This window comes from Cyanistes caeruleus, chromosome 5, assembly GCF_971803275.1.
Source record: "Cyanistes caeruleus chromosome 5, bCyaCae1.hap1.1, whole genome shotgun sequence".
In the NCBI taxonomy this organism is placed as follows: Eukaryota; Metazoa; Chordata; class Aves; order Passeriformes; family Paridae; genus Cyanistes; species Cyanistes caeruleus.
The window spans coordinates 27,263,319-27,335,407 of NC_141705.1; the positions used below are offsets into that span (position 1 = coordinate 27,263,319).

Genomic DNA, 72,089 nt, shown 5'->3' on the forward strand with positions numbered 1-72,089 from the left:
GTCTCAAATAGGGTGGTGAAGTCCACTTTCATCCAATCTCAGAGCTGGCCATTCTTCAGCAGGAGGCTAGAAGAGAGACCTTCTGTAGTCCCTTCCAACTTCAGTTATGCCAAGATCTTGTGAGAAGACATAAAATGCAATCCATGCTTTTCTTTCAGAGAATATTAACATTTGAAAGGTAGCGTGCATCAGCATTCTTTGCACTTAATCACAGTGCCTGCTGCAGGCAATTTCCCTTTCTGTTGTGGGTACATCCATCACAGAAGACCATGCTGGATCAAATGGTTTTGTTACTTACAGTTCACATGCTGAAGCTGTGGTTTGGTTTTCTCTCTGTTTTTACTCATGCAATGAACTTCAGCACTTGGCTCTCACTTCATATATCCTAGCTGTCACTATGGTTTCAAATCAGTGCAAGGTTTTCCACCTAAAGAGTTAAAAAGAGAAGCAATATTCCAGCACTAATGAGTCAAATACTATAGCTGAAAACAGGCTATGTGTCCTGAAATAGATTGGAGAGGATCAGTGCTGTAACCAAGTTTCCGTGTGAACCTCTGACTTTTATAAATACCAGAGACTCTTTCCTTTCAGATCCCAAGTTTACCTTCCTCATCTGGGTTGTTGCTTCCTTTAGCTGCATTGGGAGGGGACTGCTGTTTTGTAGGGAGAAGCCTGGGTTATTGTTGTCTAATTGGCCTTCTTGTTTTTTTCCACAGATACTGTCCCATGGGCTTCAGAAACTGTGAGGCCAGTGAAAGGTGATTTTTCTAAGCACAGTTCTTGCAGAGACAGAAACACTTAAAGTATTGGCTGGAATAAAATCCATGGTGAAAAACTCTTGAGTTTCAATGAGGACAAAGTTTCGCACAAGATGATATTCCTCACAGGGAGGAGGTTTATATGAGGGCAAAAATCCTGTGAACTTCAGAGAAAACTGGTTCTCTGAACTCTCTAAAAAACGTATTTGATCATTGCGGTATAATATGTATGGCACTTAACTTTTTGCATAACATCACTCTGATAGCTCTTACAGACCCTGGGAAGGAAATCACTCTAATATGATCACAGTGTCTGCCTGTCCTCCCTTCCTGCCCCCTGCAGGTTTAGTTTTAGTAGTTAGTTTTAGTTGACTATTAGTTTTCCATTTTTTTATTTTATATATTGTCTAGTGCTGGGAAAAGACTTCACATAGAGTTTGTGACTTAACAGGCACTACGAAATCTGACTGCAAGAATGGAAGTTCACAGCTAGTTCAGCTTCACTCATTCTAGGCTTAGGGGGCAGACCTTTCTGCTTTTCCCTTTTATTTCAGTCTCAGGTAATATTAGTTTTATTTTAACATGCCCTTGTCTGCAGAGAGCTGAGTTGAGAGAAAACCAGATATAACCTGAGTTTTTCCTACTGCTTTCCCAACAGAACAGCAAATGTTTATTCCCAGATTTGTTCCTGCTTTGACAATGCAAATCACAGCCTTGCTTGCATCTCCATCTATTCCCAGTAATAATTAAGGAAAGTTATACCAGGTTTCTAGAGTCCTGCTCTAAAAATAGCTGGGAGGATAACTGAAATGTTAAGGTGTCAGAAAGTATGTGAAATAAGGGAATAAGTAAGAAAAAACCTATTTGAATAGTTAACACCTAGAGTCTAATCTTAAAAATTTAAGGTATTTTTAAGGGAGAGTAAAGTAAGTTGTGTCTGATATTTCCTGTGGCTCCACCCCATATTTACAGGGATATTTGCAGAAGGAGCTTGTTTACAAGCTCATATCATAACCTCTCACTTGGGAGAAGACTTAAAATGAGCCAGTGACTTGCTGGAAAAGGACACATAGTCGTGAGGCGTCAGCTGAAACAGCGATCTGGGTTTCCCAGAGGGCAGCTTTATCAGGCTGTCTGTTCTGTTTCCTCAGCCTTACAAGAAAGCCTTGGAAGAAGTCAGACAGGTTAACTGCTGTGTTACAGTCTTGTGAAGGCCTCTTACCTGTACTGCATCACGCATGGTTTGTACAACCCCTGGATCCAGATGTCTCACATACCTGCTCTGCGTGGGCTGACTGAGCCGTAGCAGCACTGCCAGGTATTTGGTGCCTGTCTGCACCAAATACCAAGCTGCAAATCTGACAGGGTCAAATCTCAGGGTCATATTCAGGGCAGTTATTCATTTGTTTGCAGAGAGGCTGTGGATGCACGAGCCCCGCCAGCTGTAGGACTGAGCTCAGCGTATCTAGATATGTTGTGTCGCTGGGGATTTTCCCAAGGCCAGAATATTGACTGTCTCTTAAAGGTTGATGCCACAGGGCAACCAAACCAACACCAAAGTAACAGCCTTTACATGTCATGTGCTTTCAGCAGTTGTTTAGAATTTCCATGCTTTAGCCTCGAGGAAATTTTTCCTTGTAAAATTACTAACTACACAGGCATCCCAATGGTGTCAATGAGCTTTCCCACTCTGCATTGCTGAGCATGGTCTCGTGTCGTGTTCAGTGAACTTTGAGCTAGAAGCATGGAGTGATAAGAAAAATGTGATTTAGTTTTTCCTTTATGAATTACCAATTTACATTCACCTTTTGGTTTTTTCCATCTTGAAAAAATGGTAAACAGGTTGACTTCTTCACCAAGATTGTGTGGAAGTACAGGATATATATATTTAGCACCAGTCAATCTGTTGAGAATGAGTAGGAAACCCATCAGTTCCTGAGGCTGTAATAGATTTCCTCTGAACAACATGTCAGCAGCCTGCTGGAGCTAAGGATATTCTGCCTGTGTACTTGAAATGTCAGGAATGCAGTGTTTACTTGGAGCAAAAAGGCTGAAAATCAGGACCTAAAGTCTCTCACCCAGAGGTTACATGACTCTTCAGCAAGCTGCTGAGAGAGATACAAGCTGGTATTTGGTGGCAATGAGGCATCACTGAAATCAAACTGCAGGCTGCAGCTACCCCTGTGAGGTGTCTGTGACAGCGTCTGGTCCACTGCCCTTCACCCTCTCTTTGGAGACACGCTCATTTCCCAAGGGTTTGGAACCACTTAGATCAATTTTAGCAGAATTTGTTTTACCAATGTATATGGTGCTCTTTGCAGGGCACTTTAAGCGTGTGCTGGAAAACACACATTTATCATCTTTTACATGCAGCCCAAAAACTGTAACTCTTGCAGAGAATTAGTGTCAAGACAATATTCTAGTTAACAATAAGAGCTTACCAGTTCACTTATAAAAGCTTCAGGGAGTCATATCGCAGTACACCAAAGCACCCTTCTAGGAGCTTTAGCAGTCCACAGTGGAAGCCAAATTGATAGTAAATCAGCAGGATAAGCACATAGAAAACTTCTCCCAAACACCCTGTCTCAGTTTCCCATGATTTGCAGCTCAGAGATTTCCTGAACTTGTGATGTGTTTTATATATTTAGTACCTCTGAATGCTTCTTCTTCCATTAATTTGCTGAACAGTTTGCTCAACTGATGTAAATTTTTACAACCTGTGGAAAAGAATTTCACAAGTGTACTGAGCACAGATGAAAGCTGTGTATTTGTAGCTTAATATATTAATGTATTAATGTATTTGTAGCTGATGCTCACTAGTTCTTATGCTGGATGAGACAGAAAAACAGTTTTTCCCTACAACTCTGTTTCTGCAAGACACAACCTATGTGAGGAGCAAGCAAAGTATTATCTATTCTCTGTATTATCTTTTTCTCTGTAACACAAGTAAAAGGAATGCAGAGAACTCTTTTGATGAAGACTTTTACACACCTGAATGAATATCTCAAGTTTACTTGAAGTTCCTTCAGCTGCTGAAGATAAAAGAAGAGCAAGACAGAGGAGAATGTCTTTCTTACCATTTCAGAAAATGCCCCAGATGGGAGCAGTGGGTAACTCTCCCCCATTTGCAGCTCACAGCCACACAGACACACTGTGCTATATCTCAAAAAGATTGGTGTAGTTTTAGTTCCACAAGCAGTTAGCTGGAGGAACGACTGAAGCTGTGCCTCTCCACTACTACCAGCATCCACTGCTTTCCCTCCTGAAACTGCCACATCCCTTTTTATAGCTGTGATGCTCAGTAAACCATATTCTGGGAGCTGAGTTCAAAAGAACCTGAGAAAACCAATCAACTAACCAAATAACCCCACCCCAATTTGTTTTTAGTCAGCTCTGTCCTTTGCTGGCACAAAAAAACCCCACAGAACACGGGGTAAGGATTAGCCTCAAGAGTCCTAAGCCAGAGTTAGGGAGTTTCTTCTGGTGGAGAAACTGCCCAGCTCTGACACTTAATGTCAGAGCAAGTGTCAGAGAAATCCTGGGCAAAGCTATACTGAAAGTATATACACTGTAAGTATGGGTTGTGAAACAAGAGCAGCCTCAGATGTACCTTGCATTTTTTTACCATGCTATTTAAGCTCTGATGAATTGTAATATGCTCAAACCTAGGAATATAGTCTTAAAAAAGAAAAAACATCATATAATGAAAAGCACTTCATCAATTCAGATGAGAAATCTGCCACAGACACTTCTGTGACAAAGAGTTCATCACCTTAGGCTAGTGAATTTTTGGAGAACTTACAAACATGTTTATGTCATGGTGTTTTGATTATACATACTTATAAGAATATACTGATATGCTTGAGAGCTATGTAGTGGTCAGGAATTTTAATGATGTTTTGGAGTCAGAAGGGGGGAAAAGTTTTAAACATACAGCAATGATTTTCTACAGTCTACTTGTAAAATTCAATGCAAAGAATTAAGACTGTGGACAGATTCTGCAACCTTGTCTTCAGTGTCTAAGACATCTATTTCATCATGCAAAGCCCAGCTTCAGCAGAATTATAAAGATTCTTCCTTATTTGATTTCAAAGCTGGCCCCATAACAGACTCAACAAACTATAGCTATTAAGGGACTCCACATGATACAATATTGATTTCTCTAATAGCTATATAATTATAATAATTATACTGAGAAGAAAATTGGTAATAAAACTCAATAATCCTCCTGAAAAATTAGCAACATTAGCCCGGGAGCAGGCTTGAAATGACTAAAGCCATTGTTCCGATAGCATTACCAAACATACATTAATAATTGTATTGCTTTAGCTGCACACTCCCTGCTGTTTTAGTACTTAACTATACTGAAATGCTAAATAGTTGTTGCCAATTTAAGAAGCTTATCAGACAATATAAAGATGTCTTTGTGATTGTAATACAAAACTACACATAAGTGCACCAAAAAAGTTCTGCTGGTGAAGTTATCTCCTAAGAGCTCCGTTTATGGGTATTACCCAGAGTTTAAAGAGAGCTTTTATGCCCCCGAGTTTTAACTCAGTAAGTAACTGATAAGATAGGGAACTGTCTTTCCCTCTGTTTGGCTGGTTCATGGTGGTAAATGGTGCTCCTGTTTGTGCTGCATTTCAGTCATCCAGCCCCTGCCTTCTGCCTCTTATCCCTCCCCGCAGCCATCCAGGAGCCAGCACAAACAGCCTGGGAACGGGGCGATGCTGCCCATGGGAGACAAGTCCAGCACAGCCCCTGGAAACCTTTCACCAGCCAAAAATAGCAGCCCTGAGAAGATGCCGGCAAAGTCGGGTCTTGACATTGACTGATGTTCGCCAACGCTGCGGTACATCCGTCACGCGAAGGGCTTGACAAAACACCGACCTCTGCTGACTGTCCCACACCCTCCTTCCTCCCGATGGAAACCGGGTATCTTGTGGAGACCTGCTTGGGAATCGTGCCAGACAGATGTCACCTGCTCACCAAGGGGCCCTATGTACAGGTTTGGGGAGATGCAAACTGGTTTTACACTGACTTGGAAGGGAAAGACTGGGGGATGGCTGTCCATAAAATCCTGAATAACACAATGAAAGTGAGTAGGGAAAACTTGATCGATGTACTAGAAAATAGCTTGGGCCATCCAGTGAAAATCTGCATGCAAACAGCTCTTGCTGAGGAATGTTGCAGATGTTAAAGGTTACACATGAGTTCAAAAAGTGGAAAAATCCATCAAAGGATATTAAATATAAGGGTCCATTGCTGGTTCAGATGCTTTGCCCAACTGATCAGCTCTTAAACCATAGCCTGAGCATGATGAACAGAGAAATAAATGGATCAAGTCTACACGTGAAACCCTACAAACTTCAAGAATTATCCTTCCCAGGAACAAAGGGGTCCTACTTCTGCATGAAATATGCACTACAAAGTGGCCTCTGCATAACTAGCAGCAAGCAGTGCAGGTCTTCTAATTAGCCAGTGCAATCTGAAGGTATCTAACAAGTAAAACCCCTTTGTTCTTCCTCGGTTCCTGGTGCTAAAGAACAACTCTCTGGGACCTTATGCACATTTGAAAAGGATATACCCAATTATTAAAACTTTCTTTCAGTCTTTGGCTCCTCTCCCCTCCTCCATTCAGTGCAGCACTGCCAAACCTAGGCAGAGTGTCAGTTCCAAAACCAAGGCCACTTCTGCCTGCTGGCCCCCATCAGCTGCAGTTTTAGCCAGGGTCTGGTAGACTGGGAAATAGTGGTGGAAAGCAACCTGCCATCTTCAGCCTCAGATGAGTCTGACAGAGGTGAAACATGACAGATAACCTTTGCTGCTGCAGAACATGAAGAGCATGCAATGGGGAGTGGAATACACCAAGAAGCACAAGAAACTCCAGCAACCAGACAAGACTTGCATTCCTCTGATTATTCTCAAATGGGGAATTGCTGATGTGACTTCAGCACATACAGGGGTTACCCTGTGGCTGATTTCCCAGCTGGCGAGCTTGGTGCCAGCAGCACAGACTTCGCAGTATGCTCCATTATCATGGGGCCATCTCTGTAATGTGCAGTGCTGGGCCAAGCAGAAGTCCAGGCTGCCAAACCCTCACTGGTACTGCTGCTTAGCTGGGCAGGATGAAAACTACCTTCTGTCTCTTTACAATGAGTGACAATCATGCTTCTGACTGTAGTGTGAAAACAGACTAAGAGAAATAAAACAAAACTGTCTTTGTGAAACCATTGCTAATCATGTCACTTAGCATGACTATACAGAAAGAAAGAGCATCATGGAGCCCAGGGAAGCAGCTTTGTAGGATGGTGAACATATTCAGCTCTCCTTGGAAAAGATAATTTGATTTCATTTCATATGTTCCATCTTTGGAGAATGTCCTGTTTTGTTTTTTTTATCAGGACTTAGGAAACCACATGGCACTGCCATTTCACCTGGCACAAGACGCCGTGTCTGACATTACAGATGGGCCTGGAAATTGAATTCATTTCCCCCCGACTCTGCCCCAAAACTTACAGAGCAGTCATCATTCACCATAACATGTCATCCTAACAAGCTGCAGGGCAGAGATACTTCACATTTGAACCAACTGGTGGCAGCCAGTGAACAATGTCTAGGTAACCAGAACACCCTTCATCATGAATCTGATATGTTTAACAGCTAATTAAACCTGTGTAGGGATTAGGCTTTACATTGTACAGTTTTATGGCAACAAAACCTGAGCTTCCTAAGATTACACTGAGGAGCTCCTTATCTCTGATGCCGAGATGTTTATCAGCACCATATGTTACAAGCTCCTGCTATGTTTCCCACTGACCTTCTGGGACTTAATCAGCCTGAATGTCAGGGGTTGAGGAGCTGGGGACATATATTACAACACAGAATGCAACACTCAGCCAGGCAGAATAAAAATGCAGGGCTGAAGTCCAAAGAAAAGGTCTTTGTTGGTTAACTTCTGTCCCTAATAAATTTGTCAATTAGAAAGAACAAAAGTTAACTTTGTTTTCCTTGCCCTTGCTGTTGCTTTGAGAGGTCCCATACTGCGAGGTAACACAGGGTGTGTACTCAAGTATCAGTGATGAGGGGAAACCTCAGATGATTCATGGTTTGGGAATGTTTTGCATAAAAATAGCAAATTCCAGCTTTATATCTGGAGGCTATCCACACTGCCCAGTTGTTTTCCAGACTTGGAACCATAAAAAGAGATGCCACGAAGAGGAGATTTTTGTCCACAATGTCAGCAGTTCTGCGACTGTAGTGATTTTAGTCACACACTGCTTTTAGAATTAATTAGCACTCTGTACCTAAAGTCTCTAGTCATGGTCTTTCTGGATGACCACATCAGAAAACATGGAGTATCATCCTAACAATTTTATTTTCACTTGAAATGCACTTGTTTGCAATCAGAGATTAATAAGAAAAGCTGAGGCAAAGACTGGATTTGCCAAGACATTTCTGTGCAAATGATTTTACAGTATCTTTTGCAGGTAGAAGGACCTACCTACCATGCTTGAACACCTCTGCATTCTTCAGGTGGGCTGTGTTTACATTGATAAGAGCTGACATGAGCCATCTCCAAGCCCTCAAAGTGCCTGTTTCTGGCATGGCTGTGCTTGATTCCCCACATCCTAACCCACCAGCAATTACAGCTCACTCTGGCAGTTCCTCTGAACGAGACAATCCCATCACTGCTTCTCCTCACTCCAACCCAGCTGCTCACAGTGATATGTTTGGATACATAATTTTATAAGTGTCCCTTCTATTTATTGTAGCTCACTGGGCTCAGATCCAGGCTGAATTTCATGGACAAGGATGCTGATCCGAATGTTGACACTTTGCTGCATGGCTGCAGGATAGAGATAAAGCTGGGACTGGTTTGCAAGGCATTTGCAAATCTGTGCATTATATGTCTGTTGTTTCATTGAAAATATCCTTTTTGGAATTTAAAGCATCTCAAAGACAGATGTGGCATGACTAGGGTTTAGCTGAATGCACTGTATTCAGAACACAACAAAAAGTCCAGGTGTTTTAAAGGATGTAATGGCCATGGTTTAAGAAAGTAATTGTGTTACTGGATGCCAAATACATAAACACATTTCTAGAACCTTTGCTTGCTTCTGATAGTGAATATATGGTTTGGGTTGACTTTTTTTTTTTTTTTTTTTTTTTTTAGAAACTAATTTCCTTTCCTAAAGCAGGTGTGTGTTAGTTGCCATATTTTCCACGCATATTTAAACTATTTGGAGCCAGAAGAGAGTTTAACTGGCTGACAAGGATTGTAAGTGTGAACTTAGTAACTGACATGTCTATATCTTGAAATTTCATTAGTCTGCACTGTGGTGGGAGGCTGTTTTAGAGGTTCTGTGAACACACAGGGAAGCATCTGACTGTGTGTATGTGGCACATATCATGTGTTACACCCAGCTGGAGAGGAAAAAAACTGAAAAATGAGATGTCTAAATTGAACATCCCAAACCTTGAGGAATGCAGGTCTAGGGCAGATGGATATCAGTGGCACATCTCCATCTTCACCTCAGTGCTCAGTGTCAGGACTCTCCAACATATGGCACATCAACTGACACTGTTGTGTCAGTGTCAGTATTTTATGTCCATTGTGTAATTTAACATAGAAGAGCCCTTTCATTAAAGATATTAAAAATATTGTAGAGGATGTAGCAATTGATGCTACATCCTTTAACATCCTTAAAGGATGTTAAAGGATGTAGCATTGTTTGTTGAGCATTCTCTGCTGGCTAGACTCTTGCCTGGGAAGCAAGGCCAATGTCAAATAGATACATGAAAATACAAGTCCTTCCTAGAAGCCCTTACACATGATCTAGGAAGTCTCTCTCTTTTTTCCTGTCTGACCTCCCCACTCCTGATTTCCTGGCTGTAAAATGCTTTAGATTTGGGGGAAGCAATGGGGAAACATTTACAACCTGACATCCCATAGCCTTGTATTTGGGTAATGCATGTAGTGTGTAGAAGGCAGTAGTCCCATGTTCAACCTGAGAAGAAGAATTTAGCAGTGACATCTCTCCCAGCCCAGACAAATGTTCTCACTATGCTACTATACTAGCCTGTCTCATTTCAAACTGCAATAAAGAGAAGCTGAATTAAAGTTTGCAGTTTGCAGCTTAACTTCCCTTGCACTGTATTTTAGCATAAGCTGTTATGCCCCCAGCAGTGGAGAGCCTTTCCCTGAGAATAAAGGCCTACACAGTGCAGAAGAGAAAGTCAAAAATTGGACAACAGAGTGAAAAGGTAGGAGCTTTAAGCACAGATTTAAAATAAAGGAAGACTTCACTGCACAAGAGCAGAGAAAACATTTAGTCTGTGGGAAGTGAGTTAGGAGGAACAAAAGTGGGAAAAGAGAATAAGGCTTTAAGCAAAAATGCCACTCCCCAGGCAAAAGCCACAATACAATTAGATCAACCATCCCCCAATTAACATAATAAACTCTTTCAGAGGAGATTCAGCTTGTACAAGCAGTCTCTTCCTCTGGCCGTTTCTCTAAAAGTATTTATTGCCAACTGCTAAAAATCACTGAAGTTTCTTCACTACACATGCTACAACACGTTTGTAGACTTGAAACAAGTAGTACTTTAAAATCTTCCCTGTCAATAGAAAAGTTATAACAAAAGAAAGCAAACCTACTTGTAGCCCCCAGCTCTAAATTCCCAGTCCCTTTTAATAAAGTGAAAAGTTCTAGCTATTAAAAAATTTTGTGACTTTTGAAATGTTGCAGAACACTGATACAAAATGTGAATAGTACAATATCTGTTATATAATATATATTTATATTTTAATATATTACATTTATTTCTACATAAAGAGGCTATAAATACTGTATATGCCTTATATTCATGGTTCCCAGCATTTGACATTATAGTAAGTACAAACAAAAAAAATACTTATAAAAATACAAAAAGAACTCAGTAGAAATAGCTTTACATTTTAAAATCTTATAGTCCTCATTGTGTCTATCACTAGAGTTCTGGGACTACAAGAGCACAGGTAAGAAGTTGTCCAACAATTAGGCACAATTTCATCACTCAGAGAAGATCAGAGCTGCCACGAAACCAGTCACAGATTCCCAAGGCTACATAAACTGAGATCTCTGCCACTGCAAACAGACCTTGAGTTTTCAAAGAGTCAGATTTAAATCTGAGGGAGGGGGAATGAGATGAGAAGGTAGGGTGCCCCAGCAGAACCACAGTGCTTCCTGTGGCCCTTGGGTAAATGACACTGCCTTTTCTACCTGTCGGAGGCTGCCCAAGTGGTGGCCTGGGGGGAAGGGAGTATTTTCCACAGCAGTTTCAGGCAGCTCAGAGGCAGGTAGGCATCTGGCATGAGTGAGGCATGACTGGGGATGAAAGGGGAGCAGACCATCCTCGGAGGTCAGGCATGGCCCTGCTATTTGAGTCCCATCACTTGGCTCAATGCTCTGCCTTCTCCCTACTAACCAACTTCACTGTGAAAATGCAGCTCACAGGACTTGTACAGCAGCCTTTTTCCTCTTCCAAGGACAGAGACCATCACCCTCACCTATATTTAGCCCAGCCTATGTTTAGTCTCAGGCCATTAGAGTGCCAGAGCCTTGAGCTGGAGGTTCCTTTTTTTGTTTGTGAAGGTACAAGCAAGGAATAACTCTGAGAAACAAGAAGCCAGTGCTGTGCTGTTTCCTTCCTGGAGTCCAGCAACAAGGGGAAAAACAAACAACAAAAAAAAACCAAACCACAAAAGCAGGGATGTGCCATTATTTCGTACAAGTAGAAACAGTTGAGTCGAATGCCATGATGCTGCCTGCATCAGGCAGATGCTCGACATCACCAGGCTCAGCCTCTGCCATGGGGTTGGCACAGCCCACACACCACGGCCAGGGCTTTGCACTCTCAGCCACCAGCGTCTCTTGAGGAAAGGAGCCCAGCCTGGCACGGTGCAGTTTTGCTGACAGATGCTTCCGCATCATCTTCAGGAAAAATAAATGTCTTTCCTCAGTCCCATGGACACTATCTTTCAATACATCAGACCTGAATACCACCAGCCCAGGCAATGAAGGCACATCCCAGGGGGAGCTGGAGCTGCCAGCTCCACTCTAGAGCGGCGCGGGGCTCTCGTAGGGGAGCCCATGAGCGCGGCAGAGCGGGGGCGAAGCCTCCTGGGCACACAAGAGTTCAGTTTCCTCGCTGGAGTAGATGGTGGTGTCCATGTCATCCGAGTGGTATCCTGACTGGTACCCACTCGTCTGGTTGGAGGCTTCGGACATGACGGATTCGTTACTCTTGCTGGGCACCAGTGTGCTGCAAAAAACATTCAGAAACAGGGCTGAGAGGGCTGTGGGGACTGTCTTCTGGAGGGCAGGTGGGCGACTCTTTCCATCACAGCAACAACCAAACCAAAAAGCTTACTTAAACCTGGCTTCAAGCCCTTTTAAACACACATTTGATTGTGAGAGACCTTTTCATATGCCCTAACTTCACTAATGTATGAAAAAGATGTTTCATTTTATAATGATACAAGGAGATAGATTGTGACCACAGATGACACGGAGAGAAAGCTTTTAGGGGCTTTACTTCAGCTGTGGTGCAATTGTAACTGCAGTATGCCTTCATCTGCACTGAAGCTGTCCTGGAAAAAAAATAATTCCTGAGAAGCTCTCAGAGAGCATATGTGAGGTTTCAGCTCCATGAATGCCACTGTGCTTCCTGTGAACTGCACAATGAAACCCCTGTACAATGCTCTGAAAATACACCCAGGTACATCCTGAAAACTTGAGTGTCAGCTATAAAAAAAAAAAAAAAAGAAAAAGCAAGTGAAAAACCAAGAACTGCTCATCGGTCCAGACAGGTCCTCATGTGCTCAATTGTGTGCACCAGCTCAGTACCTTCGAGAGGTGGTTGATGCTATTGCAGCTGATAAATACAAGTCCTTTCTGGGCACTGACTGAGGCTTCCAAAAGCTGCATTACCTCCTATCTTCTAACAGCAAATGCATATGACCAGGCACACCAGGTGTAATTTTGCTCTCTGTTTTTGAAAATGCTTTTAGAAAAGATTTTGTCTTCCAAACAATTTTACAAACCAATCAGTCTTCTGACATATTGCAATAAAAGGTCATATTCAATCCTATGTGCAGCCTGTGCCTTACCTAAAGGGTATTTTCACTTGTTTTTCACTTTCTTCCAATGCCTTCAGCTCTTCAGATGCAAGAACCATCCCACTATCTGTCTGGTTTTCCTGCAAAGGTGTTGGAAAAAGATTAAAAACACACAAAAAAAGTATCAACAGAAGGAAAATATGTATAAATAGACAAACTCACCTCCTGAACAACTTTTACAGTGGTAACCAAAGGGACATCTTCAAATGTTTTCACACTCGCAGGGCGGCTTTTTCTCTTGCTACCTTGTCGGTACTGACTGCAAAGAAAATAAAACAAAAAAATTTTGTGTCCACTATCCACAACTTGGCTGCAAACAGCACAATGATATCAGAATCCTTTTATCTCTCTTCAGAGAAGTTAAATCATTTTTGTCAAAACATATTATGCAAACTCCAAAATATCTATTTATTGAAAGGGATGAGCAGCCTAGAAAGTGGCATATTTCTGACCTTTTGCTCCTGACAATATTGATCTCAGAGCAAATTCTAAGAAATGGCTTTGAGAAAACAGCTTCTTTCCTCAGTTACACTGGAGGGCTTCACTTCCTGCAAGCTTTGCTTAGAACTATAATAAACAGAGAAGCCTGGAGCACAGACGTGTGTTTCTTCCTTTGGACTGCACTTCTGAGACCCCTGGCTGGACCTAAGACAACAACAGCAGACTCAGCACACTGCTGCCCTTAAGCCACGGGAATCAGGACAGGGAGTGCTAAATCTCTCTTGAAGGCTCTTCTCCAAAAGAAGCCTTCTGGTTCAGGATGACATCCATAAAAAATATTGGAGAAAAAAATAAAATTGACTTTCATGGAGATACTAAAACAGCAAACAAAGCGGCATCCTCAGCTTTCTGCCTAAGTGAATACGGAATGAAATGGACGGTGTCCCCGTTAAACAGGGCAAATTTATGCTCTTAACAGCTAATGAAGGAAAAGCCATGGAGTTAGTAGAGTAACCTGCATCCACTTGAAATGCAAAGCTGGAGACTATTAAGAGCATCACTCACCTCTTTTCCCAGCTTTGAGTCTAACTATGCTGAATCCTGCTTATATCTAATAGACATTTATTTAAACTGGTGGGGATTTTACAAGTTCCTTAAGAAGCCTGCTCAGGTGCTCAATCACACTTTAGAAAGTTTTTCAAATATTAAACCCAAGTATTTGCTCAAATAAAATTTGTCTTAATGCTGGGGACACAGACCCATTATTTAACACCCTCTTTGGAGCAAATTTTTGTATACTGAAAACTGTTACTATGTTCCCTCTCCATTTTCTCTTCCTAAACTTAACAAAACCAGTTCTTTCAAGCTTTATGCACTGGCCATGTCTTCTGCTCCTCTGCAGTGGTATCTAATTTATTTTTCATCCAACACTTCCAGGACCAAAACCATCAAGTGGACAATCTAGTCCATGCACCCTCCTGGACTACCTGATCTTGTACAACTCGAAGTTCATTCCACAACTTGCCTTCTAAGTTTGGGAGCTCCCTGTGTGCCTGCATTAAATGTCTACACAGGCATAGAACTGCATGGCCAGGACTACAGTTTTCCAGGGTGGTGAGGGCTGAGAAGCCCAGCTTCTTTACCTCAGTGACCTCCCAAGTATTGGAGACCCGTCTCTGCTCAGCCCAGACAAGAGCCAGCCTATAAGGGTTGTTGTAGATGCATTAAAATGCATCTCCTCTGCTATCATCCAGGTCAATTATTCTCCCTAAAAATTAAACTTAGATTATTTTGACTCAATTTGTTCTTGACAAATCCATGCTGGCCATTTGTAGTTAATTTGTCTTCCTGTAGGCATTTAACATTGTTTATCTGAATGTTTATTCCAGGACTGTTCCTAAAATGAAAATTAAACTGATTGTAGAATTACATTTTTTCTGTTCTTTCTAAGAGCAGGCTTTATCTTTACACTTTGCACTTTCATACCTCACCTGACTGTTTTTAATGACAATCTTTCAAAGTTCAGAAATTGTGTATCTATTTCCTAAGGCAAATATAGCACATGTTACGAGATCCTGCTGATTTTAATTTAATCAGCAATCTAACTAATCTTTATTATTCTCCATGTTTTCCCCGTGTTTGTTATCCTCCTCCAGCTTTGATTTAGTGATTATATTTTTTCATAGTCAGTACTTTTATTTTTTTCCAGGACAGCTTCAGTGCAGATGAAGGCATACTGCAGTTACAATTGCACCACAGCTGAAGTAAAGCCTCTAAAAGATTGAAAAAATTTCTAAACAGATTAATCTTTTCTATACTACCTGTATAGCAAGACCCATGCCTACAAAATAATTTTCTGCTACCAGAACTTAAGAATAAAGCCCCTAAGCATGACTTAACCTCCTCACTTTGCCTCTCCTAGCATCATTGCCACAAGTGCTTTCACAATCCTATCACAAGGTAAGATGGGAGAAAAGAGATTCAAAGTCTCCTTAAAATGTCAACAGAGGCCTTTTACCTCTGTTCATAACAGGAAATGGGAACCAAGAAAAGCCATCAAGGAAGTATTAAAAGTAGAAAATAAGTGTTAAATCATGCTATTTTGTCTTTTAAATGTGTATAGTTTGAACTACCCCGCTACTAAAACATGGGGTTGAGAGTTGAGCTACACAATCTTAAGTTCAACTGAAGTGTGAAATTCACTGTGCCTATGTAGTCCTTTCTAGGACCACATAAAAATCCTGCTCTACCCCAAATCTCCATCTGTTGTGGTTGTGATACAAGCTGTGGAACAAGCAGTGAGCAGTGAGGAAGAGGGCTCTGTTTCATGGAAGCCACATGAAACCTGCCAACAGAGTCCGTGTCCACCCTGATGGTCACATCCATCTCTTTCTACCCTCCTTTGTCTGAGACTGCATTGAACAATCCAGGGGTCCCAGCATCTCAGTGGCTGCACTGGATGCCTTACATGCCTTTCTCCCTTACATCCCATGCCAGAGGTCCCCAAAGGGTCCAACATAAGCCCCTGAAGTGCATTAGTACAGACTCCTTACTGGAAGGTCATCTCTGCCATGATACCCAACAGCATCTACCATTGTGGATGCCCTAGGAGTCCACCAGAAGCAAGCAGTGGACAAAAAATGGTGACAACACTATTTACTTCATCTTCCTCTTGGCTATCAATTCATGAGATATTTTCCAGTGTTTCACTTTAGGAGGAGAAATTCCAGAGAAGTTATTAAAAATAGATCTATCATGATTAATATTCTTGGCAGCTGCAACACAAGAACACAGCAAACACAACTGAATTAGACCAGTAAAACCTTCTATGCATTCTGGTCCTTAAAAACAAATAATGGTCATTTTCATGGGTTTTGCTTTTTTTGTTTGTTTTTGAATGAGAATACCAAGTCTTGAAAGGGTAGCAACATTAAAAATTAATTTAAAAGTCACTAGCTGGGAAGGTAAGAAACCAGCTTTTGCCTACAAAAGATTTATAAATTTCTTCTTATCCCTATGGAGAAGGTTAAATATGGACCAGGCAGCTGAAGTCTCTTCCTTTCATTTTCCCTTCCTCCAGCATGAACAAAACCTTCCCAGAGGCCCCAGTAGGATGTCCACCATATAAAATACCTAATTCCTGCTGTGTTGTCATAATGGAATTTAGGATCACAGACTTCCTCTTCCTCCCTACAGGAAGCAGGTGAAGTTGGGAGAGAGAGACCCGAATCCTCTTCCATATTCAGCGATACTGACAAAGGAAGGACAACGTAGTCTTTACCATCCTGTAGAATGCAGTGAAAAAAACACAGAAATTAAATAGGCTACAGAGACACACAGACATAAACAGATACATGCACATACATGGAGAATGCATCAGCCCAACCTTATTAAACTATGGAGAGTATACCACCTTTGCAGGAGCAGCTACATTAAAAGAAGGAAGATAAATAAAAACCACTTCCAAGTAGTTTCCAATTTTTTAAAAAATAGATTTTTATATGATATGCTGTAACATAATGTGTAAAAAGGACTTTTTATTGATGTCTTTGAAAAAATAGATTTTAGTAACATTTGAATCCCAATGCCACAAAGAAAATGAACCTGAGAGTTCAGAAGGGCTGTGTAATTCCCATCATCACTGAGAAGTTAGAAAGGGAGAGTCTGTCTAATAGGGAGCACACAGCCAAATCCATCCTCCTTCATTCAGTGGGCTCACATCTATGGCCCTGGCCTTGTCCACTTCCGTAGTAACAGAAGAGAAAGCCACAAGATGGAAAGCTTGGAAGGGAGGCCCATGTCCCTGCCTGGTCGCTCTCTTACTGCAATGCCTGCACACAGGTCGTGCCTTAATACATTAATTTGTGTGGAGCTGCTCACAGGCAATAAAGTTCTTGTATCCTTGTTTTCCAGGATAGCCACTAAAAGCATTGCAGCCCACACCCTCACATACACTAAGACAGCCATCTTTGTCACAGTAAGATCAACAGCAGCTACCTGCTGGAATGCATCTGCAGTGTGCAGAAAATCAGCAGGAGAGCAGGGAACTGAGCCCATGCCAACAGCTCCCCAGCAAAGACAGCAGGAGTGTCATGGGAAGCTTTGCTGGCAGGGCAGAGTGGCTTTTGGTTATCACAACACAACCTCTGGGATCTTTACACCACAAGTCACTCTCTGCTGGTCAGAGACCCAACTGCTGGTCAGTAATGGGAGCAAGTAGAAGAAGCCCAGGCTCCCTGGCAGCTCCAGCAGACAGTACCCAACTATGGAATGCTGTGATAGCTGGCAGGATGGGACAGGTTCAGCCAGTGATTTTAGCAACCAGAGAATACAGTTCATGTACCTGACGGACGTTGGCTTGCAGTAAATTCCCCAGGTGCTCCACCAGCTCTGAAAAAGTTGGTCTCTGCTTAGGATCTCCATGCCAGCAATCCAACATTGTTTGGTACCTGGAATGACAAAACCAATTAAAATACCAGCATAAAGAAAACAGAAAAAAATAGCTTGCTTCTGCACCTTCTAGTAGTGTGGGGTAAATGTGGGCAGATGGAAGAACAGTTTCTCACATTTCTGGTGTTGTATAGTCTGGTGCTCTCATTCTTGTTCCTTCTTTCAGCCTCCTGCAAAATTCCTCATCAATTTTCACTCCAGGGTACGGTGATGCGCCTAAAATGAAAGCAGCAGTAATTTTAATGCATTAGACTCTTAAATTTTGGGATTAATTTTCAAGTAAATAACTTGCTATGGTTTGTGTTAATAAGACAATTTGATATATTTGGATGTGTAAACAATTTGTATTTATGATGGAAACAGCAACTGACTGAGTAAATGAGGCACATCATCACTTACTGAAATTGCATGAAGAAGCATTTCAAGCCTATGTTCCTACATTTGCATTTTAAAGAAAATTTGAGTATTTTACTTCTATGGAGAAAATATACAGGAACTGTTCAAGAAATAAAAAGAAAATGCTACAGAGGATCCAAGAACACTATGGCTGTTTTCTTCAGACTCTTTTGTTTAGAGATGGCTCAGTAAAATTAAAGTGACTCACCTAATGAAAATATTTCCCACAGCAGAACTCCAAAGGACCATACATCACTCTGAATGGTATATACTCTATCAAAAATGGTTTCTGGTGCCATCCATTTGAGGGGTAGTCTGGCCTAAAAGCATTTTCATAAACAAAATGGTATCACAGTTTAGCAAAACATAGTTTCCAAAAATCTCTTTAGAAAAAAAGGAAAAATAAGTCCCTATTTCATATTAGTTCTCTATCAAACAGATAATCTGAAACTTACATCTCCTTTCCTGACGTAATCTGGGTCTTTGTAGATGTCTCGAGCCAAGCCAAAATCACAGATTTTGACCACATTATTGTCTGACAAGAGGATATTACGAGCAGCCAGGTCTCTGTGGATGCACTGCAAAGAGAAGTAAACAACTTCATACGCTGCCTGTCATCACAGCTCTGTCCACAGGGCTGATCTCTTTCACATATGTGCGCTCCTGCCCTCAAAGGCCAGATAATTCTTAAAACCTTTTAAGAAAAAGAAACCTCAGCATCAACAGTTGCTGATTTTGAGTGCTTTTTTGATGGTCACAACTGATTTGGCTCAGGGAGACTTGTGTTCCCAAGTCCAAACATACATCTGTTTATCCACTGTGCAGAGAGGGCCTTTGAAGTTAGCTAATTAATTATCCTAAGAAGCTGACACAAAACAGGTTCAGATCTGATTACCTTTAGATTTACTTCAGTTCACCCAAATCTGTGTACTCCACTACTTCTCTGAAAAACACCACACTAAAATGCTGACTTGATTCCAATACAAACTAATCTTTACTACAGAGAAAGAAGTCCATGTCTCTACCTATGCAGAGCAACAGCTTACTTAACAGCCCAAACACTTCAAAACCCAAGCCTCAATAGCCTGAAGTAAAAAAATCAGCCTCTGAAAGTGGCTAGAGATTTGCTTCTACTATGGACTGAAACTGCAGATTCTGTAAACAGGTATTTTTACATTTGCATGTCAATCGGGATGTATATGAAAGGCAGACAAAAGTAGGTTTGTAGAGAAAGACTCTGAAGTCTGCTCTTGAACACCTAGCCTGCACTCTAAAGCAGTGTTTTATTTCCTGCTTCTACTTTCTTTTCCCATTTCTAAGTATTTTTTGTTTCTATACAGCTGCAGGCAATTCCTCACTCTTGCTGGAATTGTCGTCTTTTGAAACATGTGCTCTACATATTTAGACTCAAACCACAGAAAAATATTTCTAGAAGGCCACAATGCAGGTGAGGTGCTGTTTGACTGCCAGGGTGTCCTCAGCAAGAGATTCTCCAAGGAGTCATCCATGAAATTTCATAGCTGAGCATTGTCTCTCCTCACACCGTCCTTCCAATCCCTATGCACAAAGGTACAAGTAACCTCCTCAGAGCAAAATCCTTTACTCCCGTTTAGGCTCCTGTTACCAGGGATTTGTCTCTAATGCCTTTAATAGTCCTCATAAGTCAGCTCCCTTCCTCCAACCACTTAACCATTCTTCTATGGACTGGTGGCCCATAAAGCTTACACAGATCACTGACATTTGTGTCAATAAATGCATGGGCTGTTTCACTCTGTAGTATTAATGATTTGGGTATGTCTTATAGCAAAGAGAAAATGCTGCGGATGACTGCCAGTCCAAAGACGAACATGCTGTTTCCTTCTACAGACCTACAGCATTACTTCCTGCAGTCAAATAAATAACATGCCACTCTTCCTGAGAAGTTCCTTACTTTGCGTGAAGCCAAGAACTCCATTCCCCTCGCCACCTGGAAGCTATAACAGATGAGGTCCTCCATGGTCAAAGGGTTCTTGCAAAGGTCTTCATGACCAGCTGCAAAGAATCAGATGACAGTCAAACATGCCCTTTGTCACTAATTTCACCAATAACTGCTTTTTAGGCAAAAGTCCATCCGAACCTTATGTTGTACTGGACTGGAAGGGCAAATCAAGCACTTTTTTTAGCCATATAATTATCACTAAGAACCCACACTACAGCAAACTAGTCTTTTGCAAAATAAACTTTGAGGAGATGGGTTATACCCTTGGCCTCCTTGCTTATTTCCAGAGGAAAGATTTGTGAAACAATCCCAAAAGACAAACAACTGAAACTCAGCTCACAAGTTCCTAGGAGAGTAAAGCTTTCTAAATCAGATTAATTTAGAAACCAAGGACAGGGAGTCCCCACCTAGCCTTTCTGAGGAAAGGATATGCATTAGGTAGAAAGATGATTTTTTTTTGCAAAAAGGCCTGCTAGTTTAATGTAGAAGAACCCTAATATCATTATCTAGTGACCTACATATATATATATATCCAAAGATACCTAGGCATTTCATTCCTGCTGAAATAAACAACTCTGTGACTTTGTTCAGCTTTTGATTTTAAGTAGACATCCACCAAGAACTACAACACTGGTGGCTAAAACCTTCACCCCTAAGGGCTGCTTGAGGTCTACGTAATTCTTGTAACATCCCAGTTCAGAGGGTCAATGTCTGCACCAGGGAGTACTGGAAATGGACAAAGTACATGTGTGACATTACCTATTAGATTGCATTGAAACTGCAAGATCATTCTCCCTGTTCACATACTGATGCTTTCTTTGCACTAAATTATTTTTAGTAGCAGTAGAGGTACAGGCAGTAGAGCTATGGCTTTCCTCCTAACTAGTCTGATCCCACCCCTAGGTGAAATCAGCAGCCTCTGAAATGGCAGCACTGAGCATTTTGTACTGCATCTGCCAAAGAAGAACATGGCAAATGCATCAGTGAAACCACTGCAGAGGATATGTGCATCCTGGGGAGGCTTTCAATGACTGGATAATTCAGGCTGCCTGCTCCTGACAGACCACCTGGGCAGAGGGAAGGCAAAGCAAGCTTTCTGCCAATAAGCAGTGAATCAAACAGCATTTCACAGTATTTAACTTCTGGGTAAACATTAAGGAAATTCAGCTAGCATGCTGGTGCATCCCTCTCTGCACTGCCTTCGGAGTTTGTACTCTGCAGTTTTCCCTGAAGATATTGGGGCATTAAATAGACATACCTCCAAAAAGCTTCACACTAAAATCAGACCCTTTTCATACAGGACATTATCTGGGATTGGGCTGAGGAGTTTGGAATGCTGATCTAAGTAATTCATAGCTCAGGAACTTTGATTATCCAGAGAATATCCTGCACACAAGTTTGAGGAAGCTTTGGAAATCACACAGTCCCCAGTGTACCTCATCAGCCCCACCAATGACACATGCCCCAACACCAGAAGAAGATGTATCCTACCATCCTCCTCCTCCACATCACTCAGGGACCGCTCCTCCACAAAGCCAGAGCTTGCTGAGCTCTGGCTGCTCGTGATGCTGTCCAACCGTCGCTTCAGGTCAGAAGAGACATCGCCAACATAGTTCTCTTTCCCCTGCCGAAATCTGGCACATTTGGTCTAGAAATATGAGGGGAAGGTGAGAAAAATCAGAAGCTGAAAGCATACCAGAAGTTTCTGCTGGAGAGGCAGTGATGCTCCCTATGGTCTATGCCAAAATCACCAGGGAAGGCAGGGAGAGCAATCCAGAAAAGGTTCTGGGTTGCAAAAAAGCAAACCCAGATCAGCTGCTCTGCTCCAAGCCAGCTCTGGTCGGGGCACCGGGCTGGTGCACGGACAGTACCAGCAAAACCCAACTCATGGTCATGCAGGTTCACCAGCTGGAGCACCCTCTGCCACTCTACAGCACAAGTTTCTCCTGCTTTCACAACCTCCCAGCCAAACGCCAGCAGCATCTCCACATGCTGGGGACTAACTGCGCACTGAGGAGCTGGTGTCTTCAGCCCCTGGTGTCCTCCACTTGTGAAACACACATGGGTGGATGCTGCCAAACCCTCTCATACACTCCAGCCTCTCTGTACTGCTATGGCTTTACCTCCTGCTGCTGAAAAGGCCCTTCTGCTAAACCTCTACCTTGGCCAAAACCCTAATAGCCATCAAAATCTGATTTACTTCCTTCTTCCCCTAAGCCACTCCATGCCTCTAGGAAGGAATCCAGCCCCAAAGGTGTCCTCCAAAACATTTCCATTTTCTCCTGCTTTGGTTTGGTGATTTTCTCCCTGGCAGGGCTGTTTTGTGACACTGCCAAATCCTATTCCCGCTGCTTGTGCAAGCAAGGGTCAGCACTCTCATGAAACCCTGTCTCCTTCTTCAAGGCCTCTCAGATATTTGTTTATCTTTTTACCTCACAAGAAGATGCAGAGAGTTGCCTTTGCCAATATAAAATAGTAAACAATATCTCCAAGGATAAAGAAAAATAACCCCCTGGAGAACCAACAAGCACTGGTGAGAAGCTTTGATGTAAACACAGCAGCTGCAGGAAGACAAGTCTACCAACATGGGAGAGTACAGCCCAGGGGCCTCCCTCTTGGCTGTGGGTGGAAAAGGCTAGGGTCCCCAGGGTAACCCTGAGAGCTGGGTACACACAGCCAAGTTCTCCATACAGCAATCTGACCCTCAGAAGGCAGGGATCCTCCAGATGGATGCTCTCCAGAAATAAGATTCCTGTCAGAGGTGCCCAGAAATGAATTTGAAAATGCCGGTCTCCATCCTCCCACTTCTGTCAAATCAGGGTGCAGAAGGGGTGCTGTGATGGAGCTCCTTCTTGTGAAGGACTTGGGAGGTGAAATGCTGAATGTAAACTCATGAGCTACATTAATTATATGAAACTATTAACAGCAGAAGAAATGTATAACCTTGTTCAGCAATGAGCCAAAGGTACAGTAGAATAGATAATCATGTGACAGCAGATACCTAGGGATATCTGATAGATATATAAACTAAGCAAGGAATGCAGTTATTTAAGGTGGTCTGGAGCTTAACTAAGAAAGGAAAAAATTCAGGCTGATAATCAGAAAAAACTTCCTGAAAGATACAGCCAAGTGTAGAATAGTCTGCCAAAGGAAATAGTGGAAGCCCAGTTCCTTTGCACATTTTAAGCTAACAATAACAAAACAGCTACATTGCAGGGGCCAGGGGAAAGACTAAATGACCTCTGATGTCTTTGCCATCTCTCATTCCCATGAGAAGCACCAAGAAGCACCAAGACATGTCCCCAAGGATTGCTGCTTTAGTCTGCACCAGAAAAAGAAACACTGTGTGTGGAAAAAACCCACCAAATCAAACATTTTACTGTTAACCTTGACTCCTTACCTTGTACGGGACAAATTCACTCCTCTTGCTCCGTAGGTAAGCAGACAGATTTCCGAACTTGCAATATTCCACAATCACCATGAGTGGGCCTGTACAACACATAAAGCAATTTGTTATGACCCACCTTATCTCACAGCATAAATTCTGGCTAGAAATACATACAGTTCTAAGAGCATTCCAATAGTTAAAGGTTTTTTAAAAAAATCAGTAATTAAAAAAAAAATCTAATCAAAGTACTGAAATTATTCATTTTTCTGCTGTTTAAAGGGAAAAAACAAAGCATATCAAAATCATGGGCTTAATTTCATATGTCAAAAAGCATAGTGGTATGCTTGTATTTGAAATGTTGCTAGCAGCCCAAGTTAATTGACATTGTGAGGATGCAACATAAATATTTGAATGAACTTCAGTGCAATTAACCTCTGCAATAAAATACATATGCGATTATCCATGCATTTTTCTACAGGTGGTTAAAGTACTGAAAATTTAAAACAGGAAACTTGGTTTCAGACATATATGCCTAAATGTACAATCTAAATATGGTATTTCATGTCCAAATTTACTTCATATAAGCATATGCTATGATGACAAATTTTCATCCTAGGTTCCACATACTGGCCATCTCTATTTTATTATGGAATAAACAAGGAAATAAATATTTATGGATTAAGTTTCCTTCAACTACTGACTTCTGTCATGGAACTTTACAAATTAAATTTTATTCCCACAGTAAGCCAACAAGTCAGCTTCCCTGAAAAATTATTGCTTAGTTACTTTACACTGAATTTCTTCCAAATTAGTTTGTAGTACTGGATTTGCTAAATGAAACATCTGTCCCTGATTATAAAGTGAAATAGGTTCATCCACTCAGAACTAGACTCCAAGATGCAATCTCCCCTCCTACACACACATACACACATAGGCACCAACAGCCCATCCAAAGACAGAGAAGTCCCAACTTGCTGTCACCCTGTAGCTGGTGACAAGAGTAACCTGTTAAATCTGGTATTAGACTCATCTCTGAAGTCTGTTACACATGGGCTGTCCACTATAAAGGTGGATCTCAAGCACAGAAAAGCAGTGATAGAACAACTACGGGATAGAGCTGCATGGCCCTTTTTCCACTCTTATTCTGCCTTTATTCCACCTCTGGATCTGCTCACTCTTATCAGATTTTCTGTTGTTGTTAGAAAGCACTACTCTTTCAAATCCTTATTTTTTAATTTCAATTGTCTATGCAGCAAAAATTGAAGAAATAAGGTTGTCATTTAGCACCTTCTCCCCCAGTAAGAAGTTACTCACCTCCTGGCTTTGTGCAGGCTCCAAGTAAATTGACAACATTGAGATGATGGCCAATATGAATGAGTATCTTCAGCTCTGACATGAGTGCTCTGTGCTCACTGTGGGTTGCCCCTTCTGCAGAGGTAAAGCAACACAGGTCAGGAGCATCACAGACAAAAAGGTTTTGCCCTCCTCCCCATTCTCTTCTGGTATTTATCCAGCCCATCAGGTGTGGAGCTGTGTAGGCTGGTAGGCTGTGTCAGCTATGCCTGTACAGCCTGCTGTGGAATACAGCTTCCAGCTGCTGGCAGCCCCATTTTGCTGTCCCATTATGTCTTCCTTAGGAACAATGTGTCTGGGAACCACACATTTCAACTTTCCTGTGGCAAATGTGAAGCAGTATAATATGATTTAAAGTGAGGAGAAAGCTATTCCAAACTACAACTCAGTTTGGAGCGTGCCTAAGCCATTGTCTTGAGACTTGCAGAAAGCTTCCAACGAGGATGCATAAGGCAAAAATGGACATGTGCAAATTGATTGCAGGAGCAACTTTACATTCTGAACATAAGCAGAATTATAAGCAGTGGCTAAGAAACCACAGTTGCATTGCTCCAGTTGTCAGTGAAGGAAAGGCATGTACTTTCTCTAATCATTGCTTCATGATAACAGCCGTTAAGCTAAACTTTCACAAGGATGGGTACAATGGTTATAGTGTTGACAAATATCCCTATACTGTATATTCAAGTTGAAGTTCTAGTCATTATTTTTACCTTTAAGCATTTTGACTGCCACTGTTTTGCAGGTAGCAGTTTTGTCAATCCCAAAAGCATCTGCTTCTATGACCTGGCCAAAAGCACCACGTCCAAGAGGTTTACCTTGAAGTGAAAACACAAACATACTCGTTTGGCGCAGCAGGCAAAAGTTGTAGAACAAAAACGATACTCCAAAATTAGTTCATAAAGCAGAAATTAAGAGAGGACTTAAAATGTAGATAGGATGCATCATATTCTATGGGAACACAGAGTGCACCCAGGGATCGAGCAGCAGAGCAGTACTGTGGTGAGCCAGGACCCAAAACACCCTCCAGCACAGTGCTGGCTGCACTATCACTAAATGGCTCATGCAATGGAAACTCACCTAGCTTTAGCCGGTCTCTGGGAAACTCCCACTTGCTGGCATCATATGGGAGCCGCTCACAGTGCTCGTCTATGGGGACTTCATCAGGATCCATGATGATTGACAAGTAGCCAGTCTTCATGTCCCCTCCGTTGGCCTGGAAAATGGTATTAGTTGCAGTTGCACAGTTTTTTGCTGGCAGTGTGCAGGCAAAATGCCATTTTCTCACTTTAGAGTATTTTATTAGTTCCCAGAAATGCCAGGCTACCATTTCACTAGACCATGTCATCATGAGTGTGACCATTGTTAATTAATCACACTTTTCTGTCTCTCTTTTTTTTTTTTTTTTTTAATAAACAGAACCAGATGAAACATTTTTCTCTTGCAAGGGTCTGTTCAATTAAAAACAAATTTCTGCGCCCTTGGTTCCAGGCAAGAATGTTATGGCATGGAGAGAAAAAATGTGTCTGTTGATTTAAGAACAATGGAAAGAAGCAACACAAAAGGCCTCAAGTCAGCTCTCATTTGTCATGCAAGACCAGTGCTGATAGGACAGTATGAGAATTTTTTCATTACCCGCTTAACGGTCCGGAGGATGATTACAAGAAGCAACCAGAAGAACATGGCAATCACTGCAGTGCCAACGAGGATAATGAGCTCCAGATTTGTTTTCTCTTCAGCGCCTGGGAAGAAATAAATGAATATTTGAGTGATAGTTGGAAGCATATTTGTTTTGTTCATTCATTAAAGTAAAGAATGGAGGTCCTTGTTCTGAAGGTTCGTTTTAAAAGTGCAACATGGAGCAAGGAAACGAAAGCAAAACAAAACAAAAAGCTTGGGGGTTTATGTTGGAATATTACAGTTCCATGCTGTTTTACACACCATCCCATTTCTCAGCATCAACTTTGTCCCAAAGACAGTGTCTGGACCTTTGGCAAATATGAAAAAGTAAAATTCACATTTTGGAAAGAAATAATTGTTTTAGAATACCAAAAACTAATTACTCCTTCTTTAGAAACCAAAAAAACATCCCCATCATATAGAAAATAAAGAGCTGTGAGAATGACCTAGAAAACAATCTCTCTCTTGTCTCTTGACATCATTCAGCCGGGGCATAAAAAATGTGGTTCTACAGGAACATGATAATAAGGTCTATTTACAGTGTTCCTTTTCCCATAAAATAGTGGCCAGAAGACACCATTTGAACACCTTTTAGTGCACAGATACAGCCCTCTTTTTCAGCCCCTGTGTGCCACATCATGTTCCTGTATTTCATGCCTTGCACCACAGAGATTTTCCTACACAGCAGCACACTCCATTGCATGACCCCCATGAGCTGCACTATAAATTTACTGGAGTGAAACAGTATGTCCCACACAGATTTCAAACTTCTACAGATGTGCCCCAGTCATATTTACCACAACAGCTGAAATCTACATCAATGCCATCTGCAGATAATTTCCACCCCAGGTAAACATTTTGCCCGACATCTTAGTATCCTAAAGAGACCTATAAGAATACCATGATATTTCTTTAATTACCTTGATGGTATGGATCAGACAACCACCTGACTTTAAAGACAGAGGTTTGTGAAGGGCTCAGTGACTAAAGTATGAAAATATCAAGAGCAAGAAGATTTTAGTTTGAGGCTTCTTGTTGCAGGTCTTAGTGGAAAGTCCATCATGGTCCCAGCTACCCACACTTCCGAATAACCTGTTGCTACCATTTATTGTTTGTCATTGCAACTCGTATTTTGGTGGGCCACAAATTGACTGGAACAAGTGAGAGATGGGTCTCACAAATGCTGCTTTCAGAGTGTGGTGTGTGGTGGACCAAGGCTGTAGTCCTCTAATTCAAAATCACCACATGTTTCATTGAAATGGGACAGCAATCACAACAGACTGCAAAAAAGCCTTCACTATGCTTTCCTTAGATGCTCTGAAAGCAATGACACAATTCAAAAAAAGGTACAACATACTATGCTAAAAAACATAGCATGACAATTATGCTACCTAGAAAACAGGGATGCCCCAGGATATCTACATTTTTACGTAGCTCTGTTGTATGGGTTTGCACATGATATAGATTGGCAGAGTTTTCTTTGCAATCACAAGACAGATCCAGGTTTTGTTGAGAAGCTCTAAGCAACATAGTGGAGAAGAAAGCATCAACCTCAACAGCTGGGGTATGACAGCTGTGACAGCACCCAATTTGAGCTTGACAGGAATGGTCAGGACTTTTCACAAATTTCACAGTATATTTTCAGATCTCCCATCAGGATAGCAAGTAGATTTTCCTTCTAGTTACTCTAAAGATTTTATGCACAATCTGGAAAGAAGCAAACACCAACCTTCCACTGAAAAAAAAGCCACTGCTTTACTGCATCCAAGGGCATTGCATGCAAGGCAGGTGTATAGCCCTCCATCTTCTTTCCTCACTCGACGGATGGTAAGTGTTTTGTTCCCATCTTTCAAAACAATACCTGGAAAAATATTATGATTCTTAATTTTGCTATTTTTATGTCTCTCTCTGTTAAGAATTCAAAATGAAAATTTTCATGGTGAAAATCAGCAGTCAGTCCCATGATACAAAGCTTTTTAATAATAAAGGAGCAATCTTCACCTGAATCTTCCACAAGGGTCTCATTATTTTTAAACCACATGATGCTTGGACGAGGAATGCCATTCACTGCACATGACACTTCTATAGTTTCACCAATGTTTGTTGTTTGATTTTCCAGGTTACCAATAAGTGTGGGTGCCATGGGCTCTGTTGGTTTGAATTACAGAAATACAGTAAAATTACTGATTATTAAGAAAAAGATCATTTTTTTTCAGTAGTAGCAGTGCATGTCCCAGTAACAAAGTCTCAAATCCTTTTATTACACCAAGAGCCAAAGTGTTCGTGTTAGTTAAGATCATAGTTCAACTTCCACATGACATGAAAAATTTATAATAGCCAAAGAAAATTTCAACAGCATTGATATAACTTGCTTTAGCTGATTTAATTTGTAACTGCTCAGGCTGCTGAGGGAAGAGGGAGTAGTTGAGAAATTGCTTCCCTCACATTTCTGTGTCCAGGGTCCTTATGAGAGGTTTGACATTAAACGTCCATTCAGGACAGGCTGTGAACGTGCGTAAGTATTTCCCTGAATCTGCCTAATCAACCTAGACATCTAGTTCCCAAAGAAAAGTCATCACTATTTGTGTGAAAAGCTGAGTGACTATCAGTTTGCATTGCTTGTTCCTGAATACTAGTATCGCTCATGGCAGTTTTAAATTACAGGCACTACTCCAAACTCAAGAGTCAGTCACACAAAGCAACAGCATGAATACACACGTGCATACACAGCTACAGAGAAAAACATGTTCTGAAAAGTAAAGTTGAGAAGTTACTGGGCTAAACACTTCAGCAGAAGCCAAACACATCTCCTTGCACAGTACAGTGGTTCAGACAGTGTTTCCTCACTGGTATAAATGAAACAGTCTCTGCTGCCTGAACAAGCCCCAGAAGTGTGTGTTACAACTGGTTTAAATCCATTTAACAAACTGAGGGCACCATTAACCAAACACATGCAAAGCCTAACATATCAAAAGCTGCCACTACTGTAATTGTTTTCATACACAACCACTCATTTTGCTTCAGAGTAAGAGATCCATACCTTGAACAGTAAGGTGCTTCACCAGGCAGTGCTGTGTTTTAGCCTTTTTGTCCTGAGCAATGCAAACATAGTCCCCTGCATCTTGGAGGGAGATGTTACGAAGAATGAGCTCTAAGGTGACATTTTCACCATTGGTATTTGAAACTGTCTCATTCAGTTTCTGGAGAGCATTGAGATTCTTGCAAACAGGCATGGGCAGCCCTCCAAAGGGAGTCTGCGAAACGTGAGCGCTGAGCTTGTACCATGACAGCTTCTCAAAGGTGAACTTGTCTGCTGTGCATCGCAAGGACATGTTATCCTTCTCTGTCACTTGATTCTGAGGCTGGACATTAATTTCAAGTCCCCCTGTAAGTTAAAAAAGTAAAATAAATTCCTATTTGATTGTGCACTTTGTGGCTAACATTAACTCAAAAAAGCTGTTTTGGAAATACAGATTTTGTCATCCTATCTGGTTGAAAATAAGAAAAAGAAACATTGAAAAAGATCAGTCAAATCAAACAGTCAATCAACTAATCAATTATCTAAGGAGCACAATCTCATTAAAAGCAATACATTTCAAATGGATCAAATGAAGGACTGTGTAAGAAATACAGTTACTCTTCCTGTAGAAACTTACCCCAACCTAAAGATGATTCTCAGCACTATCTTATAGATCATTTTTAGATATGGATTAAAATAAATTTTTTGGCATGTGAATATGGAGACTGATTGTTAAGGAGACAGAAGCTCTTTGATGGCGGTTTGGAAAATTTTAGCCTTAGTTCTCACAGTAAGTCTTTACTCATTTTGTGACACTACTATAATTTCTCTGTTGCTCTTTTAAGTGACTGCAAAAACTCAACAAGAGTCACTCTTGGGACAACAGCTCCCATCTTTCATCACTTTCACTGGCCCACCACTCTGATGCTAGTAGATTAGTAGAACTAATTGCTTGGCTGAAATTAGTGGAAACTTTAAAGGCTGCCAAAAGAAAATCTTAAGTAAACCTAAAATCCTAAAGAATTAAAGAATTTCACAAAGGACAGAAATCAGGTAACTGAAGTGCCTTTCATTAGCAAACAGACAAAATAACATTAATTTAACATGTCTGTCCTTGGCAGGGTGCACTTACTTGTCACATGGAAGGAGATCACTCTCTCACTTGACCCAGCCCTGTTCATAGCCGTACATCTGTACAAAGCAGACACATTTGCTGCTTGAATCATGAGGGTGCTCACAGTCTACAAAAAAACAATTTCATACCATATCAGTGCTAAAGTAATGCCCAACTCCCTCAATAGCTTAGCAAAGGGCTCTGCAGATACCTGTACAACCACAAATCCCTCCAAAGCACAAATCCATGGCACGGCAGAAGCACAGTCCCCTTCTGAAATTTACATTTTTGTCCTTAAGTGTGTAAATATCAGGTAAAAGAAAACAGGAAGAAGCAGAAGACGGACTTTGGTATAGGTGTTAAAAAATGCTGCACTCACAATTTTTTCTGCTTTTCAGTCTCTCCAACTTCTATTACAGTTAATTGGCAAGACTAACTCACCTAACTTTAGACCACTAAAAGTTATTTATTGAAATCTAAGTAAGTTATACTCCACAACAGAGATTCACTTCGGATGAGTGCTCAAAGGACCTGAAAGTGTGTATCTCTACCTCTTGTTTTCAGTAGGAGCTTACCCACCTAGCTGAGAGTAGATTCCCAAGTTTAACGATATATGAAAAGAGTCTCATCTCTAGTGATATATTTCCAGACATGTGGACTGCTGAACAGAGTTAATTATCCCCAGCCAAGAGAAAAGAAAATGTGCTCACCTTTGTCTTCCCAGCAATAGTAACGACCCGGTGCTTAATTTCAACCTGATTCCCACCCTTTCTCTCTGAGATCACTTTCCATTTCTTGCATGCATATGGATTGGCTCCTGAGCGAACTTTCCTGAAATGTAAGTAGAGACATATGCATTAGATAAGAGGAATATTTGCCCTTCAAGAGAGGTATTTTGGGTTCTCCTTATAATATGCAGATATTTATAAGTCAGATGCATCACTGGCCACAGCTTGCATCTGTGGGGGAAGCATATGCTTCTGGAAATATTTCCATTAAATTTCACCCTATAACCTCCTGAGACCTTCATGCTCTTTAAAGTAAAGGACCCCCAAGCCTAAAGGTGAATTTCCTAATTAATCTGCCTGTGTCAGCTCATTTGGGATGGTTGGAGGAAAGCAGCTATTCTGGGAACAAACCTCCATTCATAAATGGATGATTCAAGTTGATTTAGTTCAAAGGAAGACAGAGAGACATAAAAATCACTGAACTCCCTACAAGAATTTCTTGAGGACAGTAGCCATTGTGTAGGAAGCAACCAGGCACCAAAGGAAGAAACTAGTGGAATCATTTTAAAAACAACAACAGGAAAGAAGAATGTTGGTTTTTTTTTTTTTTACCCTGGTCTTTTTTTTTTTAAAGGAAATCTGGGCTTATGGCAGATCCAGATAAGGGAAGCTGCGTGAATCTCAGTCAGGCACTCTCTCTATCATTCCCCAACATCAATCAGTGCACTTCCTCTGAGATACACTTTCACACAGATAAAGAGCACCATCACATTCAGCACTTGAGCACAAGAAAAAAAACCTCCACAAGGACACATAATTAGCATAAGCAGCAAATTTCCTCTGTTTGGGATGGAGTTTTGGGCCTGCAGCCCACAGGGGGATCTGAGGGAAGGGCATGCGAACAGCTGCATTTGAGACCCCCTGCAAGTCAAGATGCCCTTCAAGAGAGCACGACAGCAACATGCCAGCGCTGCTGGATCCTCTCCACGGGTGGCCCTCGTCTCTGCCAACAACAATGACCTTGGCAGAGCCTGCCTGCAGCAATCTGTAAATTAAGTACGACAATCCTTTTCTTCATTGGCCATTGGGTTTGCACTCAGTAACGAGCCTGGATGAGGGAGGCACCAAACAAACCCCAACCCAACACAAATATCACTCGAGACCTACATAAGCTGCAGAAGATAACAAGTGTTTGGCACTCACTGGGGGCTGAACGTGCACTCCTCCTCCAGCTGCCAGTACCAGAGCACAGTGGTGGGTGGTGGGACGGCGTAGACGGTGCAGGTGAGCGCTTGTGTCGAGCCGTACTTGTAGGAGTCCACAGGGGCCATCAGCGCGTTCTCACCAATCTGGGGGGGCACTGCAGGGAGAGCAGCAGGTCACAGCTCCCGCTGAAGGCTCCCCAGTGCGCGTGCATTAGACCCACGGTGACCAATTCACACCATGCCCCAGTGCGAGCGCAACACAGAGCACCTCCAAGGACAGGTGGGGAAGCAATGAACCTGCCCAACACTTGGAGGATCAGGATACTTGGGATCTCCTACAAAACCCTCCTTCAATACTCCATGGTTTAAAATGCAGTTCCTGGACTCTCACCACCATTTCCAGCCATTAAATGCAAAATATTCCCCTGGCCTGATCCCTCTGCACGTAGCCTTGCTGCCCTTTCCAAGACCTGCTGTCTTCAAAGCATAGGCTGTTTCCTGGGGAGCAGAAAGGAGGAGGTAGGGGAGGAGGAGGAGGGTTGTAGAGGACAGGGCAGAAGAGGAGGGATAGCCTGTGTGGGGCAGGAAGGATGGGTGAGGCGGGACAGGGCCAGGATGGAGCGGGTGGAGGAGGACTCCAGCAGCACAGCCAGCAAGAAGGGCAGGAAAAGAGCAGGACACAGAGGCAAAGAATAATATACAGAAAAAAAACAAACCAAAACATAAAACCCCACCCCACACAAAGTATCATCACAACACTGACACCCAGAGTCTGCAGCCTCTTGACTGACACATCCTAGAGCCAGAAAAGACCGGTCGCCTCTGCCTTCCCAGGGCTGAGGTTCAAGGGCTGTTCTTCTTCAGTACTTAAATCTTCATAATTATGGGATGAATTAAGCCTAAGGATGGTAATATACCACATCCACATGTGAAAGAAAGGCACCTCTGTAATCCCACTTACCATTTACCAGCAGGGTAAATGTATGGTTTTTCTGCATCTTGTTAATGGGGTTTGTAAGGACAACTGTGTAATTCCCAGCATCCTTTTCAGTTGCTTCAGTGATCACTAATGCATAGCCAAGTTTAACTGTATGATTTGCGTTGATGGCTTTTCCATTTTTATACCTGAAAAAAAATACAGAGCGCTTTGAATATTTAAATGATTTGCTTTAATTAAGAATAGCTCATTTTTTCAAACACATTATATCCCAGTTCATACCATTTAGCCTCTGGTGGAGGATATCCTTTAAACTTGACAGGAATTTTGACTGTATCACCTAGCCTTGTCTCAACGACATTCTCCATTTTCTCCAGGTGAATAAAAGGACTTTCTGGGGGGAAAAAAAAAGGAAGTAAACTAAATGGTCTTTTCTCAAGGACCAAAGCTTTTCATTTGGGTTAGCACCTAACAAAGTGACAAATAGAAGATAGTGACAGGACTATGGGTCATTGGTAAAGCACAGCTGACTCCAAATTGGGCTCTGGAGAGATGCCACCATGAAAATCTAGTCCTTTCCTTCACACAGTGGAACAGACCAGCTCCCTCACTGAGGAGCTCTGGAAAGCAGAGACAAGACTTAGCTCTCAGAATAATGTGCCAACTGTCAGACCTGTATATACATATATATACACATATCATGAAACTCTCTCAATATACTCATTCCAGGAAATTAGACTATTCAAAACTACAGGGTGATAAAGTTAAATACCCTCAGACTATTCTCAAATATATATTTGAACCACTGCATTTACAGAGTACTTTGAAATTATTTACATTATTTGTTATAAGTTATAAACTTGCATTCAGACATAAGACAGTGATTAGCCTTTTGACTAAATTAGCCTTTTGACTAAGATTTAGGATAGTTTAGACTTAGTATCTGATATACTCAGTATAGCACATGATCTCATTTTGGCTCCTGAGGAGCAGAACAGAAAGAACCCAGGAGAAAATTCAGTATATCTTGAATCACTATGCCCACAATAAGTTTGAAAGTTTTGTCTTCCATTTTAAAAGTACCATTAATATTCTGGCCCCTGAAATCAAACCTCAGGAAAACCAGTCTCCTTTAAAATATAAACCTCTTTGTCTGACTCAGCGATTAAAAATGGGCCATTCTCATGCTGGTAATTTTTTTCTCTAAGTTAGTGGAGCTGGGGCTGTGCCCAAGAGGGGGTTGAGAAAAGGCTGTAGGATGTGGCCTTGTACTTATCTATTCACTTAGCCAAAGCTGTTTCCCTTGCATCATTTCCGTATGACCAAAACTCCATTTGATTCATCTATTCATAATGCAAAAGCTGAAGGTTTTATTTTCTTAGCTTCATTCATGCTGACCCAGACTCTTGTGTCACAGAGGCACCAAGACCTAGCCTAAGTTCACCAAGAGTGAGAACAGGCAGCCCTTGTACACAGCCACCTACACAAACTGAGTTTTACAGGACCTTAAGGAGGTCAATGCAGAAGAGGGTCAGAGCCTTACATTAGTTTATTTTACTGCCCACTTTCCAGTGGGATTCTACAGCTTTCAGTAAAATGCAGCATCCTTCAAAAACTTATTAACTAAGGATGTGGTATAAAATTAATCCCCTACTAGTTGCAAGATAAATACTGTAGCTACAGTTTGGTTCATTTCTGACATTTGATTCAGCATCAAGATGCCTTCTGATCCCAGTAATTAACCCCAAATCTGAAACAAGCAACAGAGCTGAAGTGGAAAAAGTCATACCGTGGATAACAAAGTAACTGCTGTTTTTCATGTTCATACGACCACTGGATGCTGCACAAGTATATCGACCTTTGTCACTTAAGGACACACTCTCAATGGTAAGGGTGCTCACAAACTTCTTTATTTCTCCTGCAGTGGTTTTTACATCCCTAATGGTGGCACGTTTTTCCTGTAATAGGCAAAAGACAGAAATGCTTGTAAGTGTCATTGTTATTCCTTCTGACACCTTTTGCACACTTGTGTATACCAGAAATTCCATTGTGTATTATCATCTTTCTCAATGTTTTAAATGGGGAAGTGACATTATACCTAAATAAATCAAACTGCTTTGTGATGAAGGCACCTGTTAGTTAGAATGACTTTACCTTGATGGAAGGGTAGTCCCATTTAAAATCGATTCCCACATTCAGCTCTGTCCTTACAGTGCAATTGAGAACAAGTTTTTCTCCCACTGCCAGCTCTACTTCATCATGTGGGTTCATTGTCAGGTCATAAATTCGGTACCCTAGAGAAAGACAAAGGCACACATGAAATATGGGGATAAGAAGAGTTCTTTACAGTACTCAGCACCAAATTTCCCAGATGAATACACCAAAACTCCAGCTACAAAAAAGCCCCTTGATACCCCAGTGCAGCACGATAATGGGTATACAAAGGAGCCTGAAGACAAGTGATGTGCTTGCCCTGAGCATTTCCCAGCTGAGACCTGTCAGACAGTGACACAGCAGGGTTTGTGCACTTGATCAGAGCCCCTCCAGAGGTGGGAACAAGCAAGACACAGAGATTCACACACTCCCTCTGCCTTAGACACCTTCATCTAAAATATTTCAAAACAGAATATTCTGAATGCAGAAATTCTACAGATATTCTGAAATTCCTCCAAATCAGAGTGAGGACTTGTGAATTTGGTGGAGAAGTAAAAGCCTTCTGCACAGAGTAAAGAGGGAGGAGCTGCTATGCCTTCCTGACAAGCCAGGAGAGACTGTCTTGGTGCCATTTGGATACTTGAAATGGGCACTGTGTCCTCAGCTAAAAGAGAAATAGCTGCCGAGTTTCAGCTCAGGCTTAAGCCTCCACAGAATTAACACATCATTTCTGGGGTTTGATGAACATCTGACAAAATATACCAGGAAAGCATAAAACCCTTTGAGAGCTGAGACATAGGTCTTTAGGGAGAAAATACAACCCAGCCCTAAGTGAGACCTTCAGATCCACCCTTCCCTTGGTACCCCCTCAGAGCAATTTCTTTTCATCTGCTGCTGATGGATGCTTGCCTCTCATTTCCTTCAAATGTGACTGACATTATGGATAAGTGATTTTAGGAAAAAGGTTTGCATTGTCAGGAACAAAAAAAAAAAAAAAAAAAAGAAATCAAAATCCCTGGCATCAATGTAAAACACTAAAAATAGAAGCACTTATCCCAGTGATCAACCAGAAAGAACACAATACATTGCATTTAAAAGAAAAGTGATATAAATCTCAACATCCATTTTGCATTAGCTGCATTGTCAGTATTGAATAACCTAGTGTCCAACCAAATGTAATTGGTTCAGTATGCTGTAGAAAGCAAAAGAACATTGGTTATAGAGAAATAAAAACCTTTGGCTTACCTACAACTGCAACTATGTATATCACAGACTGGTAGCTTTCATCATCTATTTTAGCTTCGCAGAAGACCATGCCTGCGTAGTTGATTAAATGACTGGGTATAGTGAAGCCTTTTTTATTATTCCATGAAATGGATTTACCATCAGGAACAAATATCTTTTCTGGATATTTCTGTTTGGAATATTGATAAAACACAAAGTCAGATTTCAAAAATCAAACAACCCTGAATTGAAGTCATCCCCAGCACTTTCCACAACTGCAGGGCCCCATTTCAGCATTCCAACCCAGGAATTAGTACATGCTCTGAGAGCTCAGTGCCATAGATGAGTACAGGTACATCTTGTAATCACAGGCTACAAAACTCACAACAACAGAAAGAAGTTTTTAAGAAATGTGTTTATACTTCAAACAACATATTTATGCCACAGTGATTACAACTAACTCTTGAAAAAATAACAGGCTTCTTCCTTACCGCATGTAGAGATACATTGAGATTTGATACGGTTCCAAGGCACGGCACTACCACAGTTTTGTTCTTAGTGATGTATACAATGCCAAGCTGATCACTAACTGAAGTCACAAATGGTGATCTGTAATCTAGAATAATATTCAATTGATAAGTGGGTATTATTCATCACGTGATTTTCCAGTTTTGTTCTTTCCCTGTCTATTTTTTCACAAGTCAGTTTTATTATTTTCCATATCATAAAGCAATGAAATAATGAGACTAAATAGGGGAGGTGCATGTTTTATAGACACCTCAGGTTTAGAATATCATTATTCTCAAAACAGTTAGCAGCAGCATTGTGCACTTTGGAGAATGGCTTCCTGCTGAAACAGTCCTTTTGCTGACAAAAAACTGATTTAACCTGTGTGTGACTTTCCTTGCATAAGTGTTACAGGAAATATCAGTTAAAAGTTGTGACATGTTACACTGACTCCCCTGATGGGCAGCATCCTTTTCAAAGTCAGATCAAAATAGGTCCATGATTTTATAAAACAAGCTAAGTCATGTACTCAATTACATCTCATTTCTCAAAATGGTAACTATAAGTTAACAATAAAGAGGAAACAGGATGCATATGGAAATGAGGGTGAAGCCATCAGTGCAAAAAGGCAGATGCCTCAATGAATGCACTTACTGAAGCTGAGTGTATAACTGGAGGCTTTGCAGTGTTTGAGACACTCAGCTGCGCTGCTGACAGCCCAAGTTTGAAAACTGAGTTCTTACAGCCTGCATAGATTTCACCACCAGAGTCAGCAAATGTATGGAAGTTCATGTTTTGGGGTTTGGGTGTTTTTTAGGTTTTTTTAATGATATCAGTACAAATCGTACAGTTTATCAGTTATGTAGTTTTTAACAAATATAAAATCTCTGTAATCTTCTCTCATATGAAGCTCCTCCTGGGGTCAGTAATAGCTCTGCAGTCATGAGGACAAGCTCAGAGTTCATCAGAGATATGTATCAGTATGCTCAATTCTGGGTGGAGAACAGCAGACCACATACTGCATATGGCAGGTCAGTTCAGAATTATAGGTACGAAGGCTTTTGTGTTGATGACAACTCGCATACCTGAATTTAATTACTCAACATGAAAACAAGAAAAAAGTTTCATAGGATCAAAAATTCTAGAGTTAGTAAATTTTAGTATCAAAACTGTTTTGAGACACTTGATATTCCTTCCTTCTCCTGACGCTAGGGAAAGAGACACCTGTGTAAGCACTTACCTTGGACATAAACATAAATGGTTGTAGCTGCCTGGTTGTCCCTGTAAAGGCACTTGTAGTCCCCTGTGTCATTGCCAATGACTTTGCTTAGAGTAAGTGTCTTGCAGTAGGGGCCATCACTGCAGTCTGTCACAGAGATACGCCTCTCAGCATTGCTCTGCTTGCTTGGCCACGACCACTCCAGTGGTCTCTGACCGCTGGAAAAGCAAATGTTAGAGGAGCAGATGCTTCTGATAGGAACCCCAGCCCCAGCAGTCTCTGTGGCTAAGGACAGGGATGGGCTTCACCCCCTCACACAGAGAGAGCGTCAAACCATGTAGGACAAATTCACACACAAACTACTTTTAACAGCTACAAGAAAGCTACTTGAGATTTACATTCTGTTGAATCTAAGTGGCAAAGCACCCAAAAGAGCGCGCTGAGAGGATCCACAAGGCCACAGCCAATGCTTCCTCCTCCCAGCCACCCTACATTCCCCAGCCCTCTCCTGCTGCAACCCCTCCCACATAATTTCTAAAACTTGTCAGGGAAAAGTAAGGCAGAAGGCACAGAGGGAGCGGGGAGTAAACAGGAGTCATGACAGGAGAGAGATCACATCACCTGTGATTCTGTACAAAAACTCACTACATAAATTACCAATCATCAAAATCATACTGAACAGACGTGTCCTTACCTGCAAGTAATATTTAGTGTGTTGTTTGCCATTATTGTGAGGACATCTTTTTGGATGCTAAGGGTTGGCTGATCCAGAGAAATAAATAAACCTGCAAAAACATATATGAAATCCCTCAAATAAACCAAATAAACAAAGAAAATGCTACTCTGTCAGAAAAGTATTATATACAGGGATATGCAGCAGGTTTTAAGTGGACACTTTCACATCACCTATTTAGCAGCGAAGGGTAAATCATGATTTTTCACACATCCCAAAAAGTTAAAAAATCCTGTCATAACAGGAAGCAAAGGCAGATGGTCAGGAGCTAGCTGCAGAGAACTACAATTCAGCCAGCCAGGGTGGAGTTCCTGTTTTCTTGCATTGCCAACTTCAAGGTCTAACAAGAGGATGTGGGACATTGAAACGAAGTGAACCTTCATCTGATGATCTCACTCCCTTGGGGATTACCAACTTTTCTTATAATAAATTGAATATACTTCTTTGAGACTACTGATCAATGAATTACGCAAAGAAACTATTTTATACTTTGTCACCAATTTGAGATCCCATGAACTTATTTTGCGCCATGATTTTCTAAGTTTATCTCTTTCCTCCTAAGCAGTTAGGCAAAACTGTATTGCTACCGGACCATCGGCACAGCGGCTCGCATCGCACCCACCCGCAGCCACCGGCGCTTGTCAGGGCTGTGATCTGGGTGCCGGTGCTTGCTCTGAGGCACCAGCCCGGCTTGTGCAACATTTGGGAATATCACAGGGAGAGATTTTCAGTCCGCCCTAGCTGCTGCCATCATCTCCAGGAATCCCGCCTCACCGGGCTGAGCCGCAGCCCCAGCCGTGACAGCTCGGCCGGCTTCAGCGGGCAACAAGAGAGCGTGGCCAGACCGGGACATTCCCTATTTCGCTAGCATTTCCCCGTGCTTTAATCACTTGCATTCCGAGCAGGTTCTTCGCTGATGACAGGTTTCCCGCGCTTGGCTCCAGGGACATTCTGCTCTCGGAAACGACAGCTGATGCTGGAGCCAAGCGAGCGGGACACCATGCCAGGACAGGCAGCCCGCTCCGACGGGCCAGCCCCCGCCGGCCGGACAGGAGAGGCCAAGCGGACAGGACAGGAGGGGTCAGCAAGCCCGCAGCCACGGGCGTCCCGTCCCACACGGAGACTCGCACTCAAGCAGCCCCGACAAACCCACAGGAAAGCCGCACCCGCGGCACCCGGGCATCCCCGCGCCCCCTCTCCTCGGGGTCCCGGACCCCGGCGGCTCCCCGAGGGCTTACCGGGAGCTAGGCACAGCAGGACCGCCAGCAGTCGCGCCGCGCCGAGCTCCATCCCGGGGCCGCCGGGGCTGCGGGGCGCCGAGAGAACCCTCTGTCCGACGTGTCGTCCAGCCGAGCCGAGCCGAGCCGAGCCGAGCCGAGCCGAGCCGAGCCGAGCCGAGCCGAGCCGAGCCGAGCCGAGCCGAGCCGCACGCCCCTCACGGCCCGGCGGGGATGCGGGACCCCGGCGAGCGGCACCGCCCCTCATGTGCCCGGGGCGGGGCCCGCGGCCGAGCCCCCGCCCTCCCCAGCCCGATCCCGCCCCCGGCCCAGCCCCGGGCCTCCTGCGCATCCCGCCGGGGTGCTCCCCGTCGGGGGGACAGCGAGAGTTCTGCCTCTTCCCTGCTCGGCGGCAGGAGGGATTCAGCAGTAAAATTCAGCCTGTGGCGCTACATCGTGAATTTCTGGGGTTTCTTAAAACCCTCCCAACAGAAAAGGTCCCGAAGGCCAGTCGTATGAGGTACTGTCCGTGAGACACACGTTCCTGCCGGCAGCGACTGTACTGTCTGAAGTGTCTGGCAGCACCAGGGCTGGGCTCACAAGGTGGAGTTCCCCCCTAAGCATGTAGCGTGTACCCCACCACCCTCACTGGCCGCAGCCCAGCTATCGGGATCCAACAAGTGCTGCCACAGCTGCCCTTCCCACCCGCCACCGTCCACATCTGCTCCATGTGGGATGCCCCCCATGGCAGCAGCCATTGCCTCTCACACCGAGTCTTGGGGTTTTTTAGCAAAAATGAACCCCCCAAACGGAATTATACCTTTTAATCAGAATTAATAACTAGTGACTAGTCAAAGAGAAGTTTGTGAGGTAGTCCTTTGGGAAAAATAAACGGACTGTGGTCATTAATGAGTTATCCATACACACAATATGAAGCCTCTGGGGGAGATAGATCAATAAAGAGAGATATGTAGATAAACAGGGAGATAATCAGGTAGATAGAAACACACAGCTGTGTACGTAACTATGCGTGCATATACATATGTGTACCTCAACATGCTACCTTTTCCTCTTTCCCTGCAAATCTGCATGGGAAATATCCACAAATGACTAAGTTAATGAAGCAGTGATTTTATTTTGCATGCAATGCAATTCCAGCTGTTTTACTGTACTGGGGAAAGAGTTTAATTTTCTTTGAAATTACACCCACAGAGAGATACAGGGAATAGGAGAAGCCAAAGCTTTCCTGGAGATCAAATAAAATCCATGAAAAGTCAAATAAGACCCACATGATTCAAGGGGCAGCAAGTCAGCTCCATGCAAATAAAACCTGCACTTGCTATTCTTATTAGCTCTTAAACCAGAATATTTGCAACCCTCATTAATACCCCCACCTCCATCATACTGTGGGTCAGGTCACTGGTATTGCTGAGTGATTTGGGGAACTCTGGCAGTGAGTTCAGCTACTGACCTTGCTGAAACTAGATTGCATGTAAGGTTTCTGTGCTAGTGACAGATATTTAGTGAAAGCCAAAGGTACCTACTGCTAAAAAAGCCAGTTATGGTAACTTTATTTGTGGTGAGGCAGGTTTTGTTTGGTTTGACCACAAAGAAAAAAATTTTCTAAGGGTTGGATGGCCTAGAAGAAGTGTTCACCTCAAAAGCAGTTTGGGTAGTCAAAAAAAAATTAATTTATAGGGGTTAAAAACTATTTACATTAAATTGCTACAGGATCCATAGAAAACACTAAAATCACTGGCAGCTCACTTTAATGCTTTCTGCTCTCCTATGTGAGATTCCAAAATGCAGCTGTAGAAAATATGCCCCTATATTGATTTTAACAAGTAACTTTTCTAAAATTTAGTCAGATGATATGCAGCTACAGCTTACTGCAATGCCACCTGGGCTCTGTTTTGATTCACAGTCATTGCCATTAAGTGAGCGGTTTGGAAGGGGGGGCTGCTTTCATTGCTGAAAATTTGTACCTGAGCTTTATGGAAACAAATACCTACTGCTTGCCCTAAGCACATGTAAGCCAAGATAGATGAATGCTAGCCTTCTGCAGGCCCTTTGGCATTTGCTATGTCCCCTGCCTCCTTCTCCCCTGCAGCATCCTGAGGAAGGGAAGCAAAGAGAGGGGCTGATCCTTCAAACACACCAATCTGGTGAGTACACATCAAACTGAGCAGCTGGCAGCAAGGAGCTTGCATGTTGTGACTGTAGTTCATCCACAGGGAACTCTGCATTTCAAAAGCACAAATTGTTTTTATCTTCCTGTGTGAACCCAGTGAGATCTCAGTTTCTACACTGTGCTTCCTAAATGGGACAGAATTCTTCAGCACTTTGCCTGACTGTCAGTATAATCTTGGTTACTAGTGTCATCCCTGTAGTACCAGGGACATTTGTGGTACCAATGAGAACAAGAAGGCGATTTCTTTGAATGAGGCCCTAACCCTGTAAACATTTAAGCACAGAAGTAGCTTTATTCTGAGGAGTCATTCAACAGATGCAGAACTTTTCATCTGATTCAAATTGCTTATATGGTATTGGTGAGACTAATCTCCTAGGAAGATCAAATGAAAACTAGAGCCAAGTATCATTGAAAATGGTTGATGTTTGGGGAAGGTGAGAATTGGAAAAGATGTGAGATGACTTTACCAATACATGATGTATGATATCATATGTACTTTGCTAAACTGATTTTTCTGTTTTGAGCTCCAGTGGGGCTTTTGCAAGTGGATCTTGACTGGAAGATGCCATGGGGAACCTCTGAGAGAAAAATCAACCAGACCACAGAATAAAGACAGTCACCTAAAATCCAAGTGAAAGATTCATATAAATAATGTGTAAATAAAGCTGCTGTGATGGCTATGGGACATAGATATCTGGTTACAAAATCAAAACTCCAGTGGTTTAAGGGATGGCAGCTTTCTCATCCAGCCTTTAGGCTGTGATCTCTACCCAGCCTTTGTGTCATCCTTCAGACTTGTAGAGTATCTAGCATAATTCAGGTTGCACCAGAGACTAGCTGTGCTGAACGACAGGGATCTAGTGAGAGAAGCCAAGTATGTTAATGTATTTCAGTGAATACAGGGTGGGATCTTCTCTGTCTCCAGAGACAGTGTGAATGTTGGAAACTTCCTGAGATCTAAATCCAGTTTGCAACGGCTTCTAAAGATACTCTACTCTCTGTCTCAGCATTGTCACCCACCTCGAATAACAGGAGAACCATTAAGACTTTTTAAATCTGCCTTTCTTCAAAAATGTGCCTCTGCCTTGGCCAGACAACAGCAAAGAAACGTGGGGTTAGAAGGAGCTGGATGAAAGTTCAGCTGTCCTGCCACACTGAGCAGATCTCAATGCAGCATGAGACCAGACCTGGGGAGTTGAGGAAGAACTGGTGGCTGACAGACAGAATGCATCACTCCGTGCTTCATCAGATTGACTCCCAGCTCACACAACATCTCCCACAGCCCCTGGGAGAGCAGCTTCCCTTCTGAAATCAGTGTGTTCCCAGTCCCATGCTCATCTTCCTCCTTCCCTGCAGCCTCTTTCTGCCGCAGCCGCACGCAGGGGAAGCTGCGTGTCCATGAGCGGCCCCTGGGCACGGTCTGAGCAATGGGAGGGGGCAGCGAGCCTTGCCCAGGCCAAACAGGGCCGGCGAGCCTTTGTTTGTGCCTCTGCTCCTCTGATCGCCAACAGCTCATTAAAAACAAGGCACAAAGAAGCAGCAGAGGAACCGGACAAGCCCCCTCCGGTCTCCTCCCCGACCTGTCACGACTCCCCCTGGCTGTGTCAGGGCTTCCCGGGCAGCCCTGCCGAGGAGTCCGACTGCAGGCCGGGGCAGCAGCAGCCCAGCGGCCCTTGGCTTAATTCCTCAAATAACAACCTGGAGAGAGATAAGGGCTGGCCCTGGCAACACCGATTATGTGCTTTCCTGCTCCTGTGGCTCACCAAGTTTGCAAGGGGTCAGCATCCCAGGCAGAATCCATCTGGAATGCGGCAGCCAGCAGCCTCCCGGTCACACCTCTGTGCCGCAGCCACGGCTGCAAGCACCTCAGCATCTAATGCAGGAGTGGATGCTCTGTCTTCATGGCAGACTGCACCACTGCAGCAGCCTGCAGCCCTGGCCCCAGTGTGGATGCTCTGTCTTCATGGCAGACTGCACCACTGCAGCAGCCTGCAGCCCTGGCCCCAGTGTGGATGCTCTGTCTTCATGGCAGACTGCACCACTGCAGCAGCCTGCAGCCCTGGCCCCAGTGTGGCTCTCATCAGGCATGCATCCCAGCACACTGATAAACTTTGAGGAGGCAGACGTGGAAGTGTATGCAAGATGCCGCTACAAGAAAATGAGATGGCGTTCATGTAAATGGCATGCAAGATCAGAAATACATTTACCACAATATATACTTTGTGTGTAGACCCCACAAAACGTGTTGGTTTGCAAGGGGCATTGCAAAGGACAAAATTTAACCTTCCAGCAAGAACTGAAATAATAATTGTCTCAGGTGAAAACAGATGTGGAAGTAGGAATGAGATGGCCTAAACCCACTAATTTTCAGAGTTGCTTAAACGTAGAGGTTTGAGTGTCTCTATTTTCAGAGTATGCCAAAAACATGGATACCTTAGCTGGAGTCTAGGGATATGTGCTTTGTATTTGGCTTTGTCCATCTATAAACAGGAGGTGTGAATTTGGTGTGCATGGAGATCCCCAAAGCAGCTTTATTCTAGCTTGGCTGGATGCTGATGGTAACAAAACTGGAGGAGCAAGTCCATTGCTGTCAAACCCCAGGCTAGTCTAAAGTGCCTTGGATATGTCTCTCCACTCCTAGGCATGTAATTATGGTTCGAGGCACGTAGAGTTTTAGGGACACACCTTTGAAAAACTCATTTTATTTCCTTGTTTATTTACTTGCCCCTGTTGTGTCTTAAAACACTGCATAATTACTCCTGCCAGGACAACAGGGTCCTACACACCCTTCATTCAAGGAGTTATTCCTTTTTTTTACCCTATCTAGTTGTTTTTTCCCACCAAACTCTTTTCAAGGCAAAGGCTTTCTGGAGAAGGGAAAAATGCCTTTGTTGTTTATGTGGCTGAAGTCTATGGATTCTCTGTTGCTTGCAGCAGGAAGCAGCTCTGAAGCATCGCTTTCTGAGCAGGAAGCAAAGGGTGTCTGGGGCCCCTGATCAGTTTGGCTAATGGATGGGCAACTGGTGACAGGGACAAGCTACAGATTCTTACACAGAAGTGGCATGCAATACTTTTTTCCTTGTTGTTTGTTTGTTTGTTTGTTTGTTTGTTTTACATTCTTTTTTTTCCCCTTGACTTTTCTTTTTCCTTTTTCAGGCTCAATGTTGAAAGTCTCTGAAAAAAGTCTCAAAGCCTAGGTTGAAAAAAACTGCTGGAGAAGAACAAAATCCTTTTTTCTGTTAGTTGCCTGGTGCAGCATGTTTTCACTGCATCCCCTCCTGTGAAGAGATTTGTATTCACAAAAATATCCTCACCTCCATGCTGCAGGAGTGGAAAGCAGCATCCTTAGGCACTTTGTAAAAATGGCTGTGTTTTTTTATGTGAATTCCCTTAATATTCACTGAAGGAAAACAAGGGATCAAAATAAGTATCACACTACTTACAGAGAAGGTCCTGGAGCAAAGACCTGGATTCTGGACCATGTGCCTGCAAATATGGAAGGAGCTTGTTTGCTGTTTGATGAACAGCATCATCAAGAAACCTGAAATGGCCACCTGTTATGGAATGGTGTCTGAGGCTTTCTAGTGACCCAAAGCCAGGCTTCCTACAGCTGAATTTCCGTGGTAGTAGAAGTTTAACTTTGGGAAAGAGTCTGCCACAGATAAATGTCTTTGTTTTTCATGAAATAAAGAAAAATTATGAATGTATCTGACAGGGAGCCAGACAATCCAGCCAACATATTCTTACAAGTCACCATTGCATTAGGGGTAGAAGAAATGCACCCCAGCTCCTGGGGTGTTTATGTGTCCCATACAAAAGGAAAAATCTGAAGGGCTTTGTGTTGTTTGTAGCACTTTTCTGCTATGGAAGTGCCTCAGTGTCTGCTAGGAGTTTTGTCATGTTGCAGCCTTTCATTGGTGTCACTCTAATCAGATGTCTCTCCTACACCTTACCACTCCTTAAATGAAATAAATATGTACCTAATATCTTAGAGACATTTAACCACTGTCATGTTTGCTTGACACTTGGCAGAAGAGTTAAAAAAATTATGAATTGAGTAGATAGAAAAAGTAAACAGACAGACAAAAAATGCGATTAGTAAGTCCTATTTCCCCAAAGAGCCAGCCTAAAATTGACTGGTCACAACAACTGGAAAAAACTGCCAGGACTTCATAGGACAGCATTAAGAGTTTAAACTGGAGGAAACTCAAAGGAGAGCAAAAAGCTGTCAGGAATTGCAGAAACTCAGCCACAAGGAAAGGCTGACAGATCTTTCAATCTTGAGACTGTTCAATCTTGAAGAAGAGGAGACCAGACAGAAAGGCATGATAACAACCTTCCAGTGGGGACAGGCTGGAGGTCCCTGATCAATTATCCTCATAGTCACCAAAGGTAAAAGAGGAAATAATCAGTCTAATTTTCTGGACAGGAGATTTATCTCAGGCAATGGGGTACATTTTCTGATTTTCAGGGCAGTTAAGTGCTGAATAAGGTTGTCTGGAGAGTCTGGGACTGACGTCAATTGAGGTATTTCAGATCAGATCTCTCAGATCTTTGTAAGGGATGAAATTTAATTCTAATTTACAATAGAAGTTGGTATTATAGAGTCTTCTCAGTTTTATTCAAGTCACATGTATTCATAATTAATAGGTATGCAATTTGTGATTTCCCATTCTTTAATAAAACAGCCCAAATTATGTACTTCTTTATTGGGTCAGGTGTAATATTTAATCCTGCCTACAACAACATTTCAGCATTCCTTTTCAGATGGAAGAGCTAATCTGATCAGTTTGAGTTGATACCTCTTCTATACCTTTTTCTTGGAAGGTATCTTGAAGTGACTGGATTTCCTGTAATTTTTTGTGTGTTCACACACAAAAACACAACTGAAAAAAATCCAAAACTACCCAACCTCCAAACCATTAATCACATTGCCCTTCTTCCAGGTCAGAGCTCCTGGGAGGTGCCTGAGGGCAAAAATTGGTGAGGACTTCTGAAATGTGTCAACAGTTGCCAAAGTTCAAGCAGAGTTTTATAGTGATGGCTCAAAATTACATCAAACGACTTTCCCAAATCAGAGCCAATGGCACAGAGCATCTCTTGTGCCGTTGGCTTGGATGATGTGACATCCCTTTCCCAACTAATGCTTGCTAGTAGACTTAAACCGCATTTAGGAAAGCCTCCAAATTGGTTCCCTCCAGGTAATTATCTTTTTTCCCAAATATTTTCACAGCCAGGATAAGTAAATAGTAACTGTATTATGGGACATAATGTAAGGACTTTGGAACACAAAGAACTTTGAGATCCACAAAAGTCACAGCAAGGGCTCCTACAGATATACGAGGCATCTCCATCACTCTGCCATTCTTCTGAAGACTTTTTCTAGCACACCTGGCTCTAACAGTCCCTCTGAAGAACAATTTTTATCTCAACAGTGAGGAACCCTAGTTTTTGCAGTCAAAATTTACTTGCACAGCAGATATCTTAAATGTGATTAAACCTGTTAAAGTTGTAATACAGGAGTAGATTTTTAACACCTGTGTCTCAAAAGCCATTTCTTACAAAGTATAGAAGTTCATCACAGCTAATTGTGTCTTTTCATGTTAGTATTTTTCTTTGTTTTACTTCATTCCCATTTTCATGGGATAATGGCCATCATTTGTTCCAAAGAAAAGAACTGTTCCACTAAGGGCAAGTTCACCTTCAGGTTTCCCTTCCAGGACACGAATCAGTCAGGTTTGAAAAGGTACAGGGAAAATAGCAGTTTCTTTGCTGATCAGAGTACTCTCTTTACAGGGGTACAAATTATGTTTCAACAGTCTGGGGAAGCAGACTACCTCAATTCTCACAATCACATTCTTTACCCCAAAGCCAGAAACCCTAACCCAAAGCTCTTTTTTCTATGTATTTTACCTTTGTGAACATGTTGATTGATTACACTATTTTTAATCATCTGACTATCTTCTCACATCTCTCATCCAAGAAGAAAAATCATAGCAAATATTGTACCACTTCCTCATTGTTTTCTGCTGTGGCCATAGCAAAATGAATCCTCTGAACATTTAGTAGCTGATGTGTGGCAATGTGGGACCAGAAGAAAAGCATCAACAGGAAAGGAAAGGAAGTGACCGGGCACTGACTGTATTCTTCACTGGGTTTCTGTCACCAAAGGTTGTCACCAACCAAAGGTTGAAAAATACATTCCACATTGTTTTCTGGAGGGGGACGCCCAAACAAGCCATGCACAAAATTCATAGAATAATCATTAAGGACAAAAGGAAGTATTAGGACATGTAGTGTGACCTTTGAAAACCACAGGCTGCAAAAGGAGCCCACTGGGACGCAATGCTTCATTTTTGAAGTACAAATTCTACTAGAAGAGGAGAGGAATATTTACTAGAAGCTTGAGCCTGGCTGAAGTTAGAGCCAGACAATTAATAGCAGATGAATGGCTCAGAGCCTGCACATTATTCAGGAGGATTTTAGGATCACATATAATAGCAACTTTAGCACTGTGTTGAGATTATTCTAAAAAGAAAAACTGTATAATCATATATTTGAGGGCTATAACATACACATTTATATTTATACACATATATATCTGTACTCTTTGAGAGGTCAGGAATATTTCTGGAATTCTACTAGTATAACATTTATTAACTACACAGTATACATAGCTGATAAGCATTTTGAAATTATTTAATTTCACTGAACTGCTGATTCAGTGCTTGTAATACATTACCATTCCGACCCTTTCAGTTGTGGGAGTCACCAAGGTGACCCTTCCTTGTAATACTCATAGTAAGCAATGTGGACACTTTTTTCCTCCTGCTCAGACTCAGAAGTAGCTGATTAAGACTAACAATGCCAAGGAAACAATAAGGAAAGCACAGAACCTTGGGAGGGGCTGGAGGGTTCCCTCGAGAACCATCCTGCAGCTGAGGGAGCAGTCAGGGAAAGAGCCCAGCTGTGTTCCTTTCCACAGCCAGCATCACATTTTCCAGGCAAGCCCTGGATACAGAACACCACAGACTGGGAAAACTGATCTACTGAGACTGCATGGTGGAGACTTCCAGGCCGTCCTCTGGGACGGCATTGCTTTCTCTGCAGACGTTATAATTCAGTGGTAGCATTTTCAGCTGAGACCAGCAGTGAAGTGCTGGGCAATGAAGAGGTGAGATGGGAATTGTGAGTCCAAGAACGACATGGTGCAAACTACACAGGTGCAGATGTAGATAGGGATGCCAAATCTCCAGGCTTAAATTGGTAGGAAGGACTTTCTATTAGCATTAGAAATGAGTGGTGAAAGCAACCGTTTAGGTGAAAAGGGTGAGAACCTTATGAAAGTGACATGGACCTCAGATTATCTGATTTTGGACCTTTGTCCATAAAATGCCACAGGATGCGAGTCAGCAGGAATTCCCCATAAGCCTGAAACTAGACCTAAATTGCAGGATATGCTATGCCAACACTGAGGTGTTGGCACCACACACAACACACCTCCTTATTCTTTGACATCTGCAAACTGTCATGTGCCAAGAAAAAGGCAACCGAGCAGTTCAAGGAAGGAAGACATTGAGATCAGGGTCACTGAGACTGCCAAGAAGACTGCTTTTATTTCAGAATTAGAAATACAGGAATATTTAATTTATAAAAGGTGAGACTCTAAATATAAAATCATCATTTCTAAAGTTTTAAAAATGATAGATTTTTTAACCCCAAAAATATAGCAACAGGTGTCAGCGAAGAACAAATCTAATGTCCAGAGATGCATGAACAGTCACTATATAGAATAAGCCTCTGTCTCTTCATTCCTTTCCCTCTGCCTGATTTATAATGTTATTTACTCTATTCACACAGCTTAACCGTGAATTTTCTATCCTCTTGTTATCATTTCAGTTACTAGATTTTTTGTGCGAAACCTGTGAAAATATTTTGATTGAACTGGTGCAAAAATATTTCAGGCAAATCCAAGGTATGGATGTCAAAACATGCCAGGAAAATAACACAACTACTGGTATCTAATAACATTATCCAGTTATTAAAGGAACCAAGTGGGAAAACATAGGTATATGTTTTCTAGCTAGTTGGAAAAAAGAAAAATAAAAAGATCCTGATTAAAAGTTATTAAATGACTTTGAATACTGCCTCCCTTCCTTAATCCATGTGGCCTACAAAGCATGGCCCCAGCTGGGCAGGAGAGCACACATAAGTAGGCAGCTTTACCGCGCTCAACTGGTGCAGCCAGCGAAAGTCACTTTCCGCAGCCTCCAGCCTTCCTCTTGGATATGCGTGTCATCAGGAAAACTAAGTCCAGGCTCCCTACTTTCTCTTCCGCCCCTTTAGCTCCACATGTTTCCTGACCCTTGGCTTCTCTGCTACGAGGGCTTGCCACCTGCATGCCGGCTCTGCTAGCACAACCACATCCTGTACCTTCCCCTGGCCAGGGGTCATTACTTTCATCGGCCCATAGGATAGCTGTGTGCTGGGAATGTATTTGGGTTTAAACTACCCTTGTGAATGAAAACAAGCCAGTGTTTCCATTGCAGGGTGCAGCAGGGAGAGCTGAGAGGTAAAAAAGGAACCAAAGACTGTGTAGCATCAGGCTGGTTGCTTCTTTGGGTATGATGATGAATGCCACATGGGGATGGGGACCTGGGCCTTTGCTAATTGGCTTACAGAGGTTACAGAGTGTGTGAAAAAGGTGAGTGCTGTTTCTCCAAATATGTCTATCCTCCTCTCCCAAGGAAGACACTGCGATGAGTGACAGGGCAAAAAAGTAATTTGCACTTTCTCCTATATTTCCCATCCCATTTCTGTTGCCATAATGTGTCCCGCCCATTTTTTTCCTCTGGTGATTTTCCCAGAATAAGAATCTCTTCACATGAGATGCTGTTTCTGAGGAAACAAGAGAATAGCCACATCTGGAGGGTGAGCAGGAGACATCATCAAGGACATAATTTAATAGAGATAAAAAACAATCCTAAAATGTCAGTGGCAGGAGGAGAAACATGTCTGTCTCCATATGTTCAGGCATGGAAGAAAAAAAGTCTCATTCCAGTTAGAGTTCAGCATGGAGTTTTTCTTACCTCTATTGATCCAGCTCCCCAGATGGCTGCTATTCTGGTGCTACAGGCAATGAAATTACTGCCCACTTGCAGTTATCGGGTTGTATCATTGAAGGACAGTGACTAAGCAGTGGAAACAGGTCCTCCCACAGGAGTCCCCAGTGTGATGTTGTCCAAGAGGACAAGGCAGGCTGAGGAGTAGCACAACACTCTCTGGCTGTGGGGTGGCTTTGGAAAGCCATGGAACCCCTGAACATGCTAATGAGGGCTGCAACAAAATCCAGAGTGTTAATGTGTTACTATGTCCAAATGTACTTCAGGTGCCAAATGCCAAAGTGCCTTGGATTTATTCATTGCAAATTGTAGAAAAATGAAAGGCCAGTGCCTTTCTAAAAGAAACCACAGTGTTTCCAAAGGAAGTCCAGTTCTGACCTCCTGTGCACTGATGCAGACTGGAAAACTCTGCATGAACATCCTTCACTGGTCAATGTAAGATATCTGAAATGCCACTTAAAACTAATTCGCCCTGAGAGTGCCAAAAGACTGAGAAAAAAATTTGGCAACATTTCTGATAGGATTATTCAACTTAATAATCCTTTTGACAGAAACCCAAATTCAGTAACCCTTAATTTCTCTGAAGTTGGTAATGACTTCTGCTCAGTGTGATGAAAGAAGAAACGCCAAGTCGTTCTTCATCTGAAATATGACCTTCTGATTGCAGTGTAAAGAGTCCTCACACAGGTCCATAACTACCATCAATGAGTAAAAAATAATTTTACCCATGAGCTGATATCAGATCTATGTTCTTAAAAACAATGGTTAGTGTTCCATGTGAGAAAGAACCTACACTAAGAATAACACCAACTTTCATTCATCAGGAAGTGTTTGCACAGCCTATAGAAATCAGTTGGTTTTATAAAAAACACACAACTGCAAAAGTTATATGCTCTTTGGAATTCAGTTGGTTTGAATAAATAGTAAGGCTATTGCCATCAGTAAAGTTAATCTAGATTTCTTCAGTATGAACAGGTTAGACTTAATTCTTAATGGTTGGATATTACCAATTATCTACCTGAAGTCATTACTTTTAAAACTGTAATAGAGAGAAAGATATAATCCTCTACTGTGAGTGTGGTGGGGCTTTTTATGGAGTGGGAACAGAGACATCATTTTCTTCAAACTGAACATCAACACATAGTGATAGACAATGAAGTTCCAATACAGGTAAAAACTTGTGTCAAATTTTTGAGGTGATATCTGGGGGCAGCCTTAACCTGGAAGAGATTTACTTTGGGAGATGACACAACAGCAAAGCAGGCTCTCCACACTTTATCCATCACACTGAAGGGTCTGTACATTGTCCTATTCCAGAGGTGAAAGAAACTGCCTCTTATCTTTGGATCAACTTTAGTAATAGCTGTATAGCACTTTGGAATTGCAGCCCTTATACCCTGGAGGACTTGTAATGGTCTGGATAAGGAGGAACTTCCATTTGATGTCAAACACCAGGAAAGGCTCTGCAAAATGAATTCTTATGAAGGGTGGAAGTGTCTGGGTTTGGTATGTTTAGTGGTAGAAAATGCTCTAGTTGTGAGAGAGGACGTTATAGGGGGAAAAAAACACAGTATCTGAAGAGACAATCTGCTGAACATGTAAGTGAAAAAAGTGTCTCAAGAGCTCTTACCTAATTGATAAAGGTCTTATAGGCACAGAAATGTTTCCTTCTATGAAATACTTCTCAAAATGACCATTATCAATCCAGAGACCACAGTAAATATTTAGATTTTTCTTAGGTTTTGTTTGAGCCTGACAGTATTAATCCAGTGTTAGCAACTACAGTTTTGAGTTACCATTAACAAGAAAGGGCGTAAAACCCAAGCCACCCTTTCTTGGCTGTGCAAGTTGACTACTGTGCTGTATAACAAATGGGCTACCATGGTGGGCTTTCCTAAAATAAAGGCCCTATAGTCATATTATAGCCCAGAGAAGCCAGCACAGGAACAGAGGCCACTTTGCCCAGTTTCTGAATAGCAGTGGAGGAGAGGCAGCTGCTGCAGCCAGCATTGCTCTGGCTACAGAGGCAGCGCAGCAAACAGATACAAGTACTGGGCCCAGCAGGGACATCCAGACCAGCTCAGATGCTAGACTGGAATGGCCGATCAGTGAAAGTACTTAAAAATCTTTGGATGGAGGGTCCATGTAAATCCTGTTTGAGGTGAGTAAGTCCTTTTTGTGCTCCTGGTCCTTTGATGAGCAAAGGATTTGAAGACCAGCAGTGTATTTATTTTACAACGCATTCAGCGTGTATACTTGTGAATGATAAGATGGTTTATCTGTTGTTTGCTTAATCTTTTCCTGTCATTCATGGAGATTAAGCACCATTTTCATTGTAAACATTCTCTCTGCTCCCCTTATAATTCCCTAAGGATGCACTACTTCAGATATCCCTTCAAATAATGAACAGGCAAGGACTAATAAATATTTCACACATAAAAGGAATCTTGTAGCAAAAGGCTCTAATAGCCCCCTTCATCATGGGGGATATTTCCATCTGATTTTTACTCCTTGAAACTTTTCTTATAACTCAGAGAAAAATATGGACTTCCAGTGAAAGTGGCAAGCACACCCAGACCTAGATAAAATAAAACTATGGAAAATTAACTGTCAGGAAGCAGAGCACTTATTTTGTGTGCCCATCCCACTTCCTATAATGCATTTTAAAGCAGGGGCTGTTCTATATCACAGCTCAGTGAAGTTTACTATACATTTTTCCATCGTCATCTAAAGCACACTGTGCTTTTAAGACTAAAGATTAAGTAAGGGGAAATTGAAAACATAATACATGCTGAAATTTCTGTACTTGTAAAATCCAAGTTAAAAAAATGTCAAAAAAGGAAAAGTACCAGAAAGCTCATATAGGTTTCCCTCAGCTGGTTTTTAAGTAAAACTTGCCTGTCGATCCCAATTCTAGTCATCAGAGAATAATTAATTAGTAAGGCATAAGGCATTTCATTTCAATGGCTCTGATAAATTCCCAATGCCCAGTATGGTCAGAAATCATGCCACCTTTGGTGTTTTTTCACATATCTTGAAGGTACTGCTTCCTTCATTTTGTTTACTGCCCAAGTACTCACTGTCTGAGAAAAAACCCCCAACCTACAAAACAGTGGATGAAGCTGTGTGCATCTAAACATCTAATTCCTTTTAACAAGAATCCTGGGGAAATTAAGTCCACAGATCCCAAATTTTATGCATAGTTACTCATTTTAAAAGAAATGTTAAGGAAACAGAAACTGTGGGTTTTCTTTGAAAAAGGTCTGATTTATGAGCTGGAAAAACTCGTGGTGATTTCTGTCACCCATTTCTCAGAAGCTGTTACTTTTGCTGTAGGATGCCTCATTGGCCTCTGCAAATCCGTGGGGTTTACAATTCAGCAAAATCTTAGAATAAGTGCCTATTTTGTGAAAAGATAATAAGTGGTTCAGTAAGTGCAATATACTTTAGGAAAGACGACTGAAGAGATAGGGACCTGGACACCTAAATCCATCACATCTGCTTAGGCATGTATCCTGCTTCTGAGGTCTTCCACAACATGGATATAGCTGATCATGTAATACTTAGCCAGTCCCATGATACTTGCATCCAGACACCTCTAAATAAAGTAGATGATGGAGCATCACTGGACACAGAAGTGGCTTTGGAGCTTCCCCTTCCACTTTCTTAACAAGTCATGCCTACCATTTGCTGACAAAAAATAGTCAGCAATTCATCACTGCCAGCATGGGTACCAGAGCTCTGCGTTCATTCAGAGCTGTGCTGTTGATGCCATGGCTTGATCCCTCATCTTCCTTTCATGTGGTGAGTCCCACTGTGGTCCCTGCCACAGTAAATGAAACTGCATGAGTAGGAAGTTAGCTATTCTGGCAGCTAAAGATATTTTTGACCACAGAGTTATAGGAATAACCAAAGCTGCTGGATGGTCAGCTTTCAAAATCTTGAGCTTGGATCATTCACCATGACACACATGTACTGATAGTAGTGAAAAACTTTGGTTCAGGACTTGTGTTTTACTTATGGTACTAATCTCAACCAGAGATGGAAAATTTAACTTGCATTACCCATAAACACAGTAGGTTCAGGTCCTGATGTCATGCTTCACATGTGGGCTGAGCTGAGCCTTCTGAGAAAGATGTTCCCAGCCTCTCCCCGAGACATCCCTGTGGCTTTCTCAGGGCCAGCACAAGTGCTACAGTCCTAGAGGAAACAGAGATCCTTCCCACCCTAAACAGAGTATTGGTTTTAGGGCTAATCTGAATATTGCTGGCCAGCTGATGCCTCAGACATGGCATCTGAAAATGAAGCTGAATATTTCAACTTTTCCAGCCTGATCCAGGGGCACTGGAAGGGATCCCATGCTATGCCTCCAGGCATAAGCTGTCACTTCTCTTTATTGATTTACAGTGAGTTGGTCAATTGAGTTCATCTGGCAGAAGACAGACTGAATTCCAAGAAACATCCGTCCATCAGTTCAGGTCAACAGAGCAACACAACCCATAATCATGCAATTATTAGAGAGTAGAGAATTTATGATAAAAGCTGAGAAGGATTGATCAACTCCTTGCTGGCAGTGAGCACTCAGGTCTGATTTGTTAAATCATGAAATTGCACCAGAATGCTGCTGCCTCAACTGAGTTAAGTGGATCATGTTCTCTGGAACAAAGCAAAGCAAAGCTTCCTGTTTTCCAAAAAATCATCTTCTGAACTGACATAAGCAGCAGTGTCACTTGCCTTTGCAGACTGAATCACATTTTCAATTCCCTCTTTGTGTTCTCCTGTTCTTTCCTGAGAGCACAGAGTCTGGATGATTGTTCTGGAGTTCTCACCAACCTTAACTTCATACAAATTTTTCTTTTCTTTCTCCCTTTTGGAAGCTGTTGATTTTAAAAGTTCACACCTACTGTAAAGGAAAGTCTTGATCTGACACAATCACATTTCAAGGCTATGTTGAATTTTGACCTCTTGTGAGCACCTTGCTGCAGTGACCTTGTTCAGAATGACAGCAGGCTTTCGGAGAGGGAACCTTTCCAGCAAGCTCTCAGCGAGGTGTGCAGCGAAGACAAGCACAGATGGGGAAAGAAACAGCTCTGGGGCTCTGGCCTGTTTGATGGAAATGAAAAAACATCAGCAAATTTGTAAGAGCTGACTGAGGCCTTTTTCAAAGAAGCACAACAGCTGCAGGGCTGACTTTGAGGCTGTCATCCTGTGCTGTGCGGTGCACTTTGACCACACTCTCACAAACACCGTCTTCCAGTTACAGGCAGGCTCGGTCACTTTGCTGGAGAAAATGTGGGGTGAAATGATACACCAGCACTGCAAGACATAGAGCAGTGAGCAACAAGCGGATCCACAGTTAGAGTAACAACAATGAAGATGTTCATAATTAATAAAAACAACAGCATCACAGCTCAGGAGAAGAGGTGGGAGGAGTCATAAAATTAAAAAAGGTTAATTGACAAAACTTTATTTTTCAATATGCAAATTTCTTAACTAAAGAAGGTAATTTGATTTGGACATCACCTCTAACAACACTTGTAATTTGACCTCACATAGGTCCTGCTGCTTATGATTTGTTTCAGTTCAGTCTTGCAAGTCCTACCCTTGTTATTCCTGAAGAGGTTTCAGCTTGTGTCCTCAGCTTTAAGCATATATGTATCTCCCATGGCTTTCACAAACAGGAAGAGTGTTTTGAGGCTGACGTGCACTATGTTGACATGCACTATGGGACTGCAGCTTGGGCACTCATCTGCAGCACGTCGTGAGATCAAGCCTTGCATGTTTTAAAGCTGTCATTCAACATGTTGCCCTGTAATAAGGTTTTTCTGGACTCGAGGAGCTGAGTTTAGGCTGTGTGTCATTTGGAGAAAAGTGACTTTTGCAGTGAGAGCAGGAATATGTCTTAAGGAGTGAGTAATTTTGCTGCATGCTGCAGTTTCCACCACAGTGCTTTACTTCAAGTGCTGCTTCTTGCCTCAGGGAATATTTTCCCACTCTCTGGTGTTTATAATAATGAAAAGGCTGGTCTTGATTTGGAAAGAGCAATGTGTGCAGATAAGATAAAATTGCTGCTGAGGAACTAAGAGCAGTCCTTTCTTTGCATTGCCATTTGCCGAAGGCTAGCGTCTCATACCCAGCCTCCCTCTATCTCAGGAGCAAGCAGCAGAGCCCAGTGCTGTATATACTGTTCAGCCAGTTTCCCAGACATCAGGAAATGAACGTTTTGACAACTTAGCCAAAATAACAAAATAGCTAAAGTTAACAGGATAGCAGCTGTGAGGACTTATTTCTCACATGGGGCTTACTGACAAATGTTATTGCATGCTGAGGTGGAAGGATGGGACACCAAACTCCCCCTTAATTTTACATATTTATTAATAGAAATAGCTTTTGTAGCAGGGGATAGGCTCACCCTATTAAAGCTTGAAGTCTAAAGCCCTCTGATTGCTTACAGAGAGAAGACACAGGCAGTCTTTCTCCATTCCAACACTAGCATTTTCTGTCATCGTCCAGGTGAACACATTTGGAAAGGGAAGATTAAGTTTTACTACAGCTTTAAGTCAGTCCTAAGTCTAAAGGTTTTAGCAATAGGTTTTTTATTTGCTGTTGGATTAGGTTTCTTTAGAAAAGGGGACAAACAGGAAACAGGGATCTCTTCTGCACGAGGCTGTGCTCCTGCTGAGCTGTTCCACCCCACTGCACCAGGCAGGAGCAGGGCAGTCCCTGTTCCCCACCTCCCTGTGGCAGCATGATGAATGATGAGGTGCCAAGGCTGTGACTCAAAAGGCAGAGACCAGGAAAATCCTGCATCCCTGTGAATCATGAAGACAAGATAGGAGTGCAAAGCCTTTTGTTGAAGGGCTGGGAAAATTCCTGTACATCCAACACAGGACTTCTGCTCTCCAGACTTATACAAAATAGGCCAGCCAGTAATCATAGCAGGATTTGGGGCCATCCATGCTGCTGCAAGGAAAAGTAGATCCATGAGCACATGGCATCACCACAAATGAATGTTATTCCCATGCAGCAAGGCTGGAGAATGAACCACTGGAGCAATGATTTTGCTCAGCAGTAGAAATTTAAATTGCTGGAAAATTGTGCAAGTGTTTAGCCTAGAGCTCTGGAATTAGGAGCCATGGTGGCAGTTAGGGAGGACTCAGCATCCCGAGGCTGTGTGATGGAAGTAGGATGCAAAATGTTCCATGTTACTTCCAGGTGAGCAGGTCTGCATGCACTGCCCCTGGAGAGGGCTTCTAGCAGGACTCAAGGCATTCTCATTCCCAGGTTGGTCACACCTAGCCTGAGAATTTTTGTACTGGGCTCCAGGGCACAGCATGTCCTATAAGATTTTACGTCTATCATAAAAAAATCAAGACAGGTGCCTTCCTGGGGTAATCAGTTTTACAAAGGGACGAGTCTTCACTTATAATGGAGGAAGAGAAGTGTCGTGGGATAAAGCTGGATCTGTTATAAGCCAGTGTTATTTATTCAGAGTCACTGAAACCACCTCCATTTATATCAACTGATTCAGCTTTTGCGGTATGAGAGAATTCAGCCAGTGGGAAGCTCAGTTGGAAGAAATGACAAGTGGAAGGCAGAATACAAAGCTGTTTATGGGATGGCCTTTATGGAATTCTCCCAACAATTCTCAGACATTCATGAGAAACATATAATGAGGTGACAGTGTTGACAAGTGTTATCCTTGGTCCTAGTTATGCTATAATGCAGAGGGCAGAAGCAAAGGCAGTGTTTGTGATGCTACAGGACTTCTGTAAAGCAAGAAGCATTTATGAAAGGTTCATTCTAGACTTGCAGAAGCTCTCACTGAGGTTTTGTAAATATTTGGTATTAATAAACCTGGTCCTTCACATGCCTTATACCTTAGGCTTTTCATAATGCCATTGTCCTTAAGACAAACCACAGCCCCATTCTGAGAACAGGCTGTTGCTCTGGTAATTTTTTTTCTACCAGCTCCAGAAAAGAAGGTTGTATTTCATTCTGTGAATAAATAGCTGCTGTGTGGCATGATCCTGCACAAAGAGAAGCAAAATCCCTGGAAAAGGTTTTTACAAATAGAGGGCTTTTATCACCATGGTGTGCCCTTTTCTTTGACTTGATATAAAGATGAAATTGTATCTCAAACATCTCAGAACTGGTCTGCTTAGACCCAGCCAGGAGGGTGCTTGTCCCATACTGCCTGGGGGTGGAGATGGGGTGCAGTGTTTTAGGAGTGATGGAGAAGGGGAAGATACCTCAGGGCTTGGGGAGCACAGCCCCCCCAGGGTCATGGGGGTGTTGCTGCTGAGCAGGGAAGTGGGGCAGGGGCTGGCTGAGCAGGGGTAGAGGTGCCACAAGCATGGGGCCGGGTCAGGAGCAAGACCAGCACTGTGGCACCATTTCAAGGGCCAAGAAGGGACACCCATTTTTTCTTGATCATATAATCTTAAAACAACTTTTATTGCTTTTTCTCTTACCAATGCTCAAATTAACTTTACTTGGCCTCTGGGGAGCTAATCTTGCCCTTGAAGTTAAGCACAGGTACAAGTGCTTTTCTGGAGCAGACACAGTGTACAATGCCCCTGGCAGGATCAACCATACACTACAAAGAATCTGCAGAATCCTTTTATACACTCAAGAATCTGCAGAAAGTAAATATACCATTTATGCACACAAGAATTTCTACAAGAAACCTGATTCTATGAGTTATATTCATTTAGCTAAGAGTGCAGAATTTTCTCATGTAGCCTAAAGCAAATAATCTCAAATGTCCAATATTAATTGCAAACTATTTGTAAATGGTCTGCAGCCAAAACTCATGTGCAGAAATTACACAGCTAAAAATTTATAACAAATAAATCTGTTTACCAGTCATTTCTCTGGGAAATAATGAGCCAGGTTCAACAAGTCTTTCAAACTATTTCATAAAACTTTATTTCTAAACAAAAGTGTTTGCTGTCATGCTGAGAATGTCAGAGCAATGCCCAAACCAGGTGTGCAAACAGGACTACAAGCAGAAGCATGGACTGGGCCCAAAGGAGATCCTCAAAATGTGATGAAAGTTTTCGTTATAATTAAAATCATCAAGAACTGAGAAAAGTCATAATGAGAAAGCAAGACTTGGATTGCTGAAGTAAATTTGGGTTTTCTTATTTTAACTACCCATCCTTTGTGGTACCAAAAATGTATTTTATTTAATTGATCTTGACTGATGTAACTGTATTTATTCTAATTAGGCTCTTACTCTAATGCATATTCTAGTAATATCCTCTCCAGCAGTGCACAAACACAGGTTTGCCCAAATTCATCTCCAGTTGACCTTGAGAAACAGCAATCCCAGCACAGCCCATAGGTCCTTTTCTTCTTGGATCCTCACTGAGAACCTCCTGTGGCCATCAGACTTGTTTTATGCACTACAGAAAGGATGCTGCTGTCTGTCCCACGGTAACAGCCCATATCTGCTCTGCCTGGAGAGGTCTTCAAGAGTCAGCTGGGGCCCATTAGGCATTTTACAGGATTATATTCTCTGCTTGTAGACCTAGAGAAACTTGTACTCATTTTACTGGTGAAAGCAGCTGGTGCATTTGCACTCATGGTGCAGCTCATCTCTAGTAGGGCGACCACCACTGGGTGCCTGAAGCCTGGGATGAGGGTGTGGCTGGGAGGATGACATGAGGAGGAGAGCTGATGGCCAAGGAAGGGTCTGGGTGAGCCAGAAAAACCTTTTCTCCAGCGGTCCACACAGCCCATGCAGAAGGCAACAGTTGTTTTTCCTGAACATAATTTGAAAAGCAGGTGTGATCCAGCTGCAGGAGAGCTTGGACCATATGGAGGTACATTTTATTGCCAAATAACCTTGATGAGTGAGCCAACACTTTACCAGCATTTGCTGTCTGGTGTTGGCTCATTAGTCACTTTTCCCTTCTTGGAATATAGCAAGAAGTGATAATGAAGAGGGTCTAACTTCACCATCTTTCTCAGCAGCCATCCTAACTCCAGTGCATGCCCACTGGAGATAGCCTTGCTTACTGTCTGCCCACTGAGTGCCTGTTTAGTCATCATTTTGCTGATACTTACAGGAAAGAGCCATTGTTCCTGGGCTTCCTCGTCAATTGCACGAGTTCCTGAATTTCTATTGGTAAGTGAAAGAAAACATCTCTGAAGAAATCTTTGGTTCTGATTCATAACTATCAACATTTTCTGACTATAATCTGCATTAATTGGTTTGATTTTTTAAATTCATAGCCTGTAAAGCAGCAAGGGGGATTTAAGCAAACTTCTTTGGGCAAGATTATGGTGCAGTTCACAAGAACTGAAATGCCAAAACAATAGCAACCAGCAAACATAAGTGATTGCCTGGAGCATTACTGAGTTTTGAAAGCTGCTCAGCCCTGCATTACTGTTTGGAAGAGGAAAGCAAGGTGCTTCTCAAGGGGTATTTTCAATGTAGCCAACATATTTGTCAGGTTAGAACACAGGAAAGGAACATAGGCAAAAAGAAATAATTTTAATTGAGTTGATAAGCATAATAGCTTCCTCGTTCAACATAATAAGGGACACAAATTATTCAGTCATTTTCCAGTACCCATCTGATATTTGACTGGTTTATAATGTTAGTATTGCTCTTCAGCTAGGAAGGGAAAGAAATTACATCTTCTGGAAATTAGGAAGAAGAGAAACAAAACATAGAAAATAGAAAGTTGGGGAGCAATCAATGTATCTAAGAAAATCACTAGGATAAATGGGAATCTGAAAAAATTGGGTAAGAATGAGACTTTTTTAATAAAGCAGAGACCTATATGGATATATTGCTTTTTCTGTAGGCTGTGTCCTGAATATGCAGTAACTTTCTTTATCTAGCTAACATTGTAGGGAGATATGGAATTTGCCTAGTTAAATGTGCTTAGATAATAAAAGTTTTTCATCTAAGTGTTGCTCTGTAATAGACATGGCCTTCACTGAGATAATGAGTGATTTAGATAAAGATGGGCATACTGTATTAACTTTGAAGATGTAATCTTCACTAGGAAATTCTGAAAACTGAAACTAAATTAGCATTCTAGTAATTGTACATGTCCAGGAACATTTCAGTAGGTAAGTGCAACAACAGCAGCAGAAAGCTGTTAAACTCTTTGGCTGCTAAAAATGTGATCTACATAACATCTACATAAAATTACAGACTCATGTCACTCATGCCAAGTGGAGAAAAAAAAATCCAAGAACAAAAAACCAGTAATATTGTAAAATATTTTGACATTGCATTGGGTGCTTGCATTAGTAGAGGTTAGGAGTTAAGGCTTTTATAGACTCAAGTCATGGTTCTGACTATTTTCCTCTCAGACAGACGCAATTTCATTTGTGCAGCCCTGTGCACACCCAGATGAATAGCACAGCATGGCATAGTAAGGCTGGTACAGGCAATGTGATTTATCTGTAGGTGTGCAATAAACATTTTTCCTGACAGCTGCCAGCTGGCGTTCCTAAGCCTCTGGAACAGTGGGACTGCAAAAATACGGGAAAAGACATATCCCGTATGCTTGTCATGGGGCATGGGAACTGGCCAGGCAGTGCAGGAAATCCTGTGCAGCAGGAGCAGTGCAGCAACCCTGGCACTACCTAACATGCCTTGGGAGCTTCCATGTAGGGAAGGGGGTTCCTGAACCTGGGTTGCAAACCTGTGAGCTCATTCTCTGGGGTGGCACTGTCTCGGCCTCCTCGGGGTCCAGCTGCACCAGTGCCTAAGCATCCTTCTCATGGGGCCAGCAGCTCACTTTGCTGCTCTCGCTGACTTCAAGGAAGCTACTCATATGCTTAAAATTAGCTCTGGAGCAGGGCCAGACTTCTCAGCACATTATGGGACAGAGCTGTTGACAGACGATTTTAACTCTCTCGCTTGTGAGAAGTTTGTACACACGCTCGGCAGAGCTGCCGGACCAAGGTCTTGGCCTCACGTTGCTGCTGAAAAGCCCACGGTGCTTTTCATGAAATTTTCATGAGAATTAAGATATCAGGATCATCAGTCTGACCAGATCAGGTGCTGATGCCAGTAAAACCCTCCTGCCCTGTTCTCCCTGAACAGGGTGTCTATAAACATCTCTGGTGAACCAGTCTGCGTACCCCAGCCCCAAGCAGTGAGACTTTGAAACAGTTTGGTATTAATTTGGCTTTAATACTGAAAAGCGTTAACCAAGAAAGGAAATACTCAGAGACTGATATTCCTAACTGCTATTTGTGTTCACATATTCTGTGTTTGTACGGAGACAAATTAGGGAGTACAGCTGAGGCAGTCACAAAAATAAGGTGTTTCTGTGGTGGGATTCTGCCAGTAAGCAAGCAGGTGAGTAGAAAAGTTAAACTGGAGTTCATTGGGTTGCTTGGCAGATTTTGCTTCTGCTGCTAGTTGGGCAGAATAATCTGGTGAGGATGCTCTGGTTAAGAAGGAAGACCAAAGGAAGGAAGACAAAATGCTTGGTTCCAGCAGGACAGCAGACTTTTGTCTTGCTAACCTTTACAATACTGATGTTACAATGAGGTGGCAAGGAAGAAGTGCCATGAGAGGCAGCCCCTGACCACAAAAACAAAAACATAAGACTGAATTAGCAGTTTGGAGCATGTTACATTTCCTGGGCATCTTCTTTATCTTACTCTTGTTTTTGATCTATGGATGAGCGAGTCAGGAAGTGTCCTGAAAGCACCCCTTTAGCCTCATGCATGGAAATTTTGTAATTACAGGGCTACATCGACAGGCTCCCACTCCTGTCATGACACTTGGTATGGTTTATGTGGTTTAAACAAGAGAGGGAAAGAACTCACCTCCCCAAACCAGTGAAATAATGAGCAACAAAATGCACTCTTTTATCTTTTTGTCAAGTGAGGCAAGTCTATTATCTGCCCAAGCCTGTCTGCCCCAGAGCAGCATTTTACAGGCTGATTAGTGTATAGCTTCCTGCAGTAAACTGCCTGCAGGGACCAGAACACAGGAGGGGAAAGAGAAATTCAGGGATGACATTTAAGCTCCAGCCTTAGGTTTTGTTGCCTATTTTTTATGTCAATACATATTTAACTGTTAATTCATGGATATTATATGACCTGTTTGCAGAATAAAAAGATGCATAATATAAGTTTTGCAAACACAAAATAGCCTGCATCAACCCCTGGAGTCACTGCTGACCCTGAACCCAGAACAATGCTAAATCAGGAAGGAGTGAACCATCTGGCTTTGGAAAGAGGTACCCCTGGAGCAGGCTGGTAGTAATGCCAGACAAGTTCGTAGGACAATGATGAAGTTCTGTAGAGCCATTGCCTTCAGATTTGAAAAGACTCAGAGTTAATGCAGCTGAAAAGAGTTTCTGCTACACTAAAAACTATTAGATCTTAATACTTTATATTATTTGAAAGTAACTATAATTATTGTATAATATAATATCATACATATATTTATACGTTTATATATATTTTACCTATATTTACATATTTATACTATAATTATATACTATACCATACTATAATTGCAAAGGATTTCCTTGCATAATCTTGTTCTTATTCAGTTAGAGATGCCTGTTAAAAATGGCTACTTGTATAGATACAACCAGAAAAACGTATCTGTGACAGCAGGAAGAACCAACCGCTTATTAAGTATCTGATTTGTGTAGCAAAGTAGTGATGTGACAGTAAATTTCTTACACCTCCAAACTGCTAATGCTTTATTGCCTTGTGTAAAGCAGGACAAAGCTGGAAAGACATCAGGATATTTTGGGTTTATTGACTAAGAACCTTTGAAAGACCTGGAAGTATTATTTGCTGTCAGAGTATATGACTGTAAGGAGTCCATAAGCACGCTAACAGAAGAACTGACAGAAACAATAAGCAAGAAAGTGGCATTATTCCTAAAAAAGCTTTCTGAAGGTGTCTCAGCAATGGAAAGAGGTGACTTGAAAGCTAACTGGGACCTTGTAGCACATCTCTTTGTATGAGCCAATGCGCAGCCCACTCAAATCAGCTCTGGTTCTGCGGAGGCAGCTGCAGTGCAGGGCTAACAGGAGGAGTTTCTCTTCGCTGAAACCAGAAGGATAATCAGCTTTTAGATCCTGGATGTGATTTTGTTAGGTGCATTGATCTTGATTTGGAGATACACTTCAAATGAGCCTTTGTAATATAACTTAGAGAGCCCAGAACCCTGTTGCCTTTTATTTATTTATTATTAGCAACATTATGTACTTTATTTGCTTAGATGTAAATATTTATTTCAGGTAAATGGGATAACCTTGAAAACCACGGTGATGATACTGTGTATATTAACTCTGCACTGTTCAAATCTGATTTACTTGAAATACTTCTTCATCATCTTTGCTGAGATTGTAAAAAAAATTAACTGCTTTGGTTTCCCAGATGAAGGTGAATTAAAATAACTCCCACTGTCCAGCTAAATCCAGTGGGCTATCAGGATGATAGAGGAGACAGCTTGGGTGCAGACCCTGATCTCTCAGCTCACTGGGAGGTGTTGAGAGGTGCTGCCTCACAAAACAGAGATAAGCAAAAAAAGAGCAGAAAGATAATGAGAAAGATAAAACTGCACAAAACTTCCTCTCAAGGAACCTTAGTATCCATTGAACTTGAGCTCGTCAGGCATGCAAACCTTTCACGCATCCAGAAAAGAATTATAGACCATACAATCAGCTGTTGTGAGGAAGAGAAGTTGTCCTAGAACAACTATTCCAGGTGTTTTCACAAGGAAGAACTGTTGCAGATATTGCAGCTCTGGCAGGTAGCTGGACTGGGCATTCCCTTCATGTTCAGTCATTTGGCACCAGTCTTAAATTGCCATTAGTATTTTTCACAAAGAACAAGTATTTTTTTTAAAACATATCATTTTCACCGGTAGATTTTCCCAATCCAGAAAATTCTCAAGACATCAGAATATTGTCAGAACCATACTGAGGGGATTTGCACACTCCCAAGCAAGGTGTGATACAAAGAAGGAAAATTTAACTTTAAAAGTCTGCCAAGGCAGGGTATTGAGCTACTTTACCAGAGGATTTTGTTCTCTCTCTGTGTCAACTCCACACATGAAGTGAAACTCCTGTCCACTGCAGTGGCATAGCATGAGCATCAGCAGCTCCTGCAGAGCAGCCAGCATGCTGCTGTCATTGAGATAGCCTGTCCATGGCTGGCCCTCACTCATCTGAAACCAGAGAGGGCAGGTACAAGGAGAACAGTACATCCACATTTTTTTTTTTTCCTTTTCATTTCCCTGAAGCAGGGCAAGCTAGTTTATAGCAGGGTGGGACACCATGAACGGGGCACAGGACTGCAGCCCAGGGATCTCACCTCCTTCCATGCTTGGCCACACAATCACTGCCTCACATTCCCTGGCCACAAAACAGGAGTGGTGGTGCATACCCAGCTCTGTGAAAAAGGGCCTTCAGATCTACACACCTGAATGGCAGCAGAAGTGCTGTGAGCTATCTAATAATTTTAATTTTCCTTACTTCAATATGAGATGAATTTTTTTCTTAAAAAACAACTGCTGGGCAAGTAAGGAGGCTGAAGAGGGAAATCACAAATATCCCTTCAACACATCTGAAAGGAGAGCTGGATGATACCCTCGGCACAGGAAAGGTTGGTGGCAGTACAAAAAGCACTCCAAAGAATACTTAAAAGGTGCCAGCTCAGAAGGGGATAAAAGCCCAATTTTATCAGGGTAGAGGTGAAAGAAAGAACTGTAGAGAAGGGAACATGTATGAGGGTCACAAGGTGAAGAGAAAATCCAGCCTAATGAAAGAGTAATGGATCCCAATGAATAGAAAAGGGAAAATACTACCTTTCTAATCCTCCCTATGAAGAGGTGTTTGCCTGCCAGCATTTTACAGCTTGCAATATATAGTTTGATGTCAAATCCGTACTCAGAAATGCCTTTTGTTTTCTACTCAGGTGCATACATTGGCAACCAGGAATGTTGCTCTTAAGTGGTGTTGGCTGCTTAATCTGTGAGATACTCAATTTTAATTAGAAACTGACAATGTTATCCCAAAAAAACACTTCAATGGCCTTTGGGGTTTCTGCTCTTTTGCATTTCATATAAACTGCACTTATACTTGGATCTGGTGATGGGAAGTGTACAGGATCCTTCTCTTTTTAAAACAAAATTAATTTAGGTCCAGCAGGAAGAGCTTAACTATGGAAGAGTCTATATTTAGATTATTTTCCTTTTGTGTACAGCTGAGTGTATTTCCAGATCCCTTGAGTGTCCGTCATGCTGTGGACAGCTACAAAACTTATTCCACCCTTGAAAGCCATTCCAAAGGCAGAAGGAAGACAAGACAAGAATAACTAGCTGCAATGATCACAAAATTTAGGAAGAAGTCCTTTCTGTCCTCAGAACAAAAATTTACCTTGTTTGACAGCATCGTTGAATTACTTCAAATAATTTGTCATAAGTGTTAAAACTCACCCAATATAAGCACAAAACCATTGAATAATTTAAGTTAGAAAGGATCTCTGGAGATCATATTGTTCCCCAATCACAGCAGCTCCTGGATTAGACCTAACTAAAAATTAGATCAAGTTCTCAGGGCATTGTCTAGTCCAGTTTTTAATATCTTTGAGAACAGAAATTACGTGACCTTTCTGGACAACTTATTCAAATGCTTGGTTATCCACATAGTGAAAAACTGAAAAATTGCTTGAACAAAGTCTAACAAAGAAGAACTGATTTAAGTATAAATAAACCATTTAATGCTGTGTGAATACTGAGAGGCTTTAACTCCTCAAGAATGTATCAATTCCAAAGGTCTCAAATGGGAAATTTAGCATTGTCAGCAACATAGAGCCATAACTTTTATAAATTAAAAAAAAAGTTAATTCAGCACATACTTGTGTTTCTGTTCCTACTTACTGGTCTTTCTTTTGATCCAGTCAAATACCCCCAGAGAACAAAATTTACAGTTTCCAGTGGTACCGTTTTAGTCATTTTAGTAATATTTTAGTAATAATTTAATGGCCAAAAGCACACACATTAACTTCCACAACAACTCCCTCTCTTAAAGAGAGCTTTAGGATGTGATATTCCAGAAATTTTTTTTTTGCTAAACTGAAATTGGTTTGACTTTAATTTCTAATTTTCATTCTAGTTTTTGTGGTTATAGTTTTTAGATGGATTTTCCTTGTATTTTTTGTACAATATTTATCAGTGTTTTGTTGAATAATACAAACTATATTTGCTTTTGCAACAAAAGGCACAGCAGAATAAATGAGATCTTTAGACATACTTCTTTCAGGCTTTCAAAACCTTTCAAAATCTGTCAAGCACAGAGAAAGATAGTCCAAAAAGGTGTGAAAATGTGAAATTTGGAGGTAAAAACATAATCACACACTGTATTTAGAAAGCCAGTCTTACAGTGGAGGTGACATAAAACATGAGGTCATATCCACTTCAAAGTGACCTTGTTGAGAGGTTGAACATCGTCTTTCACACAATTTTATAATTGAGACAGTGCTCTGTCACTTTTTTGGAGTTATTTTTATTTGCACTCACATAACACTCTGGTTTTCATACATCACAACACAGGTTTGACCCTCAAGCTGCTTTACAATTTTTTGAGATTTGTACAAAAGAACTAGCTGTTTCCATTCCAAGAAGATGAGGATCATGGTACAGCTGAGCAGGATCACCGAATCTTATCTCCATTGTTATGACAAAATAAACAGTCATTACTAGCTGCAAAGAAAATAAGCTCTTCTGTAAGCAGAGCAGATCCCTAGTCTACCAGTTCACAAATATAAAAACAATGCTTTATGAAGGAAAAGTGTCACGAAAACCAGTTGATCATTAATTGCTGAGGAAAGAAAAATCTTCACATAGTATAGACACATTGAAGGCTCTTGGTGGGCCACTAGCACTGTTCACACAAAGGTGATTTTGACTTGTTTTTAAAGCTCAGGATTTCATCCCTGGTGGGCACACAGCTGTATGTGGTGTAGGGGGACACTGGCAACCACAGGTGATGTGCCCACAGCTGTCAGTGGTGAACACCCAGCTTTGTGCCCAGAGGTGTACACTGCTAGATGGAAATGTAGTTGACTTTGGCATTGCCACAGTTCTGTCAGAAAGTCCACATGCTAATTAAATACACACTTAATGGCTGTAGTTAATAGCACCCAACAATGTCTGACAATTTACGCAAGTAAGAGCAAACTCAGTAAGCAATTGAACCACTGCTTCTAGTATGTGATAGTGCATAAAGAGGGATTAAATCCTCCTTCAGCCAGGTTCTGAACAAACAAAAAGCAGAAAGAGAATCCCCCAGCCGAGTTCACCACCTCAAGCAGTGCACTGCCAATAGCAGTATCACTTACAGCTGAGACTTGGCCACGTTTTCTGAGTTAACGGGCAGGGAAGCAGTATTTGGTATTAGATGGATTTTGTGAGAAATCTGGAAGTTGGCACTTAAGAGAGAAATCCTAGAAAGCAAAATGTAAAAAAAAACATAATTTAGAATGCAGCCATCACTTAAAAAGGAGAAAAAAATCTTATAGTTTATCATATGACCAACTCATAGTGAAGGGAGAGCAAGTAATGCAAAAACAATCACGGAGTGACACACAGTGTGGCATTTACACAATCCAGAAAAAGGCTGGAGATGGTGTTTATTTCAGACAGCATAATTAGCTTTTTCTTCTGTTAAACCCTTAGATATTACTGCAGAAAGGTGTGACAAGAGGAGGAAAAAAGCAAGAGTCTTTTCAGGGGACACCTGCCTGTGCAAAGGGAGAGGAAAGAAAGAAGGAGTCCAGTAGCACCCAGCCCTCCCAGCATGGCAGGGGCTTTCTCCTTGCTCATCCCTACTCACTTCTCACCCTGCTGACTCCCCAGGCACCACAGGTCTCCCCCTTCTCCTCAGGACATGGCCCCAACCTGAACTAGAGCTGCTGGGACATCCTCCAGAGGAAAGTCACTGTAACTATGGCCAGTACTGCTCCACCTGTGTCATAGGTGATACCATGCTTTGAGTGAAAAGCTGCAGAGGGGCTAGAATAAAGCTAGAGAATTAAACTTCAAGTAAACAGCAGTGCATTTGCTTTGTTTTCCTGTCATCCTCTCACTCCTGTACAGACCTTGTGCTCCATCTACTCTTCTCTTCTTCATTTTAAAGAGGCAACTCGACAGATCCCAAAGTCACCCCCTAAAGTAGCTTTTCCTTTGGACCTGTGTGACTCGTGCTGCTTGGATCCCCAGCAGTCCCACCACAGAGAGCTGTCCTGGCCATTGAATACCCAGCTCCATGCTCCATGTTCAGCGTGGTATTTGCTGCCAGATGTCCTAGCATTACTGCAATTAAGTCATAAAGCAGATTCCAGTAAAGGTGAGCTGGGGTACTGGCACTTAAGTTCAATCAGAAAAAGGATGTGGGGGATCTCTCTCTTAATCCTGGTAAATGATATAAGTAAAGTCCCATGAAATCAAGGCATTTGAGATGCAGCTTTATCCTAAACTGCAGATTTGCTCATTCCTGTAATCCTACATCACATTCACTCCTCTCTTATTATATAACATTTTACAAAATATCTCCTGGTATGCAACCACACAAATGCAGGTAGAGCATGACCATCTAGCACCACAAACCCCTTCAGCTAAACCCTTCAGAGCCACTGAGGTCCATGGAGCAGAGGTTCTGCCTTGTGGCTCACACACACAGGTCGTGTCTGCAGGGAGGTGATGTGGGCATGATTAAGTTACAAAAGTACCGTGTGAAAACCATTAAGTGTCACAAGTTGTCTGGAGAGCGATTTTTACACTTATCAGCTTAATGGCAGGCAAAGGCCATTAGATGCACTCTAAAAATTCCTCCCTGCTATTTGCGGGTCTCCACAGCATGGCGTGGACACGCGCCGAGGACTCGCGTCGTGAAATCCTGCCGTCCTGGGAAGGTGGAATCAATTAGCATGTAAGAAGTGTGCTTAGGGGAATGAGCCTTGCTGCAAACACCCGACAAGAGGTATCAGCTGGGCTGTTTGCTCACATGGAGCCTGTTAGTTACACAAACACAAGGAAAGAAGATAGTATTACAGGTGAAATCCTGCAGTTCTCCTAATGAAAGTGAATTTGTTTCTCTTCCTGTTTT

At 42.1% G+C, this 72,089-nt stretch overlaps 1 protein-coding gene across 1 annotated transcript; it reads right to left on the bottom strand.

Moving 5' to 3' along the window:
• Positions 1–10,540: 10,540 nt before the first annotated feature.
• Positions 10,541–40,941, bottom strand: KDR (kinase insert domain receptor). Its single transcript, XM_023925217.2, has 30 exons — positions 40,681–40,941; positions 39,404–39,494; positions 38,731–38,927; positions 37,475–37,599; positions 37,005–37,173; positions 35,760–35,899; positions 35,395–35,563; positions 33,888–33,999; positions 33,630–33,793; positions 32,667–32,823; positions 31,446–31,566; positions 30,754–30,862; positions 29,643–29,987; positions 28,604–28,750; positions 28,332–28,463; positions 26,558–26,664; positions 26,003–26,138; positions 25,636–25,740; positions 24,887–25,000; positions 23,585–23,673; positions 21,676–21,832; positions 20,137–20,237; positions 18,662–18,784; positions 18,415–18,526; positions 17,927–18,026; positions 17,704–17,809; positions 16,494–16,645; positions 13,083–13,179; positions 12,912–13,000; positions 10,541–12,064 (listed from the first exon to the last, which is right to left on the bottom strand). The coding sequence occupies exons 1-30, from the start codon at positions 40,925–40,927 to the stop codon at positions 11,860–11,862; spliced, it is 4,218 nt and encodes a 1,405-aa protein (XP_023780985.2). The 5' UTR covers positions 40,928–40,941; the 3' UTR covers positions 10,541–11,859.
• Between the last annotated feature and the right edge of the window lie 31,148 nt (positions 40,942–72,089).

Bases quoted from the DNA above. Each gene is read 5' to 3' on its own strand.
- KDR (XM_023925217.2), bottom strand. From the start codon at position 40,927: ATGAGGGGCGGTGCCGCTCGCCGGGGTCCCGCATCCCCGCCGGGCCGT. The intron at 20,238-21,675 runs GTAGGATACATC...GATTCTTTGCAG, and splicing joins TGATGTGGAGGAGGAGGATG to CTGGTCATGAAGACCTTTGC. The intron at 12,065-12,911 runs GTAAGGCACAGG...TGTTTTTTGCAG, and splicing joins CAAGTGAAAATACCCTTTAG to CACACTGGTGCCCAGCAAGA.